Source organism: Eschrichtius robustus, chromosome X (genome assembly GCF_028021215.1).
Source record: "Eschrichtius robustus isolate mEscRob2 chromosome X, mEscRob2.pri, whole genome shotgun sequence".
Taxonomy (NCBI): domain Eukaryota; kingdom Metazoa; phylum Chordata; class Mammalia; order Artiodactyla; family Eschrichtiidae; genus Eschrichtius; species Eschrichtius robustus.
In genome coordinates, this window is record NC_090845.1 from 106,210,654 (window position 1) to 106,282,742 (window position 72,089).

Below are 72,089 nucleotides of genomic sequence, written 5' to 3' on the forward strand. Positions count from 1 at the left end.
ACCCACAAGCCACAACTACTGAAGCCCGCGCACCTAGAGCCGGTGCTCTGCAACAAGAGAAGCCACTGCAATGAGAAGCCCGTGCACCGCAACGAAGAGTAGCCCCCACTCGCCACAACTAGGGAAAGCCCACACGCAGCAACAAAGACCCAACGCAGCCAAAAGTAAATAAATAAATAAATTTTAAAAATCCAATCAAAAAATGGGCAGAGGAACTGAACAGATATTTTTCTACAAAAGACATGCAAATGGCCAATAGGTACATTAAAAGATGCTCAACATCATTAATTATCAAGGAAACGCAAATCAAAACAATGAGATATCACCTCACACCTGTCAAAATGACTATCATCAAAAAATCTACAAATAACAAATGCTGGTGAGGATGTGGAGAAGAGGGAACACTTATGTGCTGTTGGTGGGAATGCAAATTGGTGCAGCCACTGTGAAAAACAGTATAAGGGTTCCTCAAAAACTTAAAAATAGCCCTTCCATATGATTCAGCAATTCCACTTCTGGGTTTACATGCAATGGAAATGAAAACAGGATCTCAAGGAGATATCTGCCCTCCCATATTCACTGCAGCATTGCTCACAACAGCCAAGGTATGGAAACAACCTAGGTGTCCATCAACGGATGAATGGATAAAGAAGATGTGGTGTGTGTGTGTGTGTGTGTGTGTATAAACAAATATAACAGTTATGATTAAGAAGTAAATCTTTCCATTTGTGACAACATGGATGGAGCTGAAGGCATTATGCTATGAGAAATAAGCCAAACAAAGAAAGATAAATACTGTATGGTATCACTAACATGTAGAATAAAAAAAAAGTCAAACTCATAGAAACAGAGAGCAGAAAAATTGTTGCCAGGGGCTGGGACAGGGGTGGGGAAAATAGGGACAGGTTGGAAAAGGGATACAAACTTTTAGCTATAAGATGAATATGGTCTGAGAATCTAATATAAAACATGGTCCCTATAGTACTTCCCTGGTGGTCCAGTGGTTAAGAATCCACATGCCAGTGCAAGGGACACAGGTTTGATCCCTGGTCTGGGAAGACCCCACATGCCGCAGAGCAACTAAGCCCGTGCACCACAACTACTGAGCCTGTGCACCATAACTACTAAAGTCCGTGCACCACAACTACTGAGCCCACATGCCGCAACTACTGAAGCCCGCACGCTCTGGGGCCTGCGTGCCACAACTACCGAGCCTGCATGCTGCAACTACTGAAACCTGCGTGCCTAGAGCCCATGCTCCACAACAAGAGAAGCCACCGCAAAGAGAAGCCTGCGCACCACAATGAAGAGTAGCCCCCACTTGCTGTAACTAGAGAAAGCCCATGTGCAGCAGCAAAGACCCAGCGCAGCCAAAAATAAATAAATAAACAAACAAAACCATGGTCACTATAGTTAACACTGTATTGTATAATTAAAATTTGCTAAGAAGGTAGAACTTAAATGTTCTCACAAAAAAAATAAATAAATGAGGTGATGGATGTGTTAATTAATTAGACGGTGGAAATTCTTTCACAGTATACATATATATACCCATATCAAATCACCACAATGCACTTTAAATATCTTACAATTTTGCCAACTATACCTAATTTTAAAAAATTAGTTATTTTAAGAGGATATCATTTGGGAATATGTCTTTCATTTTGACTGAGGACCAATCTGAATATGAAGATCAACACATGCGTAGTGAACAAACATTTCAAGGCTGACTGTACAACTTTTAAAATTTCTCATCCTATTTGTAGTATAAAATATACAAATAAAAAAAGGGTTAGAGTTTTTATGAAGATTTCTTTGTAAAGTATGTGGCCATGCTATGTATCATGAAGGGAGGGGGTTGGGGTAGGGAGGGGAGAGGTGGATGAGTTGGTAACTCCTTCACCTCAAGCTTCCTTGGGATAGTTACTTCCATTGAGATAACTTGAAAGTTTGAAGTGTGTTTAGGGCAATTCAGCACCCTTAGAGCTGGTGTCTGCCATATGTCTGAAAACTAAAGAGACCTATGGCAACAGGATGGAGGGATTTGTGTGGGAAGCAAATATACTTTCTCTGATTGTAGGGGTGACAGAAAGATGGCTACATTCTTACTGACCTGAAGAGTTTATTGTCATAACACTAAATATGTTAAAGATAATATCATTCATCTAACATTTCTAAGTATCATGTTTGCTGTAACACTGGAAATTGAAGATTTGTTACTTTATAGATATGTAGCTTACTAATATCTTGCTTGAAACACATCAAAGTGGTTCATATTTAATATGGTTTGCCTTTTCTTTTACCAAAAAATTATTTAATGTAGTGCACCCTCCCTCTTATTGTTGGTGTATTTATCCTAGAAAACAGACAGGAGATTTAGAAAAGCAGAAAAAATTAAAACAATAAACATTGCATGTTCCAAAGCTTGAGAAATCTTACACAATGATTTATTCATGGTTCCTAATTTATAACTTCTGATTTCTTGATAATATACTACTTAGAGAACTGAAAACTATTAACTGAAAGACTGAAAATAGTATAAAATTGTATCCAGAAAATTAATTTTATTGGCTTTTTAAAAAAAAATTTGTCTGCGTTGGGTCTTTGTTGCTGCACGTGGGCTTTCTCTAGCTGCTGCGAGCGAGGGCTACTCTTCACTGCGGTGCGGGGGCTTCTCATTGCGGTGGCTTCTCTTGTTGCTGAGCACGGGGGGGCTTCATTAGCTGTGGCACGTGGGCTCAGTAGTTGTGGCTCGCGGGCTTAGTTGCTCCGCAGCATGTGGGATCTTCCCGGATCAGGGCTCGAACCCGTGTCCCCTGCATTGGCAGGTGGATTCTTAACCACTGCGCCACCAGGGAAGCCCTTATTGGCTTACTTTATAATTGTTCATATATCAGAAACATTCTTCTCAGTAACAAGGGACAAGGGATCTATACATAAAAAATATAGCCATTAAGTAAGAACTCTTATTAAACTTGAGTTGCGGAGATTATTTTCTTGTCATCACCTGTTTAGTTTGTGACCTAGATAAATGCTACTTGCATTAATGACTTAAAGGAGGAAATAAATAATCTATTCTATTAAATATTTGCCCTGTCCTTGAATACTTGTACAGAAAAAGGTAGTTTATAATAACAGTTAAATATCAGACGTATATGATCACTAAATCATTTAGTTTTGATTAATATTAAGATATATCAATTTGCAAATGATAGCAGAGATGTTTAACCCAAGTCTTTAAGAGCTCATTTATTTTTGACCCATTTTGAGGTATAAATTGAAAATTCTTATAATAATAAAAACTGCTTTTGAAAACAATCAAATAAGCAAACAAAACTATCCAAAAGGAAACACAGAGAGAAAAACAATACCAAAAAATGTAAAGACCATTAATGAACTGTGTGACAATTTCAAATGGCCTAATTGGAGTCCATAAAGGAGGGAGAGGGCAGAAAAAAATATTTGAAAAAAAAATAGCAAAAAACTTTCGAAACCTTATGAAAACTATAAACCCACAGATCCCAAAAGCTCAATGAACCCCAATTAAAAGAAACAGGAAGAAACAACACCATAAGGAACATCATAATGAAACAGCTCAAAACATGTGGTAAAGAGAAAAACTTAAAAGCAACCAGAGGAAAAAAAGGCATTTTGGAGGTTTGGCAGACTGCAGGAGAGGAGTGAGCACCTGTGGCTCTACTAAGTTTGGTAATCTGGAAGAAAAGAAGTGAACTGGAGACATTAAGAGGCAATGCTCCCACAGATAGCCTCATCCACCAGAGGGCAGACAGCAGAAGCAAGAAGAACTACAATCCTGCAGCCTGTAGAACAAAAACCAAATTCACAGAAAGACAGACAAGATGCAAAGGCAGAGGGCTATGTACCAGATGAAGGAACAAGATAAAACCCCCAAAAAACAACTAAATAAAGTGGAGATAGGCAACCTTCCAGAAAAAGAATTCAGAATAATGATAGTGAAGATGATCCAGGACCTCGGAAAAAGAATGGAGGCAAAGATCGAGAAAATGCAAGAAATGTTTAATAAAGACCTAGAAGAATTAAAGAACAAACAAACAGAGATGAACAATACAATGACTGAAATGAAAAATACACTAGAAGGAATCAATAGCAGAATAACTGAGGCAGAAGAACGGATAAGTGACCTGGAAGACAGAATGGTGGAATTCACTGCTGCACAAGAGAATAAAGGAAAAAGAATGAAAAGAAATGAAGACAGCCTAGGAGACCTCTGGGACAACATTAAACACAACAACATTCGCATTATAGGGGTCCCAGAAGGAGAAGAGAGAGAGAAAGGACCCGAGAAAATATTTGAAGAGGTTATAGTCAAAAACTTCCTTAACATGGGAAAGGAAATAGCCACCCAAGTCCAGGAAGCGCAGAGTCCCATACAGGATAAACCCAAGGAGAAACACACCGAAACACATAGTAATCAAATTGGCAAAAATTAAAGACAAAGAAAAATGATTGAAAGCAGCAAGGGAAAAACCACAAATAACATACAAGGGAACTCCCATAAGGTTAAACAGCTGATTTCTCAGCAGAAACTCTACAAGCCAGAAGGGAATGGCATGACATATTCAAAGTGATGAAGGGGAAGAACCTACAACCAAGATTACTCTACCCGGCAAGGATCTCATTCAGATTCAATGGAGAAATCAAAAGCTTTACAGACAAGCAAAAGCTAACAGAATTCAGCATCACCAAACCAGCTCTACAACAAAACTTCTCTAAGTGGGAAACACAAGAGAAGAAAAAGACCTACAAAAACAAACCCAAAACAATTAAGAAAATGGTCATAGGAACATACATATCGATAATTACATTAAACGTGAAAGGACTAAATGCTCCAACCAAAAGACACAGGCTCGCTGAATGGATACAAAAACAAGACCCATATATATGCTGTCTACAAGAGACCCACTTCAGACCTAGGGACACATACAGACTGAAAGTGAGGGGATGGAAAAAGATATTCCATGCAAATGGAAATCAAAAGAAAGCTGGAGTAGCAATACTCATATCAGATAAAATAGAATTTAAAATAAAGAATGTTACAAGAGACAAGGAAGGATACTACATAATGATCAAGGGATCAATCCAAGAAGATACAACAATTATAAATATATATGCACCCAACATAGGAGCACCTCAATACATAAGGCAACTGCTAACAGATATAAAAGAGGAAATCGACAGTAACACAGTAATAGTGGGGGACTTTAACACCTCACTTACACCAATGGACAGATCACCCAAACAGAAAATTAATAAGGAAACACAAGCTTTAAATGACACAATAGACCAGATAGATTTAACTGATATTTATACGACATTGCATCCAAAAACAGCAGATTACACTTTCTTCTCAAGTGCGCATGGAACATTCTCCAGGATAGATCACATCTTGGGTCACAAATCAAGCCTCAGTAAATTTAAGAAAATTGAAATCATATCAAGCATCTTTTCTGACCACAACGCTATGAGATTAGAAATGAATTACAGGTAAAAAAAACGTAAAAAACACAAACACATGGAGGCTAAACAATACGTTACTAAATAACCAAGAGATCACTGAAGAAACCAAAGAGGAAATCAAAAAATACCTAGAGACAAATGACAATGAAAACACGACGATCCAAAACCTATGGGATGCAGCAAAAGCAGTTCTAAGAAGAAAGTTTATAGCAATACAATCCTACCTCAAGAAACAACAAACATCTCAAATAAACAACCTAACCTTATACCTAAAGGAACTAGAGAAAGAAGAACAAACAAAACCCAAAGTTAGCAGAAGGAAAGAAATCATAAAGATCAGAGCAGAAATAAATGAAATAGAAACAAGACAATAGCAAAGATCAATAGAACTAAAAGCTGGTTCTTTGAGTAGATAAACAAAATTGATAAACCATTAGCCAGACTCACCAAGAAAAAGAGGGAGAGGACTCAAATTAATAAAGTTAGAGATGAAAAAGGAGAAGTTACAACAGACACCGCAGAAATACAAAGCATCCTAAGAGACTACTACAAGCAACTCTATGCCAATAAAATGGACAACCTGGAAGAAATGGACAAGTTCTTAGAAAGGTATAACCTTCCAAGACTGAACCAGGAAGAAATAGAAAATATGAACAGACCAGTCACCAGTAGTGAAATTGAAACTGTGATTAAAAATCTTCCAACAAACACAAGTCCAGGACCAGATGGCTTCACAGGTGAATTCTATCAAACATTTAGAGAAGAGCTAACACCCATCCTTCTCAAACTCCTCCAAAAAATTGCAGAGGAAGAAACACTCCCAAACTCATTTTATGAGGCCACCATCACCCTGATACCAAAACCAGACAAAGATACTACAAAAAAAGAAAATTACAGACCAATATCACTGATGAATATAGATGCAAAAGTCCTCAACAAAATACTAGCAAACAGAATCCAACAACACATTAAAAGGATCAGACACCATGACCAAGTGGGATTTGTCCCAGGGATGCAAAGATTCTTCAATATATGCAAATCAATCAATGTGATACACCATATTAACAAATTGAAGAAGAAAAACCATATGATCATCTCAATAGATGCAGAAAAAGCTTTTGACAATATTAAACACCCATTTATGATAAAAACTCTCCAGAAAGTGGGCATAAAGGGAACCTACCTCAACGTAATAAAGGCCATATACAACAAACCAACAGCAAACATCACTCTCAGTGGTGAAAAACTGAAAGCATTTCCTCTAAGATCAGGAACAAGACAAGGATGTCCACTCTCACCATATTATTCAACATAGTTTTGGAAGTCCTAGCCATGGCAATTAGAGAAGAAAAAGAAACAAAAGGAATACAAATTGGAAAAGAAGACAGAAAACTGTCACTGTTTGCAGATGACATGATACTATACATAGAAAATCCTAAAGACGCCACCAGAAAACTACCAGAAGTAATCAATGAATTTGGTAAAGTTGCAGGATACAAAATTAATGCACAGAAATCTCTGGCATTCCTATACACCAACAACAAAAAATCAGAAACAGAAATTAAGGAAAAACTCCCATTTACCATTGCAACAAAAAGAATAAAATACCTAGGAATAAAACTACCTAGGGAGACAAAAGACCTGTATGCAGAAAAGTGTAAGACACTGCTGAAAGAAATGAAAGATGATACCAACAGATGGAGAGATATACCACGTTCTTGGATTGGAAGAATCAACATTGTGAAAAATGACTATACTACCGAAAGCAATCTACAGATTCAATGCAATCCCTATCAAATTACCAATGGCATTTTTTACAGAACTAGAACAAAAAATCTTAAAATTTGTATGGAGACACAAAAGACCCCGAATAGCCAAAGCAGTCTTGAGGGAAAAAAACGGAGCTGGAGGAATCAGACTCCCTGACTTCAGACTATACTACAAAGCTACAGTAATCAAGACAATATGGTACTGGCACAAAAACAGAAACATAGATCAATGGAACAGGATAGAAAGCCCAGAGATAAACCCACGCACCTATGGTCAATTAATCTATGACAGAAGAGGCAAGGATATACAGTGGAGAAAAGACAGTCTCTTCAGTAAGTGGTGCTGGGAAAGCTGGACAGATACATGTAAAAGAATGAAATTAGAACACTCACTAACACCATACACAAAAATAAACTCAAAATGGATTCGAGACCTAAATGTAAGACCGGACACTATAAAACTCTTAGAGGAAAACAGAGGAAGAACACACTTTGACATAAATCACAGCAAGATCTTTTTTGGTCCACCTCCTAGAGTAATGGAAATAAAAACAAAAATAAACAAATGGGACCTAATGAAACTTCAAAGCTTTTGCACAGCAAAGGAAACTACAAACAAGACAAAAAGACAACCCTCAGAATGGGAGAAAATATTTGTAAACGAATCAATGGACAAAGGATTAATTTCCAAAATATATAAACAGCTCATGCAGCTCAATATTAAAAAAAAAAACCCAATCCAAAAATGGGCTGAAGACCTAAATAGACATTTCTCCAAAGAAGACACACACATGGCCAAGAAGCACATGAAAAGCTGCTCAACATCACCAATCATTAGAGAAATATAAATCAAAACTACACTGAGGTATCACCTCACACCAGTTAGAATGGGCATCATCAGAAAATCTACAAACAACAAATGCTGGAGAGGGTGTGGAGAAAAGGGAACCCTCCTGCACTGTTGGTGGGAATGTAAGTTGATACAGCCACTATGGAGAACAGTATGGAGGTTCCTTAAAAAACTAAAAATAGAATTACCATATGACCCAGCAATCCCACTACTGGGCATATACCCAGAGAAAACCGTAATTCAAAAAGACACATGCACCCCAATGTTCATTGCAGCACTATTTACAATAGCCAGGTCATGGAAGTAACCTAAATGCCCATCAACAGACAAATGGATAGAGAAGATGTGGTACAAATATACAATGGAATATTACTCAGCAATGAAAAGGAATGAAACTGGGTCATTTGTAGAGATGTGGATGGACCTAGAGACTGTCATACAAAGTGAAGTAAGACAGAAAGAGAAAAACAAATATCATATAGTAATGCATATGTGTGGAATCTAGAAAAATGGTACAGATGAATCGGTTTGCAAGGCAGAAATAGAGACACAGATGTAGAGAACAAATGTATGGACACCAAAGGAGGAAAGCGGGGGGGGGGTGATGGTGGTGGGAGGAATTGGGAGATTAGGATCGACATATATACACTACTATGTATAAAATAGATAACTAATAAGAACCTGCTGTATAAAAATAAATAAATAAAATAAAATTCAAATCACACACACACACACAAAAACCAAAGGTGAAATACGTTCAGACATAAAAAAGCAGAAAGAACTCATCACCAGTAGATCCCCCACTAAAAGAAATGTTAAATGATGTCCTTCAGAAGAAAAGTGATACCAGATGGAAATCTGGATCTATACAAAGGATTTTAAAAAATCATTTAAATCTCTTTATAAGATATTTGACTTAAAAACAAGAACAGTGTTTTGTGTGGTTTCCAACATATATAAAAACAAAATGAATAAAGATCCAGAGGGCAGAAATGGAAGAACAGTATTGTGTGATTCTTATACCGTAAGTGAAATGGTATAATATCACCCAAAGGCAGAATATGATAGGTTAAAGATATATAACTATAAAATCTAAAGCAACCTCTAAAATAACACAGTTATAGTTAATAAAAGAACAAAAGTGATAAAATAAAATCATAACAATGCTCAATTAATATTAACTTTAAGTCTAATTTATCACTTTTTCCATTTATGAATATTTTTGATTTGATATCTAAGAATTTTTATCATAAATCCCCATAGATTGTTCCCTGTTTTTTCCTAAAAGTTTTATATATTACATTTAAGATCATGATAAAATTTGAAAAATGAAGCCAATTTAAGAGATAACATTAAGTGTACCAACATTTGCATTGTAAGGGTCCCAGGAGAAAAGAGAGAGAAGGGGATTGAAAATGTATTTAATGAAATTATGGCTGAAAATTTCTCAAACCTGAAGAAGGAAACAGATATGTATACAGGAAGCACAGAGGGTCCCAAACAAGATGAACCCGAACAGACCCACACCAAGACATATCATAATTAAAATGGCAAAAGTTAAAGATAACTAAAGAGGTCTTGGGACTTCCCTGGTGGTCCAGTGGTTAAGACTCTGGGCTTCCACTGCAGGGGCATGGGTTGGATCCCTGGTCAGGGAAAATCCTGCATGCTGCATGGCAGGAGTTCTATAGGCAGCAAGAGAAAAACAAAATCATATACAAGGGAATCCCCATAAGGCTATCAGCTGATTTCTCTGCAGACACTTTGCAGGCCAGTAGGGAGTGGCATGATAATGTTCAAAGTGTTGAAAGGGAAAAACCTGCAACCTAGGATACTGTACCCAGCAAGATTACCATTTATAAAAGAAAAAGAGATAAAGAACAAGACAAGCAAAAACTAAAAGACTTCATCAATACTAAACCTACCCTGAAAGAAACATTAAAGGGTCTTCTCTAAGTGGATAAGAAGAATGTATAGGAAAGGGAAAATCCCACTAGGAAAGGCAAATATATAGTAAGGACTGAGAATCAACCACTTAAGCCAGTATGAACATAAAAAGACAAAAAACGGTATAAGCAACTATAACTAAAATAAACAGTTAAGGGATAAGCATGAAGATATAAAATAGGACATCAAAAACACAAAATGGGGGGAGGGGAGTAAAAAATGTAGACCTTCTAGAATGTTTTTGAACTTAAATGACTACCAGTTTAAAATTAGTAGATACAGGACTTCCCTGGTGGCGCAGTGGTTAAGAATCCGCCTGCCAATGAAGGGGACACAGGTTCGAGCCCTGGTCTGGGAAGATCCCACATGCCGCAGAGCAACTAAGCCTGTGCGCCACAACTACTGAGCATGTGCTCTAGAGCCCACGAGCCACAACTACTGAGCCCATGTGCCACAACTACTGACGCCCGCGCGCCTAGAGCCCGTGTTCCGCAACAAGAGAAGCCACCACAATGAGAAGCCCGTGCACCGCAACGAAGAGTAGCACCTGCTCGCCGCAACTAGAGAGCCCACACACAGCAATGAAGACCCAACGCAGCCAAAAAAAATAAAATAAATTTAAAAAAATAAAATAAAATTAGTAGATATAATTATAGGCCAACACATATGAACCCCATGGTAACCACAAATAAAAAACCAACAATAGATACACAAAAACTAAAAAGATAGGTACACAAGAAAACTACTAAGGAAAATCATCAAACCACAAGGGAAGAAACAAAAAGAAGAAGAAATGAACAGAGAAGAACTAACAAAAACAACTGGAAAACAAGTGATAAACTGGCAGTAAGTACACACTTATCAATAATTACTTTAAATGGCAATGGACTAAATGCTCCAATCAAAAGACAGAGGGTGGCTGATTTGATAAAAAAAACAATACACTTGAATATGTTGCCTACAAGAGACTCACACCATATACAAAAATAAACACAAAATGTATTAAAGCCTAAATGTAAGACCTGAAACCATAAAACTCCTAGTAGAGAACATAGGCAGAGCAGTCTTTGACATAAATCGTAGCAATATTTTTTTGGATCTGTCTCCAAAGACAAAAGAAATAAAAGCAAATATAAACAAACGGGACCTAATTAAACTTAAAATCTTTTGCAGAGCAAAGGAAACCATCAACTAAAGGAAAAAACAACCTATGGACTGGGAGAAAGTATTTGCCAATGATATGACTGACAAGTGATTAATATCCAGAATATACATAAACAACTCATACAACTCAATATCAAAAAAAAAAAACCCCAAAATGGGCAGAAGACCTGAATAGACATTTTTCCAAAGAAGACATACAGATGGCTAACAGGAACATGAAAAGATGCTCAACATCGCCATTAGAGAAATGCAAATCAAAACAATGAGATATCACCTCACACCTGTCAAAATGACTATCATCAATCAGTCTACAAATAACAGTTGCTGGTGAGAATGTGAAGAAAAGGGAATCCTCTGCACTGTTGGTGGGAATGTAAATTGGTACAGCCACAATCGAAAACAGTATGGAGGTTCCTCAAAAGACTAAAAATAGAACTACCATATGATTCAGCAATTCTACTCCTGGGTATATATCCACAAAAAATGAAAACACTAATTCAAAAAGATACATGCACCCCAGTGTTCACAGCAGCATTATTTACAATAGTCAAAATGTGAAAGCAACCCAAGTGTCCATCAACAGACAATTGGATTAAGAAGATGTGGTATACGGTCAGAATGGCCATCATCAAAAAATCTAGAAACAATAAATGCTGGAGAGGGTGTGGAGGAAAGGGAACACTCTTGCACTGTTGGTGGGAATGTAAATTGATACAGCCACTATGGAGAACAGTATGGAGGTTCCTGAAAAAACTACAAATAGAACTACCATACGACCCAGCAATCCCAATACTGGGCATATACCCTGAGAAAACCATAGGTCAAAAAGAGTCATGTACCAAAATGTTCATTGCAGCTCTATTTACAATAGCCAGGACATGGAAGCAACCTAAATGTCCATCGACAGATGAATGGATAAAGAAGATGTGGCACATATATACAATGGAATATTACTCAGCCATAAAAAGAAATGAAATGGAGGTATTTGTAATGAGGTGGATGGAGTTAGAGTCTGTCATACAGAGTGAAGTAAGTCAGAAAGAGAAAAACAAATACAGTATGCTAACACAGATATACGGAATCTAAGGAAAAAAAAAAAAAAAAAAAAAAAGGCCATGAAGAACCTAGTGGCAAGACGGGAATAAAGACACAGACCTACTAGAGAATGGACTTGAGGATATGGGGAGGGGGTGGGGTGAGATGTGACAGGGTAAGAGAGTGTCATGGACATATATACACTACCAAATGTAAAATAGATAACTAGTGGAAAGCAGCCGCATAGCACAGGGAGATCAGCTCGGTGCTTTTTGACCACCTAGAGGGGTGGGATGGGGAGGGTGGGAGGGAGGGAGATGCAAGAGGGAAGAGAAATGGGAACATATTGTATATGTATAACTGATTCACTTTGTTATAAAGCAGAAGCTAACACACCATTGTAAGGCAATTATACTTCAATAAAGATGTTTAAAAAAAAAAAAAAAAGAAGATGTGGTATATATATACAATGAAATATTACTCAGCCATAAGAAAAGAAATTCTGACATTTGCAGCAACATGGATGGACCTAGAGATTAGTATGCTTAGTGCAATAAGTCAGAGAAAGACAAATACTTAAATGCAGAGTTAAAAAAATAATACAATGAATGTACATAGCAAAACGGAAACAGACTAAGATATAGAGAACAAACTAGTGGTTACCAGTGGGGAGAGGGAATGGAGGACCAGCAAGTTGGAGTATGGGATTAAGAGATACAAACTATTATGTATAAACTACATAAGCGACAAGGATATACTGTATAGCACAGAGAATTATAGCCATTGTCTTATAATTTTAATGGAGTATAATCTGTAAAAATACTGAATCACTATGCTGTACACCAAAACTAATATAATATTGTAAATCAACTAGACTTCAATAAAAACATAAGAAAATAAAGCTTCCAAGAAAAAAATATTCTTAAGACCTTGTGGTAGGGAAATACTTTTTCAACGAGATACAAAAAAGTTCTAAACATCAAGGAAAAGATTGATAAATTTGAGTAAATTAAGAAATTCTGTACATCATAAGTCACCTATAAGAGTGCAAAAAGTGGGACTTCCCTGGTGGCACGGTGGTTAAGAATCCGCCTGCCAATGCAGGGGATAGGGGTTCGAACCCTGGTCCAGGAAGATCCCACATGCCACAGAGCAACTAAGCCCGTGCGCCACAACTACTGAGCCTGCGCTCTAGAGCCCAAGAGCCACAACTACTGAGCCCATGTGCCACAACTTCTGCAGCCTGCATGCCTAGAGCCTGTGCTCTGCAACAAAGAGAAGCCACCACAATGAGAAGCCTGCACACAGCAACAAAGAGTAGCCCCTGCTCGCCACAACTAGAGAAAGCCTGAGCACAGCAACAAAGACCCAACGCAGCCAAAAAATAAATATATTTTTTAAAAAGTGTAAAAAGTCAAGCTACAGTGTATCATACAATTGTCTCTAGTCATGTGCAGTTATTGAGTACATGAAATGTGACTAATCCAAATTCAGATGGGCTGGAGGTGTAAAATACAGTCTGGGTTTTGAAGACTTTGTATAAAATGTAAAATCTCTCTAATAATTTTTATATTGATTTCATGTTGAAACAAAAATACTTTGGCTATGATGGCTGTGATGATTAACTTCATGTGTCAAGTTAACCAGGACACAATGTATCCAGATATTTGGTCAAACACTATTTCAGGTGTTGTCTGTGAGGGTGTTTTTGGATGAGATTAATATTTGAATTGGTAGATTGAGTAAAGCAGATTGCCCTTCCTAATGTGGGTGGGCCTCATCCTATCATAGGCTTGAATCGAACAAAAAGGCTAACCCTCCCATTAGTGAGTGGGAATTTCCTACTGCCTGACTGCTGTGGTGAGACATCAGTCTTTTTCTGCCTTTGAACTCCAACTGAAACAGCTCTTCTTGTGTCTCCAGTCTGCTGGTTTTATGGACTGGAACTACACCATTGGCTCTACTGACTGCAGATCATGGGACTTCTCAATCTTCATTACTGTGTGATCCAGTTCCTTAGGATAAACCTCTCTCTCTCTCTCCACACACACACACACACACACACACACACTCACTACTTGTTCTATGTCTCTGGAGAACCTCAATAGATTGGGTTAAATAAAATATATTAAAATTATTTTCATGTTTATTTTTGGCTTTTTTAAGATGGCTACTAGAAAATTTAAAATTACACGTGGCTCACATTATATTTCTATTGGCCACTGATGATCTAACATATATAAGGAACGTCTGTAAAAAAAGAAACAAATTTATATCCCCCAAGTGCTTTAGATATTGGAATTAACTGATACAGGATACAAAGTTACTAGTGTAAGAAAAATATTTACTTAAAAGAAAGAACGAGGGCTTCCCTGGTGGCGCAGTGGTTGAGAATCTGCCTGCCAATGCAGGGGACACGGGTTCGAGCCCTGGTCTGGGAAGATCCCACATGTCGCGGAGCAACTGGGCCCGTGAGCCACAACTACTGAGCCTGAGCGTCTGGAGCCTCTGCTCCGCAACAAGAGAGGCCGCGATAGTGAGAGGCCCGCGCACCGCGATGAAGAGTGGCCCCCACTCGCCGCAACTGGAGAAAGCCCTCACACAGAAACGAAGACCCAACACAGCCAAACATAAACATAATAAATAAATAATAAATAAAAATTAAAAAAAAAAAAGAAAGAACGACAAAAATGAGCAAGCAACAGCAGATTATCAAAATGACTAGGCAGATTTATATAAGAAGCAAATAAGACTTTTAGAAATAAAAAATATAAACTGTTGAACTTAAAAGTTTGGTGGATGAATTAAAGAGAAGATTGGGCACTGAAGACAGAATTAGTTTATTGGAAAACAGTTCTAAAGAAATTACCAAGAATGCAGCCTTAGGGATGGAAAATATGAAAGAGAGATAGAGATAGAGGATAAAATAAGAAACTCTACATGTCTGACTTAGTTCCAAGCGGAGAAAAGAGAAAGAATGGAGGAGAGGCAATATTTGAAAAACAAAATAATGGTTGAGGGCTTCCCTGGTGGTGCAGTGGTTAAGAATCCGCCTGCCAATGCAGGGGACACGGGTTCGATCCCTGGTCTGGGAAGATCCCACATGCCGTGGAGCAACTAAGCCCACGTGCCACAACTACTGAGCCTGTGCTCTAGAGCCCACGAGCCACAACTACCGAGCCCACGTGCACAACTACTGAAGCCCACGCGCCTAGAGCCCATGCTGCACAACAAGAGAAGCCACCACAATGAGAAGCCCGCACACTGCAACCAAGAGTAGCCCCGGCTCCCCGCAACTAGAGAAAGCCCACGTGCAGCAACGAAGACCCAACACAGCCAAAAATAAAATAAATAATAAAAATAAATACATTTTAAAAAAACAGTAAAAAAAAAGATGTTATGGAACCAGCTTTTAACTTGGAGGAAGGGACAAAAAAACAAAAATAAAATAAAGTAGAGGGAGGGGACATGAGACAAGGAAATGTAGCTCTAGAGGGAGTGTGGCCCTGCGAACACCTTGATTTCAGCCCAGTAAAGCTGATTTCTGACTTCTGGCCTCTAGAAATGTGAGAGAATTAATTTCTGTTGTTTTAAGCCACTACATTTGTGGTAATTTGTTACAGCAGCCACAGGAATCTAATGCACCTACTATGGCTAGAAACTTCCCTAAGTGTTTGAGATACATCAATGAACAAAACGAAGGTCTCTGCCCTAATGGAGCTTTAACTCTACACTAGCGGAGTAAACAGACAATATGCCGTTAAGTATCGTTAACAAGTAAATTGCATAGTATGTAAAAGGTAACAAATGATATGTAAAAAAGGAAAAAGAGCAGGGTGAGTGTGGAATCGGTAGTGTATGTGTGATGGCATTGGTGGGCAAGTTGAAATTTTAAATAGAATGGCTATGGTAAGCTTCACTGAGAAGGTGGTGTTTGAGCAAAGACTAATGTTTTAATTTGTGGTGTTCATTTTTAAAAAGAGGACAAAACTAAAACATTGGACAACAACACTGTGTTAAGTTGGGGGAGAGGTGATCAGTATTAAAGTGTTTTAACATCTTTATATTAATTGGGAGGAAAATTTAGATATTTTTGACTTTGTTAAGCATACATGCTAACATATCAAGGGTAATCAGTAAAAGAATAGAAATAGAATATATAACTTCCAAATAAGTAGTGGGGAAAATGGAATAAAAAACAAAATAAACAAAACTCAATATATAGTTTTTAAAGCTGAGAAAGGAGAAAAAGCAAAGAAAATTAGAAGAGATAAAGAGCAACCCATAAGATGTTAGAAACAAATGCAAATGGATATAATTTTCCAGTTAAAGGACAGAAATTGTCTTCAACTACACCTCAATAAAAAAATAAATGTATATTATGAAAAAAATGACAGAAGTTGTCAGATTAGGGGAAAGATGGGAAAATCCATCTAATATGGAAGAGACACACCTAAAATATAAGAATATAAGAAAAGGCTGTTAAGCAATGAAGAGATATACCAAGCAAATACTAGACAAAAGTCTGGGTAGTTATTTTAAGACAAAATACTAAAACTGACTCAAGAAGAAATAGAAAATCTGAAAAAAACTATTAAGAGATTGAATCAATAATCAAAAATCTCCCCATAAAAGAAAGCCCAGGACCAGATAGCTTTGTGAATTCTAGTAAATATTTAAAGAACTAACACCAATCCTTCTCAACTTAAATCTAGACTAGTTTCATACTGACTTTACAAAACTACTTGACTTTGAGGATTTGGATAAAACAATGTTTCTACTTGTGCTTGATTTTTCTAATAGAACATTTAAGAATAAATACTCACCTTGAGGATTCCTGGGAATCATCCATTACCATACCTTCCCCTCCACATTCCTACAGCATTACCATCAAACCACCACAAAAATTAAAGAGAAACTTAAAAAATAACAAAATTGACAACTGTGAATTCATTAAAGAAATCATTAGGAAGAAGATGTTAAGTTCTGTGGTTTTATAATATTCTTACAATATTTGAATTTTAAAGATCTTCTCCAGAAACTTTTTTTAAATAAAAGTTTTATTGGAGAAAAATAGAACCACCACGTACACAGGGAAAAGAGCACAAAAATTCAACTGATACAGAACTGAAAGTCACAATTATCCAATGTTGTTTGCGATTACTTCTCAATTTCTTAAACAGCTCCCCTCAATTTGTTTAATAGTCTCACCAATTTTTTCAGCTGAAATAGCATCAAGTTTTCAAAAAATTAAGAGCCTCAGGGAAGGGACCAGCTTTCAAGATAACAAAGGTAACACCAAGAGTCTCCTAATGGTACCAATTCTACCTAAAAACTCATTAAGAGTAATTATCGAGTCTGGTGGAACAGTCTACGTATCTCACAGACCATCAGGGATGAGTTAGAACACTGACTTAGATGGTCCAGTATGGAGAGAGGGCAAACAAAATAGCTGCATTTCCTTGTCAGATAAGCTCAGTTAAGGAAACCAGGGAGGCTCTAAGAAAATACAGGCAATGGCTGCTCAAAAATAGTTAGGAAGGCATTCTAAATACCACATACTGTTGGACAACAGTATGTTAAGTTTGATGCAATTATCAAGAAAACAGGCAACTTTTTAAAAAAAATAGCTGGTCACAGTTCTTTGAGAACTCAAGAAAACAATCAATAGCAAACACAAGAGCCAAAAGTCTCAGTTGAGGGTTAGGACCTAGGTATTCTTCTTAATGGTTCCAAATAGTCAAGGAAATACACTGTTGCAAAAAAGCATTAAAGCAGTTCTGATTTTTTTAAAAATCAAAACAAAATTTCTGCTTTTCCTCCAAGATCAATTCCCTTCAAAGCTTCAAGGAAAAACAAACAAGGAAGCAAAACAGAACCCCAAACCCAAAAACAAAAGACCACTGATGGTAAAAGAGAAGACTTTTACTCACATTATCAATTTGAAGAACAATACTTTTGCTATTTTCTATGTATGAACAATCCTAGGACATTCCCCTGAAAAGTAGGTGTCCAGTGGCTATGAGAACTCTTTATCTTCAAGCAATTTTGAAAGGAATAAGATCAGCATAATACAGAATTTGAAATTCCCAACTAGGGGGTGTATGGGGGAAATGAGAAAGGATCTAGTTCTATCTAGGGCTTTAGGAAGTTAAAATAAGGATGATAGGAAATGCTTATATGCCAACAAAAAGGAGAGTTGAGGTGCTTCCAAAAAAAACCTTTGGAGGTATTTGTAGTGAGGTGGATGGAGTTAGAGTCTGTCATACAGAGTGAAGTAAGTCAGAAAGAGAAAAACAAATACAGTATGCTAACACATATATATGGAATCTAAGGAAAAAAAAAAGGTCATGAAGAACCTAGTGGCAAGACGGGAATAAAGACACAGACCTACCAGAGAATGGACTTGAGGATATGGGGAGGGGGAGGGGTAAGATGTGACAGGGTGAGAGAGTGGCATGGACATATATACACCACCAAATGTAAAATAGATAGCTAGTGGGAAGCAGCCGCATAGCACAGGGAGATCAGCTCTGTGCTTTGTGACCACCTAGAGGGGTGGGATAGGGAGGGTGGGAGGGAGGGAGACGCAAGAGGGAAGAGATATGGGAACATATGTATATGTATAACTGATTCACTTTGTTATAAAGCAGAAACTAACACACCATTGTAAAGCAATTATACTCCAATAAAGATGTTAAAAAAAAAAAACTTTGGTAGAGAAAATAGGAATGCTAAGTCCCAGGAAGCCTGTAACAATCTACAATTGGTCCAAGTTAAAGACAAAACTGTCCAAACAACATTAAAGTCTAAAGGAAGTTGAAAACTAGTTTATGAATTTTTGCTCTTGTAAAAAGTTACAAAACACGTGGGTTTTGGTCTCTTTTGCGATGTTCATATTATATTCATTTTTAATATGAAGAAAGAGTTGGATTTTTCTCTCCTACCATGTTCTTCTAGTACAACTGACCAGCAATTTTCTATTTCAGCTATTTTTATAAGTACCTGTTAATCAGCACAGTAAACTCAGGGCTGAACCATATACACACATCCCATGGGAACATTTTAGGATGTGTGTATACAAGACTATGTAATCAACTGTCCCTCTGCTTGAAAACTTGTTTCCAAATAAAATTTTTAAAAACATCCCTTTCAGTGTAACAGAACATTACTTAGTAAAATATCAATAGCTATGACAACTTATTTTTCTCTTCAAGGGAAATCACAAAACAGGTGAACAACCAAGTCCAGGGTGGTTTTTCTATTTGATAAATACATCCAGAACTCTGTACAGTAAATAAAGTTTGCATGCAGTTTAAGTATCTTTAAATGACATTTTAAGCAAATAAACCTTTTGCTTCATAATTAATGGTGTATAAGAACCCCCCTCCTCTTTTTTTAATAGCCATAGGGACCTCTTCCCCAGTTCCAAATAGGAATCATGAAGACCAGGTACTTTCTTAAGAGTTTTCTGCACATCATACTAAATAACATGCAAAGAGTTCAACAACATTCTTCTTAAAGGTAAGTATTACTCTTTATATGGGCATGTTAACCACTGAAAAGTCACTCAACTATTTCCATTACACTGCTTCATTTGGTCATTGGTAGTATAAAAGAAGTCAAATAATAACAGGTTAGTTTATCCACTGGCTACTGCTTATGACACCAAATGCTCCAAGGCCAACATTTTATGCAATATAATTGTACTGGTTTGGATTTTCTTTATCTCTTTCCATGTAGTCCCGGTCAATTAAAGATTCTATTCTCTTCTTAAGATCAGCAGGCTGTAAGAGAAGGCAAATTTTCAGTGCAAAGCTCATAACCACTGGCTCAAGCCCATTTACCAATACCCCATGAAAAAAAAAAGAACAGTTTTGGCTCATTGATTTAATGTATTTAATCTCCTTAATATTTAATTTTTATTTTTAAAATCTTAATATTTTTTAATTTTTATTTTTTAAATCTCCTTGATTTTTTAAAGAGGAAAGTATAATGAAAATAAACCAGGTTAAAAAATGTTTTTACACTATACATACACTGTCACATCTTATCATATTATTTATTTATGTTTATCTATTTATCTACCTATCTATCTATCTATATCTATCTATCTGGCTGTGCTGGGTCTTAGTTGCGGCAGCACGAGGGGTCTTTGTTGCTGCGGGCGGGATCTTTACTTGTGGCATGTGGGATCTAGTTCCCTCACCAGGGATGGAACCCGGGCCCCCTGCACTGGGAGCAGGGAGTCTTAGCCACTGGACCACCAGGGAAGTCCCCTGTCATACTGTTATACAATACTTTACTTTTCTATTTTAAAGAGGTCTTCTAAGAACCAGCTATTCTCTGCACAAATACAAAAGACTACCATAACTTCACAAAAGGAACACATTATAGTTTAAGGAAACAGAACGCTATTTAGTTTTGCCAAGATAGTTTGAGAAAATAAGTAGACCCTAAATTTGGACAAAAGCTGGTTCTCAAAGTCAGGTTGCATTTTTATAAATTAAATTAAAAATGTACTATGGAAATCACTATTTACAAGAATACTACTATTTACCTGCTATAAATGATTTGAATTTTTGAATCCTACTTGTTGAAAAATCATTGAGAAAGCTTATAGCTTGTTCTCATGATTGCATTCTTAGCTCTTGGGTAACAAAATTCCACTGTCTTTTGTATCTAGCCTATAAAGAGAATATAATCTTGCTTGCTAACAGTTTTTCAGATTGTGTAAAATGGCTACTTGATCAAGAAAGGTAAAGAGGGAAAGTAGTTTGATGGGGCAGCCAAAATTTCACCAAAATTTGAATTCCAAGATTTGAAAATCAAAATGACTTTCTCTTAATTATGGTGAAAGACCTAGAATATCAGCACAATATTTATTACAGTGATCCTCTACCTTCCCTAGCTAGCTAGCGTCAGTGATCTCTCTGGCTAGAGGTGAAATGATTGTTAAGGCAGAATATGAGGGTGAGAGTGTGGTAATGAGGAGGCAGTATTAGGTTTGGAGGAGAGAGAAAGCCTACCTTATTAGCAGTGACAGCTAATGAGCACTTATGTGCCAGGCCCAGTGCTAAGTTTTTACATATATTATCTCATTTAAGCTTCACAATAATCCTACGAGATAAGTACTATTATCATCTCCATTTTACAAAAGAGGAAACAAGCTCAAAAGGTGAAATGACTTACCTAGGCCCAAAGCTCATGAGAACCCTACAGCCAAGAGTCTATCCAAACTTTACCAAGTGTTTATCATCACAAGAGTTTGGGAATCTTCTAAAACATGAGATACAGTCCAGTACAACACCACATTGTCTAAGGCGCTTTATTACTGGGCATTTATAATGGAACATGTCCATGTGACGACTAATTTGTTTGCCAGAACTACCGCTAAGCTTTAAAAAAGATGCCTAATGATTACTAGTTATCTGTATAGTTTTTAATGGACACTTACACAAGCTAACTAAACAGATTTAACTTAATTAAAATAACCAAATCTGTCAAACAGCTAGGTATTTCAAGGAGAAAAAGGAAATAAAAATAACAAGGAAGCTCAAAAAAATAAAGTGAATAAACTTGAAAATTTCAAAGACTCACTTAGCAGCTAAACTTTCAGGTATAGGAGCTTTTATAAATTGTTTTCCCCTTTTGTCACAACTGCCCACATATGCCAACAAAGGTTTTTTTGGAATCATATATATGAGCATAAGAAATGAAAACTTTTGTCCCTCCAAATGGTCTTGAGGTTTTATTCTATGTTTGTAAGATTTGTGTCTGAAAAATCTAATTTTTATATATAATAAATTCAATATTTTTTATATATAAGCAGCTCAATAATAAAATACAGAAGTACCTACCTTTACTGGAAATTTCAACTGGTTGTACACTTCTGAAACAAGAAGATTGTGGCTAAGTGTCTTTCTCATCTTCATAATTCGAACAATTGCAGCATCAATTTGATACTGTCTGTCTTGAAATACTCTTTCTGTGGTGCTTGCTTGTTCCTCAACCTAACAAAAAAGTTTTAAACTTAGGAACTGTACCTGAAGTGAAACTTGATTACTTATACAAATTGTACATTTTAGGGACATGATACAGTTAATGCTTTAAATATATTGAACTATCAAAAGAAACCTTATAAATACAGACAAGGACAGAAAAAACCCTACAAACATAACTCCTACCTGTCCTAATGTCCTATATCAATGAAGTAACGCCAATATTAGTTAATAGAAAAATACCATCTTTGAGCTGCTTTTCTAGAAAGAGAGACAGCTGATGCAGAATTTATCATTTTCTTTTACTCTCTTCTCAAAATCTTAATGTGTCACAAGAGGTTATTGACCAGATTTCTGTACGACATTAGCTTATCTGTAAAAGTGACCGATTCTGACATCTGACTCAAAGTATGATACCAACCAGCTAAGCTAACCAGTGTCAAACTTTTTTTTTTAACTTTTTATTTTATTGTATTTTATTTTTTGGCTGCCTTGGGTTTTCGTTGCTGCGCAGGCTTTCTGTAGTTGTGGCGAGTGGGCGCTGCTCTTCGTTGTGGTGTGTGGGCTTCTCATTGTGGTGGCTTCTCTTGTTGTGGAGCATGGGCTCCAGGAGCGCAGGCTTCAGTAGTTGCGGCTCGCGGGCTCTAGAGCACAGGCTCAGTAGTTGTGGTGCATGGGCTTCGTTGCTCCGCGGCATGTGGGATCTTCCCGGACCAGGGATCGAACCCGTGTCCCCTGCATTGGCAGGCGGATTCTTAACCACTGTGCCACCAGGGAAGTCCCAAATTTTTTTTCATTAATTTTTATTTTGTAATATATAAATCAGAAACGCACAGTTAAAAAAAGTCAGTTAACCAATTCTAATGCTAAAGGAAGAATGTTCCTCTTTAGCACCTAAATTAAAAGAGTAGTTTGGGCTTTTTTTTTTTTGCCTCATCACTCGGCATGCGGGATCTTTATTCCCCCCATCAAACCTGTGCCCTCTGCGGTGGAAGCACGGAGTCTTAACCAATGGATTGCCTGGGAAGTCCCTAGTTTGGGCTTTTTGCAGTTAGTTTCTTTCTGATACAGCACACGTTTTAAAATAACACAGTAATCTAAGGGAATATCACGCCTTTGATGTGAATGTTAACGAGACAGGAACTTGTTTGCGACCTTGACTTCTATCCCTCTTATAAAACTTTTTCTCAAGTACTGCATTAAACCTTGTTGGAATTGAAACCAACTGGTTTCAGGAAATGCTGCAGTTGTTGGTTTCCTTAATAAAAGTCTCTTACAAATTCAAATGGTAAAAACAAACAAAATATTCACTGTTGATCAAAGAAACACTAACTAAACCTTCCAATTTTTCACCAAGCAAGCTGGCAAAGATTAAAAAAAGAAAATATAATCTTTAGTGCTGGCAAGGGCACAGTAAGACAGGCACTCACATTAGACAGTGTAAATTGGTCCAATCTTTCTAGAACACAAAATGGCATAATGTATTAAGACTCTTAAAATGTTCACACTCTTTAACCCAAAAAATCTACTTCCATGATAAATTTGTAAGGAAAGGATCAGAGAGATTAAGATTTAGGTACAGAGATGTATCTTGCTGTTTTATTTACAATACTAAGAAGTTATGAATTTAAGTGCCCAACAATGGACATTGGCTGAATAAATTATTATAGCTGTGTAAAAGAATATTGTGTGGCCATCTGCCATTTTATAAAGATGCTTAATGGCATGGAAAAATTCTAAAGACTTGGGGCTTCCCTGGTAGCACAGTGGTTAAGAATCTGCCTGCCAATGCAGGGGACACAGGTTCGAGCCCTGGTCCGGGAAGATCCCACACGCTGTGGAGGAACTAAGCCCATGCACCACAACTACTGAGCCCACGTGCTACAACCACTGAAGCTCGCGCACCTAGAGCCCATGCTCCGCAACAACAGAAGCCACCGCAACGAGAAGCCTGTGCGCTGCAATGAAGAGTAGCCCCCACTCGCCGCAACTAGAGAATGCTCACGCGCAGCAACGAAGACCCAACGCAGCCTAAAATAAATAAATTAAAAAAAATTCTAAAGTCTTATGTTAAACACACAAAAAGCAGGATATAAAACTATCAGGCCCAGTTGTGTACACCCCCGCCCCCTCAAAACCTACAAAATCAAATACTGAAATACACTGAGCTAGATATAGGCATAGATAGTGTTAATGTTAGTGGTAGTATTCTAGGCTAAAATCTTCTTTATAAATCTTTATTATGAACAAATATAATTCCAGTACATTAGAATGAGGAGAATGCAAAAGAAATACCGTTTCTTTCATCTGAATTTGATTGATCTTTATCCTGAAAAGTTTGTGCTTGAAATCATCATTACAAATGAACTTGTCACCATCTTCGATATCTTTACCCTTTGGATTTTTTGCCAGAACTCTAGCTTTGCCACAAGCCAATGACTGCAGTGTTCTTCTTAACTCTCCATCCTCTGAAGAAGAAAGAGTGGCTTAGTTATTTGTTACTTGTTACTAACTCATCAACACGCACAGCTACATTCAACCTCAATCTAGCTTCTACCCCACCCATCTATTAAAACTGTTTCCTTTTTTCCCCAAGATCATGAACAACTTCCTCTTTGTCCTATCCAATGGCTTTTTTCCTGGTCATCCTCTAAAGGCTTCAATTATCATTCCAAGTGGATAACCACCACATCTTCAGAAATGACATCTCATTTTCCCCAGTCCTACATTTAAAGGATACCTCCAGCTGGCTCTTTTACTATCATCAATTTCAGTATGTCCAACATTTTATTCATCATCTTCCCCATAAAACTGTCTTCTTTCCAATTGTTAGTTATGAAGCTACCAACCTCCTCTGGTGAGAACCCCTGGAATCATCTTTTAACTCTTTCCTCTCCTTCATCCTCCACATATCTAGTAGTTGCTTCCTTAGAGATGCTTCGTCTCTCTTCTCATTGGCCTCATTCTAGTCTAAGCTCGTTATCACTTTACGCCTGAATTATCCCATTAGCTTCTGGACTGGAATCTCTTCATCCTTCAAGCTGCCCTACTATCTATTGATTATAGGCAAGCTGCCCAAGTAAGTCACTTCCAATATGTCACACACTTGAGATCCTACAATGTATGTTTCACTTGCTAGATTTGTAAGGCTCTCCATATCTTACCTATCTAACTTTGTATCTCACTACTCTATGCTGCAGTTAAACTTTTTATGACTCCTGCCCACACTGTGCTCATTCCTTCCTCCACGCCTTTTCTCACGGTATTTCCTCTTGCAACATATGCCTTCTCCCTAACTTAAATCTGAAGGCCCAGCTCAAGTCCTACCTCCTTCATGAAGGCTTTCCCAGTTGTGCCAGTCCAGTTATCTCTTGCTTCACTGAACTCCTAACACACTCTGTCAGCACCACAGATTGGTATTTATTGGTCGTGAAATTAAGTGTCATTTCTCCCTTTCCCCACGGTTATAAGTGCTGAGGAGGGGGATTATCCCTTTATAGTCCCCCAGAGCTCTTAACCAAGTGGAGTGCACATAGTGGACACCGAATAATGCATGCTAATCAAACGATTCAACACATACCTATTCCGGTAGCCTGCTTGATCTCTTCTAAACTGAACTCCTCTCCCTCATTAAACATTAGCAGCACCAGTGTTTGAAAAAGAGAGACCTGGAGTTCCTTTTTACCCTGTTGGAGAAACAACAGTGTTTAGCCATCATTTTTTTTAAAAAATGCATGAAAATTAATCAAATAACTAATCTCTTACTGGAAAAGCATTTTTCAATTAGTGGATTTAGAAACTCGGATTAACATTATCCAGAAAAGCCGGTATGTTCAGTGTAGGGTTTAGGTGTGATCCTACCTAAAATAGGAGGAAGGATTGGGTGACCTTTCTACAGGTCTTTTTTTAAGCCTTATAATTAAAACAACAAAGTAATGAAAATTAATAACTCGGTTTTATGTGTCATTACAGATATTTATCATGAGCAACAAGAAATCACTATTTCAATGCATTTTCAACTTGTCTGATTCAGATTAGTCATGAAAAGCTGTAGGATTTTTTGAAATTAGATATGAGAACTGTTCCCCTTAACACCCACTCTATTCTCTAGCTCCCAGCAACAAGAAAAGAAGTTTCCTGTCAAGAAGTGGCAGCGTGAATTTTGCATCCACAGGTGGGGAAAGGGTGTGGGAGAAAAGGGTTATTGGTTTTGGTTTTGCAGCAGGGCCCAATCAACTGTGGAAAAGACCACATTCTTATAATATACACAGGGCTGTGACAAGCTATCACTATCTCATGCAGATATTTAGGACAAATTTGTAAAACACCTTAAACCTTCAAATTAAGAGGGATGACCTCAATATCAAAGATGAAGGTGAAAACTAAGTTTGGGGAACATCCACTTACCTCTTTAAATTCTGCCTTTAGCACACAGTGTCCTAGGGTTGACTGCCACTGAAGTTTCCTGCCACTATGTTTGCCTAGATAAAAGGTCTTGAAAATCTCCTGAAGTTTTACCATCTACAATAAATAAAACAAAGCTTTATTTAAGCTCTGTATCCAATATCACGTTCACCACTTTTTATATTTACCTCATATGTAAAAATTTCTGGAAGTTTTAAAGACTATACAGAGCAAGTCCACTGATCACTTTGATGTAAGGTAATAACCACCAAATCTAATGGCATTAATCAGTCTTCACACTCTCTGATCTGTCTGCAACATTTTATCATCCCCTCTTTTGAAACATTCATCTCCAATGTCTTCGGTGTCTCTGCAACATGCTGGTTCCTTTATCTCACTATTGCTTCTTCATTGGATTCCTTCACAGGTACCTCTTCCTACCACCTACCAAATATGATCCTTTTTCAAAGTTCTGCCTTAGGCCTGTTCTTCCTGTTTCCACATTCTCCCTCTTAATGAGGGAGATCTGCTCCTTGGGCTTCCATGATTATCTCCATGGAGGACTCTCAGTATCTATCTCTCTAGCCTTAACCCTTTTCTAAGCTTCAGTCCTGGGTTAAGACATTTCCCCAGGAGTTAGGATGGATTTACTCAAGCATCTATCACTCAGCAGTCCAACCCCCAGGTGATATACGGGCAAGAATTTTTGAGAGCCGGGCAGAGTGATGGGTACAATCTGGGGAACTGAAGGAAGAGTCAAGGAAATTGGCCCTGAACTCAGAAACTTGGCATCTTTAGCTATGCTCTAATGATATAAGTACAAGAGTAATATAAATAAAAGAATAAAGTATTAAAAACAGTTGACATTTGGTGGTGGTGTGCTTACTGACAACAAACTTTTAAAAAAGTACATATTTTTCAATGATAAGCAAAATAGAAATGTCATGTATTTCTACGCTTATAACTCAAGTCCTAAACAGCAACTCTTACCTCTGGTGGTAAATGAACTTCCATAGGCACGTATGTTGGCCAATAACCCATCGTCAGGATATTCACAGTTAATTCAATATTCCCAGGTACATTCTGGTTCTGCATATACTACAATAAGAACAACACACACTGAGATCTTAAAAAATAAAAGTGCATACATTTCATGCCATAATAATGACCCATTTAAGAAGTTCCCCATTACAAAACTACATGTGAATACTGACGATCTTTAAAATAAAAGGCAACTATTAAAAGGACTATAAATGAAGCCTATATTAAGTGCACTAGAAAAGTACACTGGGTAACATTTTGCTACAATGGCACACAAAGATCACATGACTCTGTTAGAGGCATTAACGACTTAAATAAATAATTTCTCACATACGACCGGGCTGTTAAAGGATTTCTTCTCCATTCTTTTCCCCATACCACCTGCAGTCCCCATCTCTGGAGACCCCTATGTGGCTTGGAAAACCTGGCAGCAACCCCCATTCCTCACCCCACCAGCCAGCCCAAGTCTCCGGTTTTTCACTTGCTCCACTGCCTGTTTGCAGGGGGTGACCTGAAATGGGGAAGGAAGAAGGGGAAAGGGCAAAGCAAATAAACCCTATTCTGTAGCTACTACAGGACCCATGATCCTACTGACCCTGATCTTTCTCTTGAGTCTTCCACTCTCATTTCCCACCGTAGCAATATAGTGGTAAAGAAGTCATTATTAAAACCCCAGGAGAGGAAAATCTACTTTGCTATCACTATTACCTATAATCTCAAATATTTCAAAACCAGCTTCTACCAACACCTGCAAAACTATGGATCTAGCTTTTCATTCCCAATGTCCCTAAAGGCCTTATACAACCACTCTATCACTTCTCCTCCCTCCCCACCACCAGCTTTGAACATGCAACTCACCAACAGTGATTAGATGCTAGAAGCCCTGTTCTCACTAGCTACAGCTTTTCTTGTCCTTATTTCTGTTCAATACATTTTATTTCTATTTTTGTGTTATCTTGGGTGTATACTGAGAATAAATTTTGAAGTAGGTCAAATATACTTACATTTCATTTGTGATTTTTTTCCTCTACTGTGATTATCATCTAAGTTGCTATGAAGTATTTATAACAAATACATGTTTCTATTTATCCTCTTCAGTACAAACCAAAGTAAGGAGATAACTAAATACATTTAAGTTGGAGGAATTAAGTAAGAGTTTAACTCACTTTTACCTGTTTGAACTGAATCATGATGTCTTTAGAAAGTTCCATGTCTTTAAACATTCCTTCAAGTTTACTGGTGAAAGCAGCTCCACATTCTATTAAAGATGTTTGTACATTTACAGTATTTTAAAGTGGTAAAAACACAGAATTTAGAATTGAAAACATGAAATATAAAACTTACTTTAGCATGAAATATGAGCTGTAACTATTCATAAGAACAAAAAAAAATCCTTACCCCAAAGTGTATGCCCCACTAATTCAGAGTCAAATCTTTAATCCTGTAGTAACCTTATCTACTATTTAGGCATAAGATAAATGGGAAACTTTTATACAAATAATAAAAGAATAATGCTTTATTTTAAAAAAAATCACAACAGCTCTGGATATGTAAATAGGTTGGAAACCTAATGAGCTTACTCAATTTACGTTTTTATCATACGAACATACAATGATTGACAAAAGAGGCAACTGACTGAAAGAGTAAAAATTAAGCTAACATTTTCTCTCAGAAATCAAAGAAGAAAAGGAACAGAAAGAATGACAAACATACCATGTTTAAGTTTGGACAGCATTGATTTTTCAGCATCCACAGATGCACTCTTCCCAACTAACAGGCGCTTGGCTAAATCTTTCTTATAGAAGGCCTCAAAAACATCCTTGCCTATGTTAAATAATAAAACACAACTCTCATAATACTCCAATATAAGGTTTTGACAAAATTGACTCAAAGTGCTTAATAAATCGCACCATTACTCCAAGTTATTTAAATTTATAGATTTTATCCAAGTTTGCTAAATGCAAGAAACATTAGAGGTAGATTTTTGTGCCAAACCTTTCAAAAGTTCTTTGCTGTAAAGAATTAAGACTGAATTAACTTTTCTTTAGAAAAGCTTTAGTCAACTAGTAGCTTTAGCATCAATACTCTAGAGATTAAAATAAGTAGCAAAATTCAAGGCTCTTAATAGTGGAAAAGTCAAAGCACAAGGCAATTAAGTAACATTCCTCAAGTACCCCAATAAATTAAATGCAAGGAATGTAACAGAATTTTAAATAGCTAACCCCCAAATAAATATACCTTCTAGGTTGGTTATACTTGCTAGTTTCTCTGTTGAGTGCTTTGTTTTAAAAGAAAAATATTAAAACAAAAATACATACCATAGATAAATCTAAATATAATCATAATCTTATCCAACATTTTCTCAAGTTCTTCATCTGTAGCTTCTTTGTTGCCTGCGCGAAGCTTTGAATCTACATACTTAGCTAAAATGGGGGGAAAGTTTGTTGTTTAGTGATCATGGGTATCCATGAGGTACTGGTCACTATAAATACCAAACAGGAGTATGATATACTGACTTTTTCAATGTTTCACATGTATACATGCATTTTTAAAACAGTCTCCAAAGTCAGGGAGATCAAGTGACTTGTTCAATGTCACAGAGCTAAAAAATACAAGAGCCTCAACTCAAACCCAAGTCTTCTGGCTCTACATCTAACATACTTTCTACCATACTGATGCTTACTAAAATGGGATATGCGGGATATGGGTACCCCGGGGGTGGGGGGTGTATACAGCCCTGTGCTGGGGTCATCAAAGCCATTGAAAGACACGGCACATCTTCTGGAGTATTCACTTTACACTGATGGTAGGCAATCTTAAACCCTTTTCTATTAAAACAAACCAGATACATTACAGAGTAGGAGGCAAATTTTGCAAAAATTTTAAGGGTTAAGTAGTAAACCAACAAAATTTCATCCTTTTGGGACTTCCCTGGTGGCGCAGTGGTTAAGAATCCACCTGCCAATGCAGGGGACACGGGTTCGATCCCTGGTCTGGGAAGATCCCACATGCCGCGGAGCCACTAAGCCCGTGTGCCACAACTACTGAGCTGACGTGCCACAACTACTGAAGCCCGCGCGCCTAGAGCCCATGCTCCGCAACAAGAGAAGCCACCGCAATGAGAAGCCCACGCACCGCAATGAAGAGTAACCCCCGCTCGCCACAACTAGAGAAAGCCCGCGCGCAGCAATGAAGACCCAATGCAGCCAAAAATTAAAAAAAAGAAAAAATTTCATCCTTTTGGCGAAGGACCTTCTCAGCTACCTCCTCCTCGACATTAAGGGGTACCCAGGTGGGAGAAACTGAGAACTGAAGTATACCACACCTTTTACTCTAAATGAGCCCAGATTATTAGGTTTATTTTCATCCTGGACATTCTACCTTTCTCACTGGCAACTGTAATTTTGTGCTATCCTTTCCTGTAGCCCTATGTGTGGGCCTCAAGAAATGGCACCCTGCCTCACCTCTAAATTGCAGGAGGTTTGTAAAACAGCTATCAAGCTTTTTATAAATAAAAGTAAATAGGGTCTTACAAAGAAAGACCATGTTTGACATGTGGGTTTTGAGATATTCTTTAGCATGAAGGACTTATTCCTTGCATCCAGCTTCTTAGAAACCACCAAGCATGCAACTCCAAATAAATTAGGTGTTAATATACAAAACCTTGTCAAAATTTCAGGTTAACTGGAATTTTATGAGTAAAAGAAGAACATTAAAGAACCGGGAAAAGGGACTGGAGAAATACCTATAAGTTCAGCAGGTTTGTTTGGTCTTTTGTTAATGAATGTTTCAAATGCTTCTTTCATGGCGTTGATAAATTTTTCATTCTTCAGGAAACAGATATCAATTATATGGTCAACCTTATCTTTAAAATCCAGCAATTCTTGAACCATGGTTTTATCCTTTTCAGGATTAATTACAATAGTGCTACCAAATGCCTAAAGAAACAAAAATGACTTTTTATTAGAATTTAATTATCTGCAATGAAAACAATCCCCCAAATCATATTTTAAATAGATACACATACTTTAAAATCTCAAAAAATTAAAATAAAATAAAGCTGGCTTTGAAGTCAAGACAATAAAAAAATAAAGTTATAAAACATCCAGACTGATACCATTCATCTATAGTTATAAAATAAGTAATGGCCACTGGCTATATAATATCATAATGGGGCATTATTGTAGAAGTCTCTAGGGTCTTTTTCCTACTTTTAAAGAAGTCAGGTTGAATTTTTAAAAAACAGCAATCTGCCTTCAGTGTAAGATCAAAGAAAGCAAAGAAATTTGGATCCAAAAAAAGCCCTCTTCCTTCTTCCACATTCACTGCTATAATTATTGGAGCTAGAAATCACATCAGACATCAAGAAGAGAACTGTTTTATTGCTAATTTGCCACACAGCTATCATTCTCAGGTTGACTGTTCTCAAAATGCCCATTACTTAAAAAAAAAAAAGGATCTAACAAATAAGAAATTCTTGCTGATATGTACTCTAGATGTATAGATTATAAGCCATGAGAGAGAAAAAAAAAACAGGTTAATGTTAATACCTTAATGTATTCAATCCATTGCTGCAAGAGAACCTGAACGCCACCTCGAACTCTACTGAAGAGCTGATACAGGAGAGATAAATCTTGAATTCGGTTTTCATCAAGGAGGTTATTCAAACCTGAATTTTGAAACATTTGGTATTAAAAAAGTGAACAAAAATGTCAGATATTTTAATGAAAAATAAGTAATTGTGATACTGGTCTGAATTATGACTAGCCTGTGATTTTAATATAAAGATGTGCTTTGAATTAAACTCAAAGAAACAATCACCTTTCCAAGTGAAAACTAACTATAGGGAACTTTACTTTATATAAAAACAAAAATTGTGTAATGGTTTGTACCATTTAGCATAGTAGATGAGATGTATAAACCAACTTATAAAAATTGGTTTACATAAATACACATTATAAATACCTCATATGTGCAATAGCCACATATTTGCATTAGTATACACATATATATATTTCAGAGTATTGGATATGGCCTGTGGTATATCAAAAACCATGCATCAATAGGCCAAGTTTAAATGAAGTTCTAAAGTATTTGACTTTCAGAATGAAATAAAAGTGTAACTGCATTAATGTACTAAAATACCTTAAACAAAAGAAAAGATGGCTGGAGAGAAAGGTAAGACTTTTTTGCCTATTTGTAGCATTGTCAAAGTAAAATTCAGGGTATACTCATACATCACTTAGGATTAATAGAAATGCTTGGTATTATATGCTAGAAACAAAAACATTTTAGTGCAAAAAGGAACGCATCTCCTTATTACTGCAGTCTTAAAAATTAAATCAAGAATTCCCCAATTCCCACTGTTTCTTTACTGGAGTTGGTAGTCTCCTCTCATCTCACTCCCTGTACCTTTAAGTTAAGGAAACAGGCACCTCCTGAAAGTTTACTGTGATGAATAGGGAAAAGGGGTTGTGTCCCTCCTCAGAAATGCAGCCACACGCTACCAAACTTTTAAAAGGGCAATCTTTAAAAATTTTTCTACTTGTTTGCTGCTACCATTTTAAAAGTAATCTCTTATTTGTAAATTACCAAATACCTTTCTGAAGAATCGCTGTTAAGTGTTCACCTAGAAGTTGTTTTTCCACAGTAGCAATTAATGACTTTCTACAAGGAAAAAAAAAGTTTAGAATTATTGACTTTGACTTTGCTGAAAATTTATAGTCTCTCCTGGGGGGGGAAAAGTCAAATAGCTCATTATATGTTAATTTCAATATTCCTATTCCTATGTATAAATTTATTGTGCTCAGAGTTACTCTACTTTATGCCTAGAAGGAAAACATTGCATATTTCAGAATTTTGTTACATCACGAAATAAATATTTTAAGGGTCTTGCTATGGCTGGCTTTGCCCAAATTTCTCTGCTTTCACTAGGAAAGTAAAGAATTTATCTGTGCTGCTTACAGGAACTCCTTGGCTGGTAATATTTAGGAAAGCACAGAAATACTTTCTCCTATGAACACCCACTGAATTTTAATCGGCCTGAAGATTTCAAAGATCACATCAGCTTGTAATACTATTTTTTAATTACATCCTAAACATAGACAACCAATTATCAAATCCTTGATTAAATCTAATTAAGTAGGGAAAATAACAACTCGAAGGTTGCATTATGAAAACAATTGTTAAAGACTCAAGACACCTGAAAATAGTTACTAACGTGTTTGGGGATGCCCAAAGTGCCTTAAGTGACTCAACAACACAGGTTAAGGCTATTAGGCTGAGCATGTGATACTTACTGGGTGGTCTGATCTAAGTAAGTAATAAGTCTGTCTGCTTCTTCTTCTAGACGTTTGTTAACATGATGAAGATATTCAGGAACCTACAAAGATAGTTTTTTATATTATTGTTTTCCTCCCCATAAATCATTCAGAAAATGTCAAGTCCAAAAGATCCTGGGAGCAGCCCTGTCAAATGTGACAGGGTTGAATCATATGTAAAATTATAGGTAGAGTTTACGATCCAGAATTCTGGCCTTTAAGAAGAGAGAAAAGAAAGGAGCACCTAAGTGAGAGAAAAGCAGCATAATGTTGGGAAGATAAATGCAAAGGGCAGCTTATGTTCAATAAAGTAGGGTCTATTGTGAGACACAGTGGATTTATTAATCATGATTTTTAAATACCTCTCTTTCCTGCATTAATTTTTGGCCTTCGGCTGCGTAGAGTCGGTTAGTTTCTTCCAAAAATCGTTGTTCAAAAGAATCCTGATAAATCTGGGAAGGGGTAACAAAATAAAGGAGTTCAATTATCCAGTAAATGTTTATTGAATGCCCTTAATGGGAACAGCACTATGAGTTTGGTTTTTATTTTTTTGGTCATGCCTCGCGGCTTCTGGGATCTTAGTTCCCCAACTAGGGATCGAACCTGGGTCCTCAGCAGTGAGAGCGCGGAGTCCTAACCACTGGACCGCCAGGGAATTCCCTGAGCTTACTTTTTAAACATCAAATTAGGGATAGCAATCAGCTCTGTAGTAAGTGAAGTAGTTGACTTACTTGCAAATCAGAGAGCATGCTTAAAAGGCTTCGGAGTAAACTTCTATCAATTGCTTCACCATTCCTTTCCCTCTCAATCAAAAGAAGAATGCCATCAATTGTCTTATTCTGGACTTTCTGATCACTTATAATATGAGCCCTAAATAACTCCAGTCCCATATCCCTAAAATAAAAAATATATATAATCTAAATTAATTGACGACAACACCACTTCTGGAGAGGCTTGCTTAACTTCTCACCACATGTTAATTAGGGTTCCAGGCTTTGAAGCAGCAATTGTAAAAGTATAAAATCCACACATTTAATTTTAAATAACATTATTAGATTAAAGCATACAGGAAACTCATTTTGTCTTTAATGAAAACTGAAGCTAAATTCCCATCTTCCTCCATAACTAAGTTTTATTGTATTATTTTCTTTGGTAGATTTCTTCCTTGGTCAAATCAAGAGGCAAAATTAGTTCAAAGCTATAAAATGGTCTTCACTGTACTGGTAATGAAGGCTTAATTGCTCATTTGTCATCTGGCTTCAGTACTCAAAAATCAGTAAACTCTGATAATTGCTGTAGGTAGATGCTAGGCACATGGTGGGGGGAAGAGCTCATTATACTCTTCTGTTTTTGTGTATACATGGAATTTTCCACAATAATGTTAAAAGATAATGAGTGAACTCTTGATCAGCAACAAAATGATGCACACTCAGACAATCCAGAGCAAACTTTAGTCCCCTTGGCTAACAAAGAAACTTCTTCATAAGTTATTATATGCCCAGGGAATGTTAGCTATCTCCAATATTAGCATAGGCAAAACATAATTAACAAGGTAAAACTGCTATAAACAGAAGTCTAGAAGCCAAATATGAGTTTTTGGGAGAATATTCACAGTATCACTCTCTATTAGTGTAATTAAGATTTGACTATGATTTGTTACAAATCTTTTCATAATTTTTTTCTGGTATCCTTACCAAATGGAGGGTAGCATTGAATTTTGAAGAACGTAAGTCCTATCCAGAAACAAAAAAATGCTCCTGATCATGATCTGCCAATGAAAAAAAGAAATCAAACAATTTTTTATGTTTTGTGAAGCTTAAATATTTTATAAAATAAGATTGCAGGGTTTACTTGTATATATACTAGACTACTAGGATCAAACATACAGATAAACACATCTACCTGAGAATATGCCCACACCATTTTTATTAAACTATTAATAAACCTTAATTCTTGCTGCAGTTTCCAGAAAAAAAAGAAGACACTTAAAATGGTCTATGACTTCTTTGCAATCTGAGAAGCAACTAAAAATAAAAACAGAATCAAGGGGCATACAATTTTTCCTCAGCAACAGTCCTCAGGGTGAAACTGCCTTAAACTGTATACGTGGGATTTTGGGTGGGTGGGATGGATTTTAAGATTTTTAATTCGCAGAATATAAGGTTTAAAATAATACCAGATTAGGGAAAAAGGAAAAGGTTGTGATCCAAATAAGCTAAAATGCAGAACCATCAGGCACCTTCACAAGTAACCAAATAGTGAGTGGGATAGCCATCAAAACTGACAGGCAGAATGTAACTTTTTTAATGAGATAAATACTTTTTGCTTAAGTGTTACAAAAATAAAAATGATCATAAGGTGCAAGTCATTCTAAAATACTGGTTTACCTGTAACTTGCAGTTTTAAAATAGAAAACTCAACCAAAATTAGTTTCAGTCCCCCCATTGCAAAGCTTTTAAAACTAGCATTCCTGTATTTGAAGAAACTTATTTTAACTACAATATTTAGCTGAAATGTAATGCTTTTTCCATCTTACCATTTGTCTGCAATGGTTTTGCCAACATCTATCGATCTTCTTTAGAAAAAGAACACTATCCAATGAATCCGTGAGATATACGTTAAGGATATTTTAAAAGTGCTTAGTACAAGTAATATATGCAACGTAAGAGCACATTTGTCTTAAATACGGAATGCCCTACGTACTAAATGAAACTAAACAGCACTTAATTATGAAACAAAATGCTACTTCTTAAACTGTAAAAACATGTTAGATCCCACTAAAAAAAAAAATACCTCTAAAAACAAGTCTTAGTGGGACTTCCCTGGTGGCATAGTGGTTAAGAATCCACCTGCCAATGTAGGGGACACGGGTTCGATCCCTGATCTGGGAAGATCCCACATGCTGTGGAGCAACTAAGCCCGTGCACCACAACTACTGAGCCTGCGCTCTAGAGCCCGCATGCCACAACTACGGAAGCCCGCATGCCTAGAGTCCATGCTCCGCAACAAGAGAAGCCACCGCAATGAGAAGCCCGAGCACCGCAATGAAGAGTAGCCCCCGCTTGCCACAACTAGAGAAAGCCTGCACGCAGCAACGAAAACCCAAAGCAGCAAAAAAAAAAAAACTGTCTTTAAAAAAAACGAAACAAACAAACAAACAAAAAAAACAAGTCTTAGGGGACTTCCCTGGAGGTCCAGTGGTTAAGACTCTGCACTTCCACTGCAGGGGGCACAGGTTCAATCCCCCGTCGGGAAACTAAGATCCTGAAAGCCACTAAGCCAAAACAACAAAAAACAAGTCTTAGACATAACTGAGCATTGTGTTTTCAGTTTATTATTTCCCAATTATCTTTCCTCAAAAAGAGTAAAGACATAAACACATTTTATTTATTTACATTAATAGTACAATGTAGATTTGGACCCTAATTAGAGATAAAAAGTCAAATTTTGCATCTTCTTACTCTAGAGGCAAGATGAACAAAAAATAAATCTACAAAACACAGGCATTCCATTTTAAGCTGGGTTTAAAAGTGAGGGACAGAGAGGTAGGGATAGATGAAAATACAAGGTTTTGTGTTTTTAAAAGGATATTCTCTGAACTGATGAATTTGTGCTTTGATGTGATCTTCACAAATCTGTCTCAGCTGTTTGTACAAGTTTGCAGAAATCTTGTAAGAACAGAGATTTTCCACAGCCTGCAAAATTAAACACATACTTTCTTACAGAGTGAATGGGGCGGGGAGGGGGGATTTCTTGATTATTTACATCAAATTCCTATTATTTGTTATTTCTACCATGTCGGCTTATTAAAAAGGATTATTCGTCCATTTAAAACACAAGGTAAAATAGCAAAATATCAACATGGGTAGTGAACTTTTTTCATAACCAGTGTACTATACCAACCCCCCCCACACACAAATTAATACATTTATTGTGGCAGTACAGGTTAAGGATGGAGGGAATCAAGCCAAATTCTCACCTTGTGAAGACCAATTTGTAACAACTGCTACATATAAATTGTCTTGTTCTTAAAAATGTTAATTGTTTTCATAAGCAGAATTCCATTTTGAGTTTGAAAATAATTTCACCAATTGTTTATTAGATGGGTTGGGTGGTCCAACCACCACTGAAATAAAATTTATTTATACTTTCTTTGGTTTTCCTGAACAGAGCAATGCAGAATTTATTGCTAGCAGTATTATAATGAGTATGATATAATTATACACAAGGATTTTTCTCCAACATTGCAGCTTAAGAATATTTAAATAAATAGAGGTTTTAAAATTTGCACAATGGAATAAACGTTAATTACTAAAGAAATACTGAATTTTTACTTTATTCTAATAGTTGAATTGGTCTTTTATACTCAGATCCCAAAAGGACAAACTTGAGATTTCAGTGAGTTTCTTCTTATGTGCATGAAAAGACTTTCAAATTTAATACAACAGGCATGGTAAAACTCTTTGGATGAACTCTGATATAATCTACAATTCCAACTAGTAATGACTTAAGTATAACACCAGGATTATTTTCTCACCACAACAGAAGGCAAAAATTCCATTATAATTGACTCTAAGGGACCATCCAAGTCCTGTTGGTTGGAGTGGAATTTTATAAATATGTAGTTGGAAGTCATATTCCCAGCATGCAGGTCCAGCAAATAAACTAGCAAATGAAAAGAAAGCCTAAAGAAAACCACTTATACCAAAGGAGGAAAGGCACTACACCTTACCAGGAAACAGCAGACCACTTAGATATAGCAGCTAAGGAGGAATAAGAAGGCTAAGTCTCTGCTGGCCACCACTTTCCATGGGGCCTTGGGTCAGGCCACAAATGCCTAAGGGTGTGTTTATGTTTATTTCATGTGCCTGACTGGTTCACGTTAGTCCTCTATGGACTCTCTCCCTTCCTCCTTTAGTAATCTTCTCACTGTATCTTGGTGTTCTTTTTGAGTGACTAATTTTCTCAGCATTTCTCGTTTTCCTGCTTAGATTCTTTGTATTTCACCTTCTCCACATTTCCCACCTGCAGTACTTTTCCGAGTCCTCCTTCACCATTCCCTTCTGCTGTGTTACTCTTTCTTCCATATATTAGTTCTCATCACATCTATTTATCTTCTTACACAAGATACCATATTCCCTTACTACTCAGCTAGGTTCCACTTCTTCCAATAAGCTTTCCTTAATTGCCTTGGCTACCAGTGACTCATTTGGCACTATCACCAATCATACGACACTGACTTGTCCCTGAGTCAATACTGTATCTCTTAATGTGTATAACCTGTCCCCCCAACTCTCTTTAATGACAGAAAGAGACCATGTGCTCATGTACCTATATGTTCTTTAATACTTTTTGGGCTTTGAACCAGGTGAATATAGTAAATATTCAAAAAACTAATGTACCTATAACTAGCAATGTGTCCTGCACACAGAAGGGGCTTACAGCGTAAGGAGAAAACTGGTCAGAAAACATATAATTACAATACACTGTGTTGGGTGCTATGATGGAGATAAGATAGAGGTGAGGTCCCTAACCCAATCTTTAGGGCAGAGGTAAGTCAGGAAAGGCTTCCTGAGCACAAGTAAAGAGGTGGAGTCCCAAAGACCCAGGGGGAAACAGATAAAGAACTTATGGGAATAGTGAGAAATAAGAGAATTAAGCTGGTCTTCATATGCATACAGCTTCACCTGTGTTTAGTTGGAGAGTGGTTTAAGATATGAGAAGCAACAACAGAAGGAAAGGAAAAGGCAGGAGGATCTAAGGTGAGTTTTGAAGGTCAAGATGGAAGAGAACATTCTGCTTCTCTAATTTAGCCTTGACTGCTTAACATATAGACAATTTCTATAACATATAGAAATTTAGTAATTTCCATTCCTTAAGAACTTTTCCATCAAGCTCTTCAGGTACCATTATGGAGAAATCCCATAAGTGGTATAAAAAAATACAAAGGACTGAATGGTGTGGTGCATGGTCTACTATCATTTATGTAAAAAAAAAAAAGAAAATTAATTTAAAAAACCTCCACACAGTTGTTTTTACACACATGAACCATTTCTGGAATGATACCCCCAATTATGTTTGTCGAGAGGGGAATTAGCTGGGGGAGCAGGGTTGGAGGATGGAGTGGAAGTGAAACTTTTTACTACATGCTCTGTAATACTTTTGGGACTTTGAATCAGATGAATATACTAACTATTCAAAAAACTTCAGTACTTGCCTCCCCCAATAAAACCCTATCTTCCCCACCACCATACTTTTTAGCATGGCATTCAAGGCTCAATATTACCATTATTTTACTCTCATGTCTGTCTATAATCTTCCATACACCCCGTGATCTAAATACTCTGCTTTGCTCACTTTCAAGCAAGGTTTGTTTGGAGCAATCATGTGTGCCTAAAACAGTGGCTTCCAAAAGTTTTTGACAAGCCACAGTAAGAAATACATTTTATGTCACAATCCATTATACATAAAATTTATGTAATTGAAACAAAATCTTCATGAAACTGTACTTACCATTACTATGTGTGATGTACTCCGATATTTTCTATTTTACCTTTTTTAAAAAATGCTGGTCACAAACTACTAATTTCATGAACCTACTAAAATATAAGTGCCTTAGGGGCAAGGACTAAGTGATCTCTATATGCCCATGGCATTTGTCCAGCTGTGCACACAGTAAGCAGTCACCCAGTCACTGATTCAACAAGAATGGGGTGTTTACTAAGTACTCTGTCCTGTTAGGTGCTGGGATAGAAACATGAATAAGTGTGAAATCACTACTGAGGAGCTTGAGGTAAACTCTATTTTATTCCAGATCTTTGAAAAGCACTTTCAGAAATGTATCATTTTACATTTCACTAAACACTCTGGAAATCCCTGGAAGTTTGATCTGGTATAATTATTACTAATATAACCTTGTTTCACAGGTAACTATTTGTATTAAACATTCTGGATAATTCTAGAAGTCTCTTAAATAAAACTATCTTTTTTTTACTTAAGCTCCCAATCACTACTGGTTAAATATGCTGCCTTAAATCCTTTTTGCAGGTAGTCGGATATAAGATAAAAACATTCTAATAAGGTTTTAACTTTTATTCCTCCAAATCCCAGCCCCCTCCCTCCAAAATTCATACACTGCATCAAACACGTTTGTCTGAAGAAAAAAAAAGAACTCCTAAGAAAATATAAACGTGTAGCAAATGAAATGCAAAACTATAGTTCCTGAAATTTGCAGAATATAAGATTTAGAAACAGCAAAGGCACATAAGCTTGCATTTGGGATGAGGAAAAGAGTGGAAATGAGGGTAAGAAGACTAGAATAAAAAAATGAAGAGGATTAGAATAAGGATAAAAAATACAAAGAATGCGAAAATAAATGGTAAGGGAGGAAATCTGGAAAATTTTCTGATTTAGCAACAACAGACACTTAAGAAAGATAGTAAATTCCCACCAGGGTGCTGAACTCTGGTCACTGGCCTAACAGGTTGGGGCTTATTTTTCAAACCATAATGTTTAAAGAGAGAAAGAAAAGCATACCACAAAACTTTTCAACAACTGATACAACAATAAAACTCAAAATTATGTCTTTTTACATCTAGTAAAAATGCCTAAAGTAAGATAATCAAAATATATCAAAAACTAAGAATTTGCAGAAAGGAAGCCGAACAATGAAACCTAAATTATTTCTCTTTTTACATCTAGTAAAAAAGAGCTTAAATAAGACAAATTATCAAGGACTAAGAATTTGTAGTTGGGATAAATAGCAGGGATAGTATTAACAATTCAGTAAAAAGAGGAGTAATAGTAACGTGACAGACTAAGCTTAAACACATCAAAGGTTAAACTTACAGAACACAATACCTAGTCATCAATATAATAGCTTGTCACCTCTGCTAAGAATCTACTACCTGCTCTCCACTGACTGCTTAAGAAACCCGATTTTACAATGGAAAATAACCTATACTCAGATGGATGCACTATTTGCTTCCAGTCTTGCGGTCATGTACTTGATGAATGAATCATTAATTGAAAGGCTCTGTTATTTAAGATTTATTTCACAAAAAGCTAACCAAACAAGAGTTCTCATTATTAATGATGAAATTATTTTCATCGGAATTGAAGTATGGACTAAGCTTACCTTCAAAGATAATAGCTAAAAATTTATACTAAGAATAAATGTAACACTTTCATACAGAAACCAGCCAGCTCCAAAAAAGGTAGCTGATTTAAAAACACTACACAGCTATTCACACAAGGCTGAGAACATGAGGAAGATAATCCCATTACTTAAAATATCACTTAGTAAAAAAGTCACACGCCAAAACCAAGATTCCAACTATTAAGATACCACATATAAAAACAAGACACATTCTTGAGCAGTGCGGAGGGACACTGTTCCTAGAGAGTTCTCTTTTTCTATTATTTTTTCAATTTGGCTAATGATGTTTTCTGATGCATATTTGGGATGTAATCTATTTATCAGCCAGCTGTTCTGGCCCAGTGTGGATTTAGAATTTAAAAACATGTGTGGTTTTAGAGCTGTATAATAAAACATAATCTTAAAGATACCTTTTTTAAAGACTCAAATACTACTTATCATCATCATCATCATCACTGATGACACGGACATACAGCAGGCAGTGTAGTAAGTACGTTTTGGCAGTATTTTATTTACAACTGAACAACCCTGCCATATAGGTAGTCTCCCCATTTTGCAAATGAGGAAACCAAGGATTAGAGAAGTAACTCACCCAAAGTTATCATGAGTGGCAGATCTCAAATCTAAGGCAGGCTGATCAACTCAAAAGTCAGTGCATTTACCATACCCCTATCTGTAGTCAATCAAAAACAAACAAGCAAACAAACAAACAAAAAAACCCAAACCAAAACAACATGAACCACTGCCTCACTCTTAACAGGATTTCAAGGTTGTGGAGGAAAGATAATTTTTAAACTCAGGTACAAGTCACACTTTAAATCACTTTTGAAAGACGACGTTTACTTATCGCAAATATACTCAGAACAGCACGTTCTTTTCTAGAAATTAAAAACTTATGAGGTAGTATATGCAATCCACACTAGGGAAGACTTCCATGCTTAAGCCTTAAAGCAAAATGGTTTTTCATTCATAGAAAAAAGTTCTGCATAGACATATGCCAAGTTAAGTGTTTACTTCAGGGACGGGGGTGGGGGGGATGGGGGGGTGATGAGGAGTTTGCAGAACTTTTGTTTGGTACACTACATACTTCTATATTGTTTCAATTTTAGAAGAGTACTTTTAAATTACATTTCAACCTGTTAAAAATCAAACAAGCACCTGAAATCCAGATGGTATGAAATAATTTTACTCCCTTTATCCTTTTATCCTCTTTTTTGAACTTGAACACCTCAAAATAATCTTTCTGAGAACAATCCCAAGGAGCATTTATAAAATTAAGGTCAAAAACAGCAAAAGAGCTAGAAACAAATGCTTTTGAATTTATTATCACAGAAGTAGTAAAGTACTATGAAAAATGCAAAGAGTGAAAAGTTGTAACACTGACTTTAGGCTAAAGAAAGGCAACTGAACAACAGCAGGTAAAAATTCTGAAGTACAAGAAAGGAAAAACACAAAAAATGTGAGCTGTGAGCTCTTGAAACACAAAGGGATTTAACAAAATCAATTTATCAGGAAAAGTATTTTTTTTTTAACCCAAAAGCTCTAGAAAAATATTCAAGGTAAAGTAAATAGGGTTCATTAGCAACTACAATCAATATGTTATAAATATGGGGACTTCCCTGTTGGCGCAGCAGTTAAGACTCTGAGCTCCCAATGCAGGGGACCCAGGTTCGATCCCTGGTCAGAGAACTAGATCCCACACGCATGCCACAACTAAAGAGCCCGTGAGCCACAACTAAGGAGCTCGCCTGCCGCAACTAAGACCTGGAGCAACCAAATAAACAAGTAAGTAAATAAAAATTTTTAAAAATGTCATAAATATGAAATATGTAAAGTAACACATTACTGAAATTAAAGACGCTGTACGCCAGCATATCCAAAGAAACACCACATACATGCACGAATGCAAAAAAATTACCTTTTTTAAAATTAATTAATTAATTTATTTATTTTTGGCTGCGTTGGGTCTTCATTGCTGCGTGCGGGCTTCCTCCTAGTTGCAGCGAGCCGGGGGCTACTCTTTGCTGCGGTACACGGGCCTCTCATTGCTGTGGCTTCTCCCGTAGTGGAGCATGGGATCCAGGCATGCGGGCTTCAGTAGTTGTGGCACGGGGTCTCAGTAGTTGTGGCTCGTGGGATGTAGAGCGCAGGCTCAGTAGTTGTGGCGCACGGGCTTAGCTGCTCCACGGCATGTGGTATCTTCCTGAACCAGGGCTCAAACCCGTGTCCCCTGGGCTTCCCTGGTGGCTCAGTGGTTGAGAATCTGCCTGCCAATGCAGGGGACACGGGTTCGAGCCCTGGTCTGGGAAGATCCCACATGCCACGGAGCAACTAGGCCCGTGAGCCACAACTACTGAGCCTGTGCGTCTGGAGCCTGTGCTCCGCAACAAGAGAGGCCGCGACAGAGAGAGGCCCACACACCGTGATGAAGAGTGGCCCCCGCTTGCCACAACTAGAGAAAGCCCTCGCACAGAAACGAAGACCCAACACAGCCAAAAATAAATAAATTAATTAATTAATTTTTTTAAAAAAGTAAGAAGACCCAACTGTCTTTAAAAAAAAAAAAAAAAACAACCCGTGTCCCCTGCACTGGCAGGCGGATTCTCAACCACTGCGCCATCAGGGAAGCCCCAAAAAATTACCTTCTTTGATGACAGAATTTTTTTTCCTAAAGTAAGACTATTTGCTTCAAACACTGCACTACAGAGGTATGTGAAGTGCTGTGGTGTATTAGTGAAAGTGCACTGGACTAAAAACTTGGGCATCTCGGTTTAAGTCCCCTGCTCTGCCAATACGCGACTCTAGACTTCGGAGTCCCTGAGACTCCATTTCCTCATCAATAGAGTAGGGATAACTACTACCTTATCTACTTCACAAAGGGTTTCTATAATGCTTAAATGAGATAATTCTACTTTGTAGGCTGTCACATAACACTATATGAAGAAAAGATACTGGACCACATAATTGCTTAAGGCCTTTCCAACTGTAATTCTACTTTTATTACTGTACAACTCAGGAGCCACATGTGTAATATACCAACATAGCCAAATGAGGTGGGCTTACCCTTAATACCTTAGAACTACTACTGACTACTACCTGACACTTACATAGCATTATAATGCTTATAATATTACACAGCATCATTACTATGTATTTGGCACCGTTCTGAGTGTTTGGCATGCATTGACGCATTATATTTAAACAGCAACAGAAACTGGTGATCTCAATTGACATATTACAAGTGAAAAAGTCATACTGTGCCTTATGAAAAAATTTAACTAGTGATAACATCAACTTATATTTCTATCATAGTGCTTCAAGGTGTTTTTCACAAACATCTTATTTGAGTCTTATAAGCAACACTGTGAGGTAGACAGAGCAGGAGTTCTTCCCCCATTTACAAAGGAGGAAACAGAAGCTGAGAGGTTTAGTACCTTGCCCAAGACCACAAGGGTAATAGAGCCAAAACTAGATCCCTTTGTCTTTTGACTCCTAATCCACTGTTTGTCCATCACCATACTATCTCTACAACTAAAATGAATAGATGAAAACTATGAATTCTGATAAACTGAACCAACATAATTTCTTACAAAGTACTCATCAATACAAAAACTCAAGCCATTGGATTTTTTTTTTAATATGAAACTGCTGACGCTATAATGGAAAGTAACTTCTTGAATTGGTTGTGGCAAAAATACAGTAGGTCAAAGTATCTTGGTAGCAAGAAGTCTAAATCAGGAATTGCCCTTAATTGTATATTTAAGTTCAACACTTCAAATACAGATCCATTTGTTAAGCAAAAAAAACAAACCTGAACCTCAGACCAAGTTGCTGAACTACAACCTGCTGATCATTTTTGGGCTAAGGTATGTCTTGTACACCAGGAGAAAAGACAAACATAAAGAACAAGAGAAAGAAATGGCAAAAGTATGCTAACAGCAAAGACGCAGAATAAAGTATATGGAGAATATCTGCATTTCTTGAGGGCTTTCCTATATAGGTAACATCACTTAGCAAGAAGTATCACAACAGAATGACATGTCACCAGAAACCATCTTTGGGATCCAGGCTATAGGATTCTATTATAGGTCAAACTTATTACAGCAAGGTACTCCTAACTGTAAATCCTAATTAGAAGGGTCCAAGATAAGCCCAATTTATACCAATAAGACTGTACCCATAGTTTATGTCAGAATATATGGTCTGATTATAAAACAGAGTGCATACATTAATCAAGAAATTGTAATTAGAAGGGAACCAAAAATCTACATAAGCGCCCATTTCAGAAAGTAAAATCCATATACATTGCACCTCAATTTACGCTAACCAAATCTGGCAATCCAAGTTAATACATACCTGATAGAGTTCTTCTAAATTGTACTTAATCGAAGTACTATTCTGGATAGCTTCCACTGCTTCTTTCAGTTTCTGCCATGTTTCATCTGTGTAGTTTTCCGGTAATTTAGGCTTATCTAGATGATATGTAAAAGGTTGATAATCAGAATAATATGTAGGAATAATATGTATTACTATTACAGAATAATTACTATACAGAATAATATGTATTACTATTAATAATATGTATTACTATTAATGAAAAGATCCATAAAATACTAGTATTATTGCTCTTTAAGGGTAAATTGTTGTAAGTATTATATCTAACTATTAAAGTAACCATTATATTTAGGCTTAGTATAAAGTATAAAATTTGAAATGCCAGAATACTGTGTAAGTCATTTTGACTCACCTATTAAAACTGAAGGTGAGGGTTTTTTTCTGCTATTGCCTGAATTGCTTCAAAAAATAAAAATTCAAGAATGACAAAAAAATAACAATCCTGATCCTATCCCATCATGTGTAAACCAAAGTCAACATGAATTTTGTACCTGAAATTTAAAATACTGAGTGCCTACTATGTACAAGGTACTTTATAAACATCTTAATTTTCCTAATAATGTCCTAAGGAAAGTATTATTATCCCTATTTTGCAACTGAGGCTGGAAGACTCATTTAGTAAGGCTTGCCCAAGGTCACCATGGCTAGTCAATGGTAAAACTGGGATTCTAACTCAGGTCTGTTTGACCCCCTTATTTATGTAGCATCTACAGAAATGGAGAGAAACATCTTAATTCATGTTTTAATTTAAACTGCATTTATGAGCAGAGTGAAATATAAAAAAATTAAAACATCCAAACAACTCCAGAACCTATGTAGCACTTTCAGAATGGAAAGGAACATCTTAATCCAGGCTTTAATTTAAACTTTATTGACCAGCAATGAGTATATTTTTTATTAAAACATCCAGATACTTTAATAATGTGTTTTTATTTTGGGAGGGGGAGAAAAAAACCCAAACCAAATCTCTGAAACCAGTATACAAATGCAATTAGGGTCATAGCTCATCTCTTTAAAAATCCTTGGCTATTAAATTGATATATTTTAAATAAAACAGTGAACAAATTAGTCAATTACAATTCATATTTACTTCAGAAAGGTCTACTATTAAATCAGAAAGATTACAACACTTGAGAGCCTGGAGGTGGGAGAGGAGTGATAGAAAAAAGAAAAGGTTAAAAATAAACAACACTATGCTCTGCTTAAGACAAAATAGAGCATATTACTGATTTCCACACTAATGTTGAAAATACAAGCATGGAGAATCTAATTTTCTCAATACTAATATTTAGCCACAAGGCACTGATCTGGTAAATATTACTTTAGTTCATTCATTTTACTTGCCCATTTAATAAACATTTTAGCATCCACTACTTGCCAGTTAAGGGTGTCGAAAAAGTCAGAGAAACAGAAACACACTCAAGAGATTAAAAAGTAATTCAGCTCAATTACATTTTTAAAAATTGTCGATTTTACATTTGCATCAATGCATTCACAATACTCTCAAGCACATATCTCAAAAACTTGAAATGAACAAATTTTCCTAAAAGCCGCAGGTCAGTACTTTAAGACCCATTTCAGTGATTAAAAAAAAAAAGATGTAGTAATTGTTCCTATCTTTAGACTAGTGGTACACAGAGTTACTACTGTGTATACACAGTATTTTCACTTCCAAACCCTACCTTTGGAAAGAAATGCAGAGATCATAAATACTTTTCTCCAACTATTGCTTCCACAATGAGTTTCAAGAGTGTAGTATTCAACATTATAAATCTAACTATAAGTCTTCTTTGAACATGAAAAAAATCACTAGTCCTACCTGCATTTCTAGGGACTAGATAACGTGGCCTACTGAAGGATAAAAATAAAAATCCCAACAGTGCCAAGGTTCACTATGCACCTGAAATAAATAAACCTTTTTAGAATACAAATTTCTCACCTGTAAAATCCGGATCAATCATATCGATTGTCAATGTTATAAGGAATAACAGATTAGATACTATAGGCTGAGACAGACCTCAAAATACTGCACAGAAACACCTGGTGTCTGCTTCAGCACAAGGATACTAACCACCCCCGGAAAATGAACCCTCCACCCAAAAAGGACCTCCCTCCACCTCACTGATTATGCATAAAACATTAGGCCACCTCTATACTGTTTAATATATTAACATAAATAGAGCACGTGACCACTCAAGTGTCAAATCCTTAGATGATTATGGATTTTGGCCTTGGTTACCTTTAAAGTTCTTGATCACTAACTTCTTAGCAGAGCCAGGCTTGCTGTTAGCAAAGCTAGAGACGGTGGTAGAAGATTTGGCTAGGCCGTTTGCGTGATGCACCGAAGCCACAGAAGAGATTAATATACTCTTATTTTTAAGTTGCTGCTGCTGAGATGTTGCAGCAGTTGGTGAAGATGAGGAGGAGGAGGAGGAGGATTCCTCAGCCATCTTCGCATCAAACCCTACAAACTCCAGGGTGTCTTCAAAACGCAGCTTCTTCTGTATCGGTACGTGGCTGGGAGCAGCCACTGAAACCCCCAGGCAGGAGAAGGACGAGGTTGAAGGGGATGCCGAATCCCTGGGTTGTAAAGGAGTGGAAGAGGAGGGAGAGGTGGAATCAAAGTCTTCTCTCTCGTTACTACTGTTACTGCCGCTACTGCTGCTGCTGCTGTTTAACTTTCTCTTCTTGGCAGAGGTGGGCGGAGTGGTGCTGGTATTACCATCAGTGGCAGATCTGACCTCCTGAGCAGCAGCAGCAGCAGCTGAGGGATTGGGGGAAGAAAAACCTGTTGGAAACATGAAAATAGCGGGGTCAACAGGCAGACGAGCATCAAAAACCTACGTTTATATGCCTGAGTGCGTGTAGGAGAGAAGGTGGCAATGCTAGAGGGGGAAGGGAAGAAAGAGAGGAGAAACACAGAGGACGAGAAGGAAAGTGAAGGGGGGGCTCCACCGGGGGAATGGGAGGGTTTGGGAAGGAGGATAGGCTGACACCAGGAGTGAGCAGAACAAGGGGGGGGAGAGCGAATGAGGAGGCAGACAGGTAAACGGCCGTGCCGTCCCCCTCCCCTGCTTTTCGGTCTCTCTCCCCCCTTTCTGCAGGAGCGACTCAGTAAGTCTGTGAGGCTGCAGCTCCTCCTCCTTTTCTCCCTCTCTCTGGGAGGGGAGATGCCGTGGTTGGGGGGAGGGGGGAGGGGGAGAGAACCGGAGCTTGTTATTGTCAATAGCACAAGAAGCTAAAGATGGCGCCACTTCCGGTCACGCGGCGGCGAGGGAGGGGCGGTGTTAGTCCGCGAGAGTGGGGGGTGGAGAGCAGCACTGCAGCGGCCGGGGGGCGGGGGAGCTGGCTTGTGGGGAGGCGGCGGGAAAGGGGCCGCTGAGGCGCTTGAGATGCTCGCGTTCGCTCTCCCTCCCCCTCCCTCTCCCGCTCCCCTTCCCAGGCAGCACTCTCCGCCCCCGGCCCACCGGTTACTTCCACCCCCTCCTAAACGGTCCCGCGGGAAGCTTCGCGCCGCAACGCCCTTACCGGAAGTGACTGAGCAGACACTTTTCATAGCGCCCAGATCCCGAAGCCCCCAGGTCCGCAGGACTTGAGTGGGGGTGGGGTGGGGGAGGGAGAAGGGGGGGGTAGAGAAGTGGAAAGGGAGGAGGGGGCGGGCCTTCGAGACACCTTCGGAGCTCCTGATTGGAGCTTCCCGAACGCGAGGCGGGCAGGGAGGGGTGGTGGCGGGAGAAGGAGCGGGAAGGAGCCTGAAGGGGAGGGAAGGTGGTGACGGTGAGGGGCGGGGTGAGCTAGCTGGGAAAAAAGAGGGAGGGAGTAAAAGTAAGGGAACGGAGAATGGAAACTTTGAAAGCGATAAAGGACTAAGGAGGGGTTGCAAGGCGAGAGGAATAACCCGAAATGGAGGAAAACATAATCATGCCATTATGCCTAATGCTAGGGAGGAATGTCATGATGTTAAGATAGGAAAGGAAAAGAAAAAGAGCTTATATAGAAAGAAAAATGAGTTTTTCATTTGGTTGAGCTATAAATTGTTTCTTTTATGTCAAGGACACAGCTGACCCAATACTGAGTGTTTTGATACTTTTCTCAGTAATGTAGTTGCAAATCCTTTTACCTTCCTACCAGGAGCATTTTCTAAGATGGCTGGCTAGAGTTAAGGGTGCATTCTTTTTTTAAAAAAATTATTTATTTATTTCTTGGCTGCGTTGGGTCTTAATTGACGGTGGTTTCTCTTGTTGCGGAGCACGGGCTCATAGGGACGCGGGCTTCAGTAGTTGTGGCTCACGGGCTTAGTTGCTCCATGGCATGTGGGATCTTCCCAGACCAGAGCTCGAACTAGTGTACCCTGTATTAGCAGGCAGAGTCTTAACCACTGTGCCACCAGGGAAGCCCTAGTTAAGGTTGTATTCTAAGGCCAAGAAACAGGAAGGTAACTAACACTTCTCCCTAACACAATTCCCAGGACCAACCCCAACCCCCATCAGTCATTAACCCAGTAATTTACAGACTAAACAAAGCCACTTCTTTTACCAAATCCTGGTTCATACGTTTTGTCTCAAGACATTTTAGGAGAACAATATTGGCAAAAGTCAATCTTTTCTACCAATATAGTACATGAGCGCAAATTTTAAAATGAAGTAATCCTAAGAACAAACCTCTAAATTTGGTTAAATTAGCAACAATAAACCGTGTAAATCCCCTGTTGGGAGTTTTTATTTAACCTGAGGGTATTGGGGGGGAGGGGAGGTAGGAGAACACAATGCCAAATAAAACTAAATTTGCCAACCTGTTGATCTTTCTAACTGCGGAAACATTCAAGGAGCATGTACTGAAAGACTCTGTATGCCACACACTATACCAGGTCCTGCCATCAAGAAGCCAGAGGGAGAAGAGTCTCAAAACTAATTTCTATAACAGTATATAACCAATGTACAAAGTGCTGGGGCAACAGGTGAAAAAAGACATTTGAGAGAATTCTGGAATAGTCAGAAAGAGCTTCACAGAGGAATTGAGGTTTATGCTGGGTCTCAAAGAGGAAGTTTCCAAAAAGACAAGAGGAGAGAGGGTGAAAGGCATCCTGGACAGTGGAAACAGGGGCAAAGCAGGGAGTTGTGAAAGGTCCTGGCCTGTTTATGGAAAAATGGAAAATGCAGTGAGGCTGGAAAGTAGTATGTCTGGTTGAAAGTAAGAAAAATGAGGCTCAAGGATGCCTGGAACATGAAGCCAAAAATTTTGGAGTCTACCCTGTAGGCTAGGGTAGACGGTATGGAGACCAAACTGGGCTTTTAAAAGCAGGGTAGTGACAGGATTATGGATGGAGTAAAAGCAGTTTGTATTGTATAGTTTGAGATAGACAAATCAGAACCCTAAGAATAAATCAGTTTTCTTAATTTTGTTTACACAGGTCCACATTTTATTCTTTATTGTCTTGAAAAGTCCTTGGTTAAAAAGCAAATCCTCCTAGAAAAGGCACCAACTTGGGCCACTATTAGCTTTGTGCTGTTTGATGACAACAGGCTGAAAGCAAGGCTGTAATGGAACTAAGGCCCCAGGGCCACAGAGAAGAGAGATAAGAGGCCTCAAAGGGGGAAGATGGACTCCTACCTGTTTTGAATGTACCGTGTTGTTGTTCCTGTCCAAAATGAGACTGTAAACTCTTAAGGCCAGGGAAGGTATCCGAAAATATTAAACCCTCTTTTATTGTGTCTCACATTTCACACGGTGCTGAACAACTGTGTAAATGCAGAGTAAATACTTACTGAGTTGAGTATTTCATTGATTGAGAATAAAATAATGCCAAGTCTTCATAAGGGAGGATTAACTGGCTAATTTTCAGGACAATGATTAAGGTCATTCTAATTCATGTACTTATATTCCTTAGAAGGGTGTATGGATGGGCCAGCTGATAACAGCCCACAGTGGTACCCTTTCTAGGAGGATTTGTATTTTAACCAGGGACTTTTCAAGACCAAAAAAAAGAAAAAAAAAGTGGGCCTTGTTCTAATTCATGTAATTATATTCCTTAGAAGGGTGTATGGAAGTGCTAGCTATTTTAAAAATTACAAAAATTAGTGCCATACAAAGATAAACTTTTATGCTAACATACAGGATAGCTGAATCCTGTTAATATCCAACTACGTGGTAGTAATAATAGCTCCCAATCTGACACGGTTATCTAAGCCCTTCAGTCTTCCACATTACATGTTAGCTCTAAAAGCACAGATACTTGACTCTTGAGCTCTAGCTCACTTTGAATGACCCAGTAGTCTAACCTACTAGTTAAGTTTTCCATGAAATATCCTTAAGTGAGTTTTGTAGGAAAATATTTTTTCTTTTTTTTCTTAGTGATTAATAAAAATCTCCCTTTTGAGGACTTCCCTGGTGGTGCAGTGGTTAAGAATCCGCCTGCCGCTGCAGGGGACACGGGTTCGAGCCCTGGTCCGGGAAGATGCCATATGCCACAGAGCAACTAAGCCCATGAGCCACAACGACTGAAGCCTGCACGCCCTAGATCCCGTGCTCCACAGCAAGAGAAGCCACCACATTGAGAAGGCTGCACCGCAACAAAGAGTAACCCCTGCTCGCCACAACTAGAGAAAGCCCGTGCGCAGCAACAAAGACCCAACGCAGCCAAAAATAAAATAAATAAATAAATTTATATAAATAAGTAAATTAATTAATTAAAAAAAATCTTCCTTTTGACATTTTACAGTCTTAATTTATTTTGTGCCAGGTCAATTCTCACATATTTAGCACATCTTAATATGGATACGTAATTTATGTAATTTTTTTAATTTAACATTTACATTTTGTGGCACAAACCAACTTAGATATTACTATGTGATGTATGAAGACCAGGACTTTGTGTCTTTTTGTAACTTTGGACCAATTTAAAAGGAAGAAAAACCCACATTGCTTTGTAAAACATCTTTTACATCAAGAATCGACTAATTGGGGCTAGCTAAAACATAAGCTTATGTTCTATATACCCAAATGTTTGCCAACCAACATTAAAGACATTCTCAGCATTAAAATTCATTTTTCAAGGTTAACTCAATGAAACCACAATAATCAAGTTGTGCAATGTAGGACACCATACAATTATGGCCATTATCAGACTAAACCCGATTGGGCACCTAACATATTCCATATATAGAATCTTTCATCTTGTGAGTTCAACTCATATCTTAGAAACATTAATAAAACTTTACAATGCTGCCAGATGAGGTACAGTTATTATTGGCCTTCTTTTAATCAAGTAAATAAATAAATCTGTAGCTATTTATAAAGGTAAGTATATGCATAAAGGAAGAGATACAAATAAAGACAGAGGACTATCTAATGTCCATTCCCCTATTTTTGTAGGCATCTCTCTAAAAAGGCAGAGTGTAACCAGTTTCCCTTTTTTGATCGTGGAGATTCCCCAGGGTGCGTGGTTTGGGGTCTTCTCCAGACATCTCTGAGGAGGGGCTTGTCAGTGAATAGTCACTCCTTGAAGCCTTGTTAGCCATGGGTGGGATTTTCCTTAAAAATAGGAGATACTGCTTTCTCAGAAAGATGTTCCTGCAGCAAGCATTGTTTAAGAATGTGTCCAGAAAAGACAACTGCTGGGTAAAAGCTGGTCCATGTTCTCTACCCACTTTTCAGAAGGACCATCTCTGAAGGAGGGAAATACAGAGGAGTCAAACCTAGCAGTGGTGACGTAGTAAACATTGTACCATAATAAGGGTTTTGTTATGCTATCAGTAGTAAGGGACCGCTAGGGGATGACTGAGGAGGCCAAAGCTTAAGCAATGGTGATCCAGCTACACAATGTGAATTCACCCTTTGTCCATCCTGGAGTTGCTTTATAAAGCAAGGAAGTTAATAACAAATCCTGAACCTATGGTGTTCAGTAAAATGTAAATAAATGACACAGATCTCATGTTTTTAACAAAATCATTTCTCTTCTATGTAAAGTTAGCAACTGAAGATTTACTGACTTGGGTACATCAACCATTAGAGTACTTATCTCCTTATCTCAGAGATTTTATCTACTGTCATAACCTGTGAACCATCTGGAAAGTAGATTTTTAAGGACCAACAGTTAGGGGCAGGCAGTTTCCCCTGGGGGTTTGGGAGTGGCGGACAGATCAGTCACAGATTACTTCTTCCTTTGGTGCTGTCAAGCACTTGCTTATTAAGGAGTTGCTGGGCCTATTTTTAACCTTCTGTTCACTTTATCAATGCCTCTCACAGCCCTTCCACCCCCACCCTGCTTTAAGGTTTGATCTTCCAATGGCATTCAGCTTTTCTTAAGAGCAGGGCCAATTTACGTTTAAATCAGAGGTTCCCAACTCTAACTGCACAACAGAATTGCCTGGGGAGTTTTTAAAAAAACACCTTTGCCCAGGTCTGCACCTAGTCCAACAGAATTAGAATCTCGGTGAGTAGGGCCTCAATTATCAGTTTTTTTAAGAAGCTCTCTGGGTGATTCTACATAACTCCAGGGTTGAGGCAACAGCTGTAGGTGAAATAAGTACCACTGTGATCTGAATGAGGCTGATAAGCCTTTGTATTCCTTTTAATGCCTGAAATTTCACAATTATTTATTCACTCCTTTTGATAAAAATAGCCGCCTTCTCTAGAAATCCTTTTTTCAAATGCAAATTAGCCAGGGAGACTTAGTTCCTGACCCTTTTAGGTGAATGCTGCTTGGGAACAAAGGATAATACAAAACTCCTAAGTGCCTGGAGGTAAACAGAACTATGTGTAGGCACTGCAATGTGGGTAGGGGAGGAAAGTTACCATCAAGGGAGGAAAGATTTCTGAGAGTACATTTTGCTGACCTCACAGTATTGCCTGGGGCCAACCCTGCTTTGAGAGGACTGCATATTGAGCATCAAGTCAAATTTGACAGCTTATCTCAGCTGCCAAAATCATGTTAAAAGAAAATTTAAATTTTTTAAAGAAGCAAAACAAAGAGCAGACATTGGAAATGTAGGATTGGAGCTATCCATAAATGCCCAACTTTTGAATTATCACTCACCATATGGATGTTTCTATTGCCAAATGATCTGTTTTTCCTGATTCTATTAAATGTTCTTTATTCCCACAGATAGCATTATCTCTCTTGCCAATTCATTTGGTCATTCAACAAAAATGTATTGAGCAAACTACTCTGGGCAAGGCATGGTGCTAGATGTCATAAGGGAATACAGAACTAATACGAAATTCCATTTGCAGTTGATTTTACAGTTTTTCAAAGCACTTTCACACACAATCTTATTTTATCCTCATAACCACACTGTGAAATAGGTCAAGTGTCATCCCCATTTTACAGATGAGAAACATGCTCAGGGCAGGAGGTTAAAATGACTTGCCAAAGTCACAAAGCACAGACTTAAACCAAACCCAGCTTTTCTCTAACTCCAAATACAGTACTTCCCATAGTTTATAATTTAGTAAGGAGACATGCCATAAAAACGTTTCAAGGAATAGACAAGTTAGGAAAAAACGTTCAGAGCCCCACTCACCAGGAGGAAAAAATGAGGAATAATGAAACAACTCCTTTATGGAGATGAGCCAAATCACAGTGCCCAAAAGGAGCCCAAGCTTGGATTTAGTTCAGGCCATCATCAAGCACACAGCACACAGCACCAAGCAATGCACCTTCAAAGAGAGAGTGGCAAGTTGGTTATAGAAAATCAGTCCATTCCCTGGCTGGACCCTCAGCCAGTGGCTGATCCTCACCAAAGGTTGAATCCAGCTCCTCCTAGCCAAATCCAAGCAAACACTGAACAAACCTTGCCCGAGGACCCATCATGATCCAGTCACTGAGTGTACAAAGACAATCCTTGCCCTCAAACAGTTCTCAACTGGCCTAGTGGGCGAGGCATACAACTACAGGACAGAGCAGATAAAGGCTGGTAATAGGAACACACAGGAGAGACACCTGCACAGCCTAGGAAGGTAGGGTGTGGTGGGGTGGAGAAAGGGTAGGGGTGGGGAGTTAAGAACAGCTTCCAGAGAAAGTAAATTTAAATCCCAGAGGGTAAGTGGGAATTAGCCAGGAAAGGGGAGTGGGAAGGAGCGGGGGGGGGGGCACAGAAAAGAAAAATGGGGAGCACAGTTAAATCCTGAAGGTGAGAGAGAATAAGGCATATTCAGGAAATTGCAAGGAGACTAGTTCTCGGGAGTAGTTTCAGTCTTAACCAGAAACCCTGGAGTGCTCAGGACAGAAATCAAGGCAGCATCCCAGTCTCAAATCTGGTACAGCAATTCCTAGGCCTCTTAGCACTGGGCCTTACTTCTATACCCTACTTGCTGTTGGAGCTGTGGCTACTGATAATAATTCTTGCTTTGAGCCACACTGGTTCAGCAATTGGACAAGTTGGGCTCATCATTACATATAGGAGCTCAGAATCACAAAGGGCAGGAGGAGGGGGTGATGAGGCATGGGAAATAAGATAATGAGAAAGAAATGAGATGATACAGATGCACGTATGACTGCAATATTGGACAATGCTACAGGAATTCAGACGAACTAGAGCAGGGTTTGGGAAATGATGGCCAATGGACCAAACTCAGCCAGCTGCCTATCTTTATAAAAAACGTTTTATTGGAACACTGCCATACTCATTCATCTACATATTTTCTGTGGCTGCTTTTGTGCTAAAACAACAGAGTTCAGAAGCTGCAACAGACCATATGGCCCGCAGAGCGTAAAATATTTCCTACCTAGTCGTTTACAGAAAAAAGAATTGCTGGGTTTCCCTGGTGGCGCAGTGGTTGAGAGTCTGCCTGCCGGTGTGGCGGACGCGGGTTCGAGCCCTGGTCTGGGAGGATCCCATATGCCGCGGAGCGGCTGGGCCCGTGAGCCACAACGACTGAGCCTGCGCGTCTGGAGCCTGTGCTCCGCAACGGGAGAGGCCGCGACAGTGAGAAGCCCGCGCACCGCGATGAAGAGTGGCCCCCGCTTGCCGCAGCTGGAGAGGGCCCTTGCGTGGAGGCGGGGACCCGGCGCAGCCGTAAATGAATAGATAAATAAATAAAAATTAAAAAAAAAATTGCTGACCCTTGCTCTTAAATACGCTAAGTGCTAAAAAAAGATACATGGAGAATGTTTAGTGGTGGCACAAAGGACGAAGTGATTCAAAACATGCTAAGGATTTTCTGTTCCTAGTCTGTATCACCTTTGACACAGACTTCAAAGAATGGCAAGAGAATATTCTTCGACAGAATGACTAAATGTGGTATATTCACACAAGAAAATACTACACAGCACTGAAAAATAAATTGCAGTTACATGCATAAATCACAGAAATAATGTTACATGAGAAAAGCAAATCACAGAATACATACATACAATTTGGTAATTTTTTGGTAAAGCTCAAAAATAAGAAAACTCATGGATATATAATGTGATAAAACTTAAAATATAGAAGGGAAATAATAAACACAAAATCCATGATAGGGGACTGCTTTAGGGGAAGCAAAGGGGGAGAATTTAGGTAGATTCAAAAGCATTGGTAGTGTTCTAGTTCTTAAGCTGATGATGGGTTCTTGGATTTTTGTTTTATTATTATGCTCCATAAATTACATGTCACACATATTCTTATGTATATATTAAAATTATATAATAAAAAGTTTTAAAAAGTATAAAGACAGCAAGTGGTGATCAGTTGAATGCTAGAGCATAGCAGTTTGGAGAATGAATACCTGGAAGAGATGGCAAACGACAACTAGGGCTGATTTTTGGAACATTTAAGAATTTCTCCTGGATTCCCTGAAATTACTCAGGAGCTGGAGGAATCGCCATCCAAACTGGTGGAAGAATAGACTTCCCATGGTCCAGAAGATGGGGGCTTGGAATTGTTATTTGTATATTAATTATACAAATATGAACTTAATTTGTAGTATCAGGATGGTGAGATCTGGAAATCTACGGGTTACCTGAAAAAGGGAACAATGTGTACAAAGACATGGAAGTATGAAGAAAATCATGGCCCATTTAAGCAAATGCAAGCATGACCATGCTGTGTGACTGATGTGCAATAGGCCTACAGGGCGGATGGCAGGAGACGAAGACAGGCAGGGTTCAGATCATGACAAACTTTGTACGTCATGCTCCAGAGTTTGGATTCGCTCCATTAGGTCATGGGTAACCCACTGAAGGGCTTCAAGCAGTGAAGGGAGTAATACGATCAGCTGTACACTTAGATATGTCCAGGTCTCAACAACCTTTGACTACAAAATGAGGTGACAGCTCCCCCCAATCCCCAAAGGTAATCTCAGTTAACAGTTTGTTAATTAAAGATCTTTTTCTATATATTTAGCTATATACAGAGTTTTTGCTTTTTTAAAAAAATAGTTCACACTGTGTGAATTGTTCTGTGACTTTTATTTCACTTAATATTATATCATGGACATATTTCCGTGTCAGTATTCATAGATTTACCTCACCATTTTTGCGGGCAGCATAGTACATTTAGCCCTCTGTATCCACCAGTTCTGCATCAGTGGATCCGGAGGGTGGAATGTACTATACCATTTCAGGTAAGGGACTTGAACATCGGGGATTTTGTTATTCCTGCGGGGGGGGGGGGGGGGGGAGGTGAGGGCAAGGGGGAGGGGGGAGGGGGGGAGGTGTCGGGAGGGGGAGGGGGGAGGGAGAGGAAGGGGGAGGGCAGTGGGGCGAGGGGGTCCTGGAACCAATCCATGGTGGATACCAAGGGACAACTGTATATGGATGTACATATTCCTGTCATTTTTTAAAAATTCTAATTATCACACTGTCTTGTCCCTTTTTCCCCTTTCCTTACTTTTGCTGGACTGACTGAATTTCCTTTTTTCCTTCTTTTTTAACTATTAGTGGCTGGGAAGTTCTATGAACTATTTATATACTATTAATGGTTACCTTTCGGTTTTGTTTACTTATACAAATGACACACAAACACATTTTTGTAAAAAAGAATACAAAAACAATATAGAAGAACATAGGATAAAGAGAAGAAGTGTCCCTTCACTGTTAAGTTTGGTGCACAGCCTTCCTCAGCATTTATGTACATATATATTTATATTTATACAAATAAGCTTTACTGTCTTTTTAAAAAATGGTATCATTACTGTACATATAGTTCTACAATTTGCTTTTTAAACCTAATATACATTGGAGATCTTTTCATGATAGTACATGGAGATCTATCTAATTCTTTTTAAAGCCTGTACTATTTGGTAATAAAAACATACCACATTTCATGTAACCATTCCCCTATTTTGGGACGTTTGGTTACTTCCAATTTTTTGCTACTACAAACATGCAGCAATGAACATCCTGTAACATATATCTTTGTGCATGTGTAAAAGTATTTCCGAGAAACCATATGATCATCTCAATAGATGCAGAGAAAGTTTCGACAAAATTCAACACCCATTTATGATAAAAACCCTCCAGAAAGTAGGCATAGCGGGAACTTTCCTCAACATAATAAAGGCCATATATGACAAACCTACAGCCAACATCGTCCTCAATGGTGAAAAACTAAAACCATTTCCACTAAGATCAGGAACAAGAAAAGGTTGCCCACTCTCACCACTATTATTCAACATAGTTTTGGAAGTTTTAGCCACAGCAATCAGAAGAAAAAGAAATAAAAGGAATCCAAATCAGAAAAGAAGTAAAGCTGTCACTGTTTGCAGATGACATGATACTATACATAGAGAATCCTAAAGATGCTACCAGAAAACTACTAGAGCTAATCAATGAATCTGGTAAAGTACCAGGATACAAATTAATGCACAGAAAACTCTTGCATTCCTATACACTAATGATGAAAAATCTGAAAGTGAAATTAAGAAAACACTCCCAATTACCATTGCAACAAAAAGAATAAAATATCTAGGAATAAACCTGCCTAAGGAGACAAAAGACCTGTATGCAGAAAATTATAAGACACTGATGAAAGAAATTAAAGATGATACAAATAGATGGAGAGATATACCATGTTCTTGGATTGGAAGAATCAACATTGTGAAAATGACTCTACTACCCAAAGCAATCTACAGATTCAATGCAATCCCTATCAAACTACCACTGGCATTTTTCACAGAACTAGAACAAAAAATTTCACAATTTGTATGGAAACACAAAAGACCCCGGATAGCCAAAGCAATCTTGAGAACGAAAAATGGAGCTGGAGGAATCAGGCTCCCTGACTTCAGACTATATTACAAAGCTACAGTAATCAAGACAGTTTGGTACTGGCACAAAAACAGAAACATAGATCAATGGAACAGGATAGAAAGCCCAGAGATAAACCCACACACATATGGTCACCTTATCTTTGATAAAGGAGGCAAGCATATACAGTGGAGAAAAGACAGCCTCTTCAATAAGTGGTGCTGGGAAAACTGGACAGGTACATGTAAAAGTATGAAATTAGAACACTCCCTAACACCATACACAAAAATAAACTCAAAATGGATTAAAGACCTAAACGTAAGGCCAGACACTATCAAACTCTGAGAAGAAAACATAGGCAGAACACTCTATGACATACATCACAGCAAGATCCTTTTTGACCCAGCTCCTAGAGAAATGGAAATAAAAACAAAAATAAACAAATGGGACCTAATGAAACTTAAAAGCTTTTGCACAGCAAAGGAAACCATAAACAAGACGAAAAGACAACCCTCAGAATGGGAGAAAATATTTGCAAATGAAGCAACTGACAAAGGATTAATCTCCAAAATTTACAAGCAGCTCATGCAGCTCAATATTAAAAAAAACAAACAACCCAATCCAAAAATGGGCAGAAGACCTAAATAGACATTTCTCCAAAGAAGATATACATATTGCCAACAGACATACGAAAGAATGCTCAACATCATTAACCATTAGAGAAATGCAAATCAAAACTACAATGAGATATCATCTCACACCGGTCAGAATGGCCATCATCAAAAAATCTAGAAACAATAAATGCTGGAGAGGGTGTGGAGAAAAGGGAACACTCTGGCACTGTTGGTGGGAGTGTTAATTGATACAGCCACTATGGAGAACAGTATGGAGGTTCCTTAAAAAACTAAAAATAGAACTACCATACGACCCAGCAATCCCACTACTGGGCATATACCCTGAGAAAACCATAATTCAAAGAGTCATGTACCACAATGTTCACTGCAGCTCTATTTACAATAGCCAGGACATGAAAGCAACCTAAGTGTCCATCAACAGATGAATGGATAAAGAAGATGTGGCACATATATACAATGGAATATTACTCAGCCATAAAAGGAAACGAAACTGAGTTATTTGTAGTGAGGTGGATGGACCTAGAGTCTGTCATACAGAGTGAAGTAAGTCAGAAAGAGAAAAACAAATACAGTATGCTAACACATATATATGGAATCTAAAAAAAAAAAAAAAGATTCTGACGAACCTAGGGGCAGGACAGGAAAAAAGACGCAGACATAGAGAATGGACTTGAGGATATGGGGAGGGGGGAAGGGTAAGCTGGGACGAAGTGAGAGAGTGGCATGGACATATATACACTACCAAATGTAAAATAGATAGCTAGTGGGAAGCAGCCGCATAGCACAGGGAGATCAGCTCAGTGCTTTGTGACCACCTAGAGGGGTGGGATAGGGAGGGTGGGAGGGAGGGAGACGCAAGAAGGAAGAGATATGGGGATATGTGTATATGTATAACTGATTCACTTTGTTATAAAGCAGAAACTAACACACCATTGTAAAGCAATTATACTCCAATAAAGATGTTAAGAAAAAAAGAAGGTATATTTAAATTTCGATAGACTGCCATATTACCCTTAAGGAATGTTGCACATACACACCCACCTTCAGAATGACCACTGATTGCCCACACCATTAGCAACACTAAATATTATCAAACTTTAAAAAGTTTTTGTCAAAATACTACATGAGTTCATTCTCACTATAAAACAACCACAACACAGCAAAAGTAGAATTGCCCACTTGACCACCATCCCCTGATCCCTCTCAGGAAACTGATTTCCACCTTGCTATTAATTTTTTATAATGGTTTCATTCTGCTTGATCTTCTTAGTAATAGCTTAATAATTTACTCAAGCTTCTTAGACATATTCTTTCTTTCTTTCTTTCTTTCTTTCTTTCTTTCTTTCTTTCTTTCTTTCTTTCTTTCTTTCTTTCTTTCTTTCTTTCTTTTTGGCTGCGTTGGGTATTCATTGCTGTGCGCAGGCTTTCTCTAGTTGCGGTGAGTGGGGGCTACTCTTCATTGCAGTGTGCGGGCTTCCCATTGTGGTGGCTTCTCTTGTTGTGGAGCACGGGTTCTAGGCGCGTGGGCTCAGTAGTTGTGGCTTGTGGGCTCTAGAGCACAGGCTCAGTAGTTGTGGCACACGGGCTTAGTTGCTCCATGGCATGTGGGATCTTCCCAGACTAGGGCTCGAACCCGTGTCCACTGCATTGGCAGGCAGATTCTTTTTTTTTTTTTTTTAACATCTTTATTGGAATATTTTTGACCGTTCTAATTATTCTTTTTTTTTTAAATTAATTATTTTTGGCTGCATTGGGTCTTCAGGCTTCCTCTAGTTGCGGCGAGCGGGGGCTACTCTTCGTTGCGGTGCGCAGGCTTCTTGCTGTGGTGGCTCCTCTTGTTGAGGAGCACAGGCTCTAGGTGTGTGGGCTCAGTAGTTGTGGCACGTGGGCTCACGGGCTCTAGAGTGCAGGTTCAGTAGTTGTGGCGCACAGGCTTAGTTGCTCTGCGGCATGTGGGATCTTCCTGGACCAGGGCTCAAACCCACGTCCCCTGCATTGGTAGGTGGATTCTTAACCACTGCGCCACCAGGGAAGTCCCCGTTCTAGTTATCCTTTTCTAGTTATTCTTAACACACAATCCCAAAATTTAGTGGCTTAACACAAAAATGTAATAATAATTATTATTATATCTCATGCTTATTTGGGTCAAGAATTTAGACAAAACACATCAAGCTCATTTTGGCTTCATGATGTCTGGGGCCTCAGCTGGGATGACTTGAATGGCTGAGAACTAGAATATTTGGGGGCGGGCTGGACACCTTCTTCTCCAGACAGCCTCTCCGCGTGGCAAGCTTGGGTCTTCTCACAGAAGGACGGACTCAGGGTAGGCAGACACATTACATGGTGCTTCAAGAGTCCAAGAGTAAGTGTTCCAAGAGGCCTAAGTGGAAGCTGCAAGGCTTCTTATGTCCTAGCCTTATACATTCCAGAATATCACTTCTGCTGCATTATTTGGTTAAGGAAGTCACTAAGACAAGCCCAGATTCAAGGAGAGAAGAATTAGACTCCAGAGAGAGAGAGGTGCTGAAGAATCAAGAGAGAAAAGGGATAATTGATAAGGCAAGGTTTCTGAGAAAATGGAAAAGAATGGAATTCCAAGGGCAGGTGGAGAAATGGGTCTCAGAAGGAGGGGTAGTTCTTCTATTGTTAGAAGAATGAGAAAAGTTAAATGGAACGGGATGAAGGTAGACAGTTGCAAGTTGTATGTTTGGTACCAGGCAGATGAAGGCAATCCCATCTTCCTTTCCATTTTATGTATAAAGTAGGATGTGATGGTTAGGGGAGGGGTGGCAAAAATTTGAGAAAAGTGGAGAAGGTTTGAAATAGTTCAGAATAACTTAATAAGAGATAAGATTGGGGTTGCTGGCCAGACTTTCAGGCATATTTGAAGTAAAATATTTCTCTAAGAAATCATCAGATCATGTGAATAAGTAAGGATATACAGAAGTTCATAACACTACTCAACAAGGTTGAATATATATATATATATACATATATATATATAAGATATATGAGATTACCCTGTCCAAACATAGAATGTGTTTTCTTTGCAAATACGCATAGAACATTTGCCAAAATGACTCATTTATTAGCCTGCAAAAATGCAGAAATCATAGGAGTAACAGTCTCTGATCACAGTGCAATAACATTACAAATTAGCAACAGAAAGAGCCCCCAAAATCAACACCCTTAGATAACAGCTTTCTTGAGATAGAATTTATATGCCATAAAATTCACCCCTTTAAAGCATACAATTCAATGATTTTAGTATATTCACAGAGTTGTGCAACCATTGCCACATTCTAATTTTAGAACCTTGTCATCACCCCATAAAGAAATCCTGTCCCTTTCCTCAGCTGCCACTTAGGTGGCTAAGGCCGCGTTGGGGTGAGGCCCTCACATCATCGGGCGACTAGAACCACGCCGGGCAGCCCCTGCCTAGCACTCGCCCGCACCATGGCCTCCGTCTTAGAGCTCGCCTGCATCTACTCCGTCCTCATCCTGCACGACGATGAGGTGACGGTCACGGAGGATAAAATCAATGCCCTCATTAAAGCAGCTGGTGTAAATGTTGAACCTTTCTGGCCAGGCTTGTTTGCAAAGGCTTTGGCCAGTGTCAACATTGGGAGCCTCATCTGCAATGTGGGGGCTGGTGGACCTGCACCAGCAGGAGGTCCTGCCTCCTCCACCACTGCTGCCCCAGCTGAGGAAAGTAGAAGCAAAGAAAGAAGAATGTGAAGAATCTGATGATGACATGGGCTTTGGTCTTTTTGACTAAACCTCTTTAGTAACACGTTCAATAAAGAGCGGAGCTCTTTGCTGACAAAAAAAAAAAAAAAAAAGAAATCCTGTGTTCATTAGCTGACACATCCTATTCCCACCTTTCCCCATACCCTGGCAACCACTAATCTACTTTCTGTCTCTATGTATTTGCCTATTCTGGACGTTTCATATAAATGGAACTATACAATATGTGGTCTTCTGTGACTGGCTTCTTTTACTTAGCCTAATATTCTCAAGGCTCATCCATGTAGTAGCATGCATCAGAACTTCATTCCTTTTTATGGCTGAATCATATTCCATTGTATGGGTAAGCCATATTTGTTTATTTCACCAGTTGAAGGATATTTGTGTTGTTTCTACTTTTTAGCTATTATGAATAATGCTGCTATGAACATTCATGTACAAGTTTTTGTGTGGGCATATGTCTTCATTTCTTGGGTAGATACCTAGGAGTGGAATTGCTGGACCATTTGGTAACTCCATATTTAACATTATATGGAACTGTCAAACTGTTTTCCAAAGAGGTTGTACTGTTTTATCTTCCCACAGCAATGTGTGAGGGTTCCAGCGTCTCCACATCCTTGCCAACACACGATATTATTTGTCTTTTTAATCATAGCCATCCTGATAGGGTATTTTTAAAACATTTAACAAACTCTTTTAGGATAGTTTTACATTTACAGAAAATATATAAGAATATTACAGAGAGCTCCTATATATCCTGTACCCAGTTTTTCCTATTGTTAGTATTACTATGGTACATTTATCACAACTAATGAACCAATATCGATACACTATTAATAACTAATGTCCATATTTTCTTCAGATTTCCTTAGTTTTAACCTAAATGCCCCTTTTTTCTCCTCCAGGATCCCATCCAGGACACCACATCATCTTTAGTCATATCTCTTTAGGCTCCTCTTGGCTGTGACCATTTCTTAGACCTTCCTTGTTTTTGACTACCCTGACAGTTCTAAGGAGTCCGGTCAGATATGTTGCAGAATATCCTTCAATTTGAGTTTGTCTGATGCATTTTCCATAGTTATACCAAGTCATACCAAGGGTACATGCTATCAACATGATTTATCATTGATGAGGTGAACCTTGATTGCCTGGCTGAGGCAGTGTTTGGCTTGTTTCTCTACTGCAACACGACTCTCTCTCTTTCCAAACTCCACTGTTTATAAGGAAGTCATTATGCACATCCTACACTTAAGGAGTGGGCAGTTATGCTCCACTGGCTTGAGAGAGTATCTACATAAATTATTGGGAATTATTCTGTACAAGAGATTTGTGTACTCTCCTTTAATTTATTTATTCAATCATTTATTAATATCAGTATGGATTTGTTGATATTTATTTTATACTTCGAATTATAATCCAATGATAATTTTGTTGCTCAAATTGTTTCAAATTTGGCCATTGGAAGCTCTTTCATTTGGCTCCTATATCCCTTTGACATACCTCTATAATTGCAGGGGGTTTTTGTTTTTATGTTTGTTCAGATTTTTATAATTAAAAAAAATTTTATGGTGCTCCCGACTCATCTTATATTTTCCATGCCCCAGTCCTAGAGTCAGCCATTTCTCCATGGAGCCCTGATTCCTTCTATTGGAGAATGGAGGAAAATTTGGTGCTATCTACTAAATTAAATATCCACTTAACCCTCAACTCTGCAATTCTGTTAGGTATGTAGCTTAAAGAAATAATGGCATTTGTTTTGAAAGAGGTATGTGCAAGCAATTTTTTGTGTGTAAGCATTTAAAATGCAGTATTATATGTATTGATAATTCACTTAAATATTTATTGCATGCTTATTATGAGTTCAGCCTATTCTAGGCCTTGGGGATATAGCAGGGAGTCAGGCAAAGTCCCTACCTTCTTCTTTTATTTGTTTTTTTTTAAATAAAATTATTTGTTTATTTATTATTTATTTTTGGCGGCGTTGGGTCTTCATTGCTGTGCGTGGGCTTTCTCTAGGTGCGGCGAGTGGGGGCTACTCTTTGTTGTGGTGTGTGAGCTTCTCACTGCAGTGGCTTCTCTTGTTGCAGAGCACGGGCTCTAGGCACACGGGCTTCAGTACTTGTGGCTCGCAGGCTCTAGAGGACAGGCTCAGTAGTTATGGCGTACAGGCTTAATTGCTCCGTGGCATGTGGGATCTTCCCAGACCAGGGCTCGAACCCGTGTCCCCTGCACTGGCAGGCAGATTCTTAACCACTGCGCCACCAGGGAAGTCCCAAAGTCCCTACCTTCTTTTTTTTAAAAATTTATTTTATTTTAATTTATTTTATTTTTGGCTACATTGGGTCTTTGTTGCCATGTGTGGGCTTTTCTCTAGTTGCGGCTAGTGGGGGCTACTCTTCATTGTGGTGCGCAGGCTTCTCACTGCGGTGGCTTCTCACGTTGCGGAGCATGGGCTCTAGGCGTGCAGGCTTCAGTAGTTGTGGCATGCAGGCTCAATAGTTGTGGCTCACAGGCTCTAGAGCGCAGGCTCAGTAGTTGTGTCCAACAGGCTTAGTTGCTCCGTGGCATGTGGGATCTTCCCGGACCAGGGATCGAACCCGTGTCCCCTCCATTGGCAGGCGGATTCTTAACCACTGCACCACCAGGGAAGCCCCTACCTTCTTGAAGCTTACTATCCACTGGGGGAAACAGACAATCAACAACAAAAAAAATAAATAATTTTAACGTCAGGCAGTCCTGTCACTCAGGGTACTGGCAGAAAAGAGAGGTGCATTCAAACAGAAGGATTGATAAGCATTTAATGAAGGAGTATTTACAAAGTTGTAAACAATGTTAAGTGAAAGGACAAGAAATGATTCAGCAGCCACAGGTGGGAGGGGGATGAGAAGACATTACCATAGCTTGGCCCTGAGTCAAGCTGGAGAGAAGTATGGCAATAGGAGAGAGTCACCGGACAGGAGTGTCACAGCTGCTGGAAAATCACAGCAGGGAGGGAGCTGGGGAATAAATGCTACAACTCCAGTCTCTCCCACCCTCCTGTCTCTTGAGGGTATCTCTCACAGGCAAAACCAAAGGGGAAACCAGAAGGCAAGGAAGCTATTATTTCAGATCATAAAGATCTGCTGCGGGGCACAGAGCAGGGTGGAAAGGGGGAGAGTGGATCCGGAGAGGCAAAGTGAGAATATTCAGCGCAGTAGTGATAAGTGCTATGGGGAAAAGTAAAGAAGAGTAAAAGAGAGAGTGTAAAATGGGGCACTATTTTAGATAGTGTTAGGATGATGTGGCATTTGAATAATGGCGTGAGTAAAGTGAAGCAGGGAGTCATGTGGATATCTAAGAGAAGCACATTCTAGGCAGAGGGCAAAAGCGCCAAGGCCTTGAAGTGTTATTCACACAATGAAATATTATACAACAATCAAGATGAATGAACAACAGCAACATGCAAATATACATGGGTGAATCTTAGAAAAGTAAATATGGAGGGGAAAAATTAGGTTCCCAAAGAGTACATACAGCATATAGCTGTATAAAGTTAAAATACATTATAATAAAAATTATACTTTTAAGAAAGATATATATATATATCCATATATGTATGTAGGCACACATATCTATATATGTATGCGTATATATATGTATATATATCTATATATGTGTGTGTGTGCATATATATGTATGACATAAAATTGTATTAAATGGAGCACCACAAAATGATGAACACACGATTCAGGATAATGATTCTTTGCCAGGGGGTTGGGGGAGACAGAGGAATGAGATTAGGGCCATATGGTTAGATTTAGTTTTTAGGTTCATGGATACTTATTACATTATTTAAAAAACTAACTAAAAATGAACCATACTTGTATTAATAAAGAGAATGTGCCATGAATCAAAGTTTATGATCAATTTAATTCTATTCATCCAAGAACCAATGGAAAAAAATAAGACTCTGAGAAGCAAGGGACCATGCTTGGCATGCTTGTGGAATAGCAGGAAAGCCAATGTGGCTGGGGCAGAGAAAGGGAGAGTAGTAGTAGATGAGGTGGAGGGGTGGATGGGGGCCAGATTGTGTAGAGCCTTCAGGGCAGGATGAGGACCTTGGATCTTATTATAACTGAGATGGGAAGCCACTGGGGGTTTTGCGCAAGGGAGTTACATGATCTGACTTACGTTTTAAAAGGTTCATCCTACCTGCTGTGTAAAAAATAGACTGCAAGGCAGCAGACGTAAGAGTGAAAGCAAGAAGCAGAATAAGTAAGAGACGAGTTTGGTAGTCAAGGTGACAGATGATAGTGAATTTGACTAGAGTCATAGTGTTGGAGGTATGTGAGAAGCGATCAGATTTTGGATATATTTTGAAAGTAAAGGTGATAGTATTTGATGATGGACTAAATGAAGGATGTAAGAGAAAGAGAGGGCTTCAGGGATTTTTGATCCAAGAAAATAGGTGGATAGGACTCCCATTTATTGAGATGAGGAAGATTGCACGTTGGGGAAGGGGCTGAAATCAAGAATTCTATTTTGGACATGTTTCATTTCCAGTGTCTATTATTCAAGTGGAGATGTCAACTTTGGATAGTTTGAAGTGTAGAGGAGATATCCAGACTGGAGATTTCAAATTGGAAGTCCATGGTATATAGATAGTATGGAAAGCTATGAAACTGGCTAAGGAGAATCAGGAGAGGGTGGTGTTAAAGAAGTCAAGGTACCAAAGTGTTTCAAGAAGGAGATCATGGTCAACTCAAATACTACTGAGAGTTTGAGTAAAATGAGAACTGAGTATGATTTTTGGTTTTGGCAAGGCGGAGGTCATTATTAACCGAACTGAGTAAAGGGATGGCGGGGGGGTGGTAGATGGCATTTTAAAATACTTATTTATTTATTTATTTTGGCTGCGCCGGGACTTAGCTGTGGCACGTTGGCTTTTCGTTGCGGCATGCAGGATCTTTACATGCATGCGGGGATCTAGTTCCCATACCAGGGATCAAACCCGGGCCCCCTGCATTGGGAGCGTGGAGTCTTACCCACTGGACCACCAGGGAAGTCCCTAGATGGCATTTTTAAAAGGAGGGTCTATGGCAATACCTTATTGAGAAGGTAACATTTGAGCAAAGGTCTGAAGGAGGTGAGGGAATTGGTCATGTGGAGATCTGGGGTAGAGCTTTCCAGGTAGAAGGACCAACCAGTGCAAAGATCCTAAGATGCGGTGTGTTGGAAAATAGCAAGGCGGTCAGTGTGACTGGAGAAGAGTAAGAAAAGGGAAGGAAGAGTAGTAGAAAATGAAATTGAAGAGGTAACAGGAACCTAGACAATTAAAGACCTTGTAAGCTATTGTACAGATATCGGTTTTACTCTAGTTGAGATGGAGAGCTGTTGGAGAGGTTTGAGCAGAGAAAAGACTTTACTTTGAATTTCACTTTTAATAGGAAAATCTGGCTTGTGTTGAAAATAGATTGTGGTGCAAGGCAGAGGTAAAAGACCAGTTTGGGGGCTATTGAAACAATCCAGGCAGTAGATAATGATGGCTTGAACCAGGATGGTAGCTGTGAAGGTCATGAGAAGTGGTTGAATTTTTGATATATTTTGAGGAATCAATAGGCCTTACCAATGACTTGGGGGTGGAGTGTGAGAGGAAGAGAGGAGTGAAGGAAATGCCTAAGATTTCAGGTCTGAGCACATGAAAGGATGGAGTTGTCAATAACTGATGACTGTGGGTAAAATAGGTTTGGGGACAGATGAGTGTATGAGGGGACAGAATGGAGAGAGTCTAGAAGTACAGTTTTAGACATGTGTTTGAGAGGCTGGTAGAAGTGGGTAGATGGGGTGGTGGGAGTCTGTGAAAGGTGTTGGGGGTTGAAGGAGAGAAATAGTCATCTAGGGGAGACTGAATGGCTTATGCTGAGCTGTCCAATACTTAGCCACTAGTCACATGTGACTACTGAGTACTTGAAATGTGGTTACTATGGCTAAGGAACTGGTTTTTCAAAGTCTATCTAATTTAATTATTTAAATGTAAACATAAGTAGCCACATGTGCTAATGGCTACCGTTTTGGTGAGCACAGATTATAGAATATTTCCATCATTGCAGAGAGTTCTATTGGACAGCACTAGTCTAAGAATATATACTATAATTGCCAGGCAGCATTAAGGGCCCACTTGAGATTAGTGATCATGAATTTAAAATGAAGCTGGTTAGCATGGTTGTGTGTTTTTTGTTTTTTTGGTTTTTTTAAAATTTAATTATTTTTGGTTGCATTGGGTCTTCGTTGCTGCACGGTGTGCGGGCTTCTCACTGCGGTGGCTTCTAGTTGTGGCACGTGGGCTCAGTAGTTGTGGTGCACAGGCTTAGTTGCTCCGTGGCATGTGGGATCTTCCCGGACCAGGGCTTGAACCCGTGTCCCCTGCATTGGCAGGCGGATTCTTAACCACTGCGCCACCAGGGAAGCCCTGTGTGTGTTTTTTTAAAAAATTTTTAATTGAGGTATAGTTGATTTAGAATGTTGTGTTAGTTTCTGGTGTATAGCAAAGTGACTTTATATATATATATATATATTCCAGATTCTGGTACTTCATAGCTTGGTAATCTTGGGCAAGCTACTTTACCTCTTTTTTCCTCAGTTTTCTCATCTATAAAATGGAAATAATAATAGTATCTACTTCATAAAGTCACTCGGAGAATTAAATAAGTTAATACATGAAAGCACTCACAACAGTGCCTGACATAGCATAAGTAGTCAGTAGATGCTAGCTATGATTATGGTCATTATACTTCCGTGTTGTTTGAATGTTATACGATGCGGGTGTATTCACGTATTTCTGTTGAAAGAGCTGAGAGGAAGGAGCCAGTAGAGAGGGAGAGGTTGAAGGTATAGGACAGAGGCAATGACAGCTTGAGTAAGGTTACTGAGGACCTGTACATGAAAGGGATCTGGAAGACAGATGGAGGAATTAGACCT

The 72,089-nt window shown here is 38.3% G+C and overlaps 1 protein-coding gene and 1 pseudogene across 2 annotated transcripts; one reads left to right on the forward strand and one right to left on the reverse strand.

Annotated features, from left to right (window-relative positions):
* Positions 1–19,776: 19,776 nt before the first annotated feature.
* Positions 19,777–50,277, reverse strand: CUL4B (cullin 4B). 2 transcript variants are annotated; one of them, XM_068533016.1, is made up of 21 exons: positions 50,112–50,277; positions 48,823–49,371; positions 46,545–46,660; positions 37,622–37,725; positions 36,567–36,636; positions 35,725–35,798; positions 34,762–34,924; positions 34,393–34,482; positions 34,010–34,092; positions 33,310–33,377; positions 32,261–32,379; positions 31,456–31,648; positions 30,029–30,133; positions 29,424–29,534; positions 28,877–28,968; positions 27,660–27,767; positions 26,673–26,786; positions 25,846–25,951; positions 24,561–24,733; positions 22,125–22,277; positions 19,777–20,051 (listed from the first exon to the last, which is right to left on the reverse strand). In XM_068533016.1, exons 1-21 carry the CDS (start codon positions 50,137–50,139, stop codon positions 19,956–19,958), a joined length of 2,715 nt encoding a protein of 904 aa, XP_068389117.1. In that variant the 5' UTR covers positions 50,140–50,277; the 3' UTR covers positions 19,777–19,955. The 2 variants fall into 2 exon arrangements, with proteins under 2 accessions (XP_068389117.1, XP_068389118.1); XM_068533017.1 differs by having other exon boundaries at positions 28,883–28,968; positions 50,112–50,209.
* A 14,537-nt stretch (positions 50,278–64,814) lies between these two features.
* LOC137757027 (large ribosomal subunit protein P1 pseudogene) lies at positions 64,815–65,201 on the forward strand (annotated as a pseudogene).
* Positions 65,202–72,089: the final 6,888 nt, after the last annotated feature.

What these genes read in the sequence shown, in the direction of transcription:
- CUL4B (XM_068533016.1), bottom strand. Translation starts at nt 50,139, where the DNA reads ATGAAAAGTGTCTGCTCAGTCACTTCCG. An exon ending in AACAGCGATTCTTCAGAAAG is followed by an intron (nt 32,380 to 33,309) that starts GTATTTGGTAAT and finishes TTCAAAATTCAG; the next exon opens with GTTTGAATAACCTCCTTGAT. An exon ending in TTCAGTTCAAACAGGTAAAA is followed by an intron (nt 27,768 to 28,876) that starts GTGAGTTAAACT and finishes TTCTTATTGTAG; the next exon opens with TATATGCAGAACCAGAATGT.